This window comes from Rattus norvegicus, chromosome 3, assembly GCF_036323735.1.
Source record: "Rattus norvegicus strain BN/NHsdMcwi chromosome 3, GRCr8, whole genome shotgun sequence".
NCBI classification, from domain to species: domain Eukaryota; kingdom Metazoa; phylum Chordata; class Mammalia; order Rodentia; family Muridae; genus Rattus; species Rattus norvegicus.
The window spans coordinates 49,837,023-49,909,111 of record NC_086021.1 but is presented as its reverse complement, the minus strand read 5'-3'; the positions used below and the strand labels follow the sequence as shown (position 1 = coordinate 49,909,111).

The window sequence follows — 72,089 nt, the reverse complement described above, 5'->3', positions numbered from 1 at the left end:
GAAAGAAAGAAAAGAAAGAGGGAGGGATGGAGGAAGGAAGGAAAGAGAAAGGGAGAGGAGGGAGGGAGAAAGAGAGAAAGAAAGAGAGAGAGAAAGAAAAAAGGAAGGAAGGAAAGAAGGCAGAAAGAAAGAAAGAAAGAAAGAAAGAAAGAAAGAAAGAAAGAAAGAAAGGAAGGAAGGAAGGAAGAAGGAAAGAAAGAGAGATGGACAGAGGAAAGGAAGGAAGGAAGGAAGGAAGGAAGGAAGGAAGGAAGAAAACAGAAAACAATCCAGAACACACTTACAATCATACAGTTTTGCCTTTGGATATGGTGTACAGTACCTCTGCCATGCTCTACACACAGATCTTGGCTAAACACTTGTATCGTACTCTACACAAGACCCTAGGCTACAACAAAGCTCATAAAACACTGTCTCCACACACCAGTATTATCACTTAGTTTAGCTCCTTGGGACAGCATATTGGCTTAAAGAAGATGTGTACTCTCTAGCTATTGGAGACCCAGTTATTTACACTCATTTGAGCAGCGGAACACATCACAATTGTTGGAAAGCTCTACCATGTTTCTAAAATGGTCCCAGCAGACATAGTAATCATCTCAGTACACATGCAATATGCAATTTTTAGACTATTTCATATATATATTACTTGATATACATTCCATGTGGGTAATTTTACAATATATTTCTTAAATGAATGGGTTATGTTACAGAGAAAGAAATAGAATTTATAAAAGTTAGCTTACTGTATCCCTACTATGTGCAAGAGCTCTTTGAACATCTTACGATATCTCTCTGGAAAGAGAGACTACTGTGGGTCGTGTGTCTCTTACATAAATGAAAACTGTAAAGATCAAAGTGTCTAGTCGCCTAGGCAGAGCTGCTCAGTTGTTACCTAATAGGTAATGGCTGAACCCAGGTGGATCTGGCCCAGAAACCTATGCTCCTCACAATACACCACACAGCTGAATCACACTTATTTCTGCCTCCCAACACTTATTTTCCTTTTCAAAAACCCCTGATTAGTGTCCAGCCTGCAGTGAGTCTCATTGCAACAGTCCCGATGTACAGAATACACACTTTCACATCAGGTTTTTTTTTCCCCTTAATTGGATGTACTTCTTCCTCTCTAACTATGCAAACATTATTCACCCTCCAAGGGTCATTTTGTACATGAAGTCTCACTTCCTTCTCTCAGAGAGTGTTGCTCAATTTGGTTTCTGTGAGCATGGTATGTATGGGAAGGGGGTGATCTTCCTTGTGCTGTTGTTTAATTAAATGGCAAATCTGATGCCATTATAAAGTCCTGCTTTAGCTCTCCTTGAGTTCTGCAGTCCTCCCCTTCAGTGGTCACAGCCTTAAGTTTAAGTGGTACAAACTCCTCTTTGCTGCTCCAATTTTATATATTAGGAAGCCATCTCATGTGCTAAAAATGATGTTGAACTGACAATCATGAAGCTTGGTTGATCTTCTAGGCCAAGGAGTATAACTGAAGTGCACCCCGCCTTCTGCAGCTATGAGAGGACGGGTTCCAACTAGATGTCAGGTAAACAGAATGCTTGTCCTTCTTTGAAACTAGGTCTAGTCGTAATTTTCTCCCTCTCTGGCTTCCTCTCCATTGACGAAGTCCATCGGACACACTGTGAAAAGTATAGACACGAATAGAAAATCCTTTTTAAATCGGAGCCCGTTTTCTGAAGCAAAATCTCCACCCGCTCCAGATATGTTTAACATAGGTGTTTCTATGAACATGAAGCACTAGCAAAATGACGGCGTTCTCTCCTCTGGAGCTCAGAGTAGAAGGCCCCCTGTGTGGGATGCTCTGGGAGGGACAAGAAGTTGTTCAGTTGTCCACATGCAAAACTTGGGAGAGTGTGAGTCCTTCTCTCCCACTGCTCATCTTCCCTCCCATTATAGCTTTTATGAAGCTGTTCACATAAACCAGAGATGGGAGGTGGACTCAAATCTGATACAAATGGGAGATAGATTAAAAAAAATCTGAGCTTTGTAAAAGTTTGTTATTAAATCTAAGAAATGCATATGTCAATGCAATGATGCCCACTCCAAGAAATCCTCAAAATAAAAATATCGTGAGTACTGTGAGGATAGCAACAATGTCCATGGATAAGGCATTCTTTAGCTTTTCTTACTTCTTATCTGACATACTTCTTTCCTTTAATTCAAGGTGGTATTTTCCCATCCACTCGTATGAATATGAAGTCATAGAATCTACTTTGAATCAACAACCGAACTAGCTACTTTGTTTCAATTTTGTCACATGAGATGAAATTCGTACAGTGATTTGTTTTCTAGAATATACTAAAGATTCAAAAGTAAAATGCTTAAAGAAAATTTAACAATGGAGAAAAACAGAAAACTCTTATTATATTCAACTTTTTTCAGTCTGTAAAAGTCAGAAGTAAAAATATGAAAAGCTATGGAAAGTGAAGAAAATGTATCACATATGTGAGAGGAAAATGATGGTTGAGAAAACCATGCAGGTCATGGTTTCGGGAAAGGAAGGCTGGGAAACGCTCCACCTCAGTGCGACTCTTTGAAACGCTGTTTGAAACACCACATAACTATAATTGTAAAGTCGGATATATCTGATTCCTTTAAGAGTAGAGAGTGAAAACTCCAGTAGAGTAGAACTGTTTTCTCAAACATGGTTTCCTTTAGATCAAATAAAGCCTAGGGGGTTATGGTTTTCCCCATGTTCTCTCCTTTGCTCTACCTTATGTGTACATATTCTATTGCAAAGACTCTTTCCAACAAACCAATCAATTTCTAAATAAACATTCTGCTAAAGCATCATTAATGTCTTCAGAGGACTCATTTAACCTGGCATTTTGTACTCGATATTGAAGTCATACACGTTGGGGATCTTAGGTGTTGCCATTATGCAATGAAAGTTCACGTCTTGGGTAAACAGGTTTTGTTTGCATTTCTTGTCTTGACAGTGGCAATTGGTCTTCCACAAGCATTCTCAATGAGTAAATGTCCAGAGTTGATAATGGTAGACAAGACCTCAAACATTCAAAGGAGTGAGGAAGGAAGAGAGAATTTGGTGTATTGTATTGACTTCTTTTTTTTCTGTTTGGGTGAGGAGGAGCTGTGTCTTAGGGATTTACTGCTGTGAACAGGCACCATGATGAAGGCAAGTCTTATAAAAGACAACATTTAATTGGGGCTGGGTTACAGGTTCAGAGATTCAGTCCATTATCATCAAGGTAAGAACATGGTAGCATCCAGGCAGGCATGGTGCAGGAGGAGCTGAGAGTTTTACATCTTCATCTGAAGGCTGCTAGCAGAAGACTGGCTTCCAAGCAGCCAGGAGTAGGGTCTGAAAGCCCACCCCCACAGTGACACTCTGCACACCTACTCTAACAGGCCACACCTTCTAGTAGTGCCACTCCCTGAGCCAAGCATATACAAACAACACAAGCTGTACATTTGACTCCTTTTTTAAACGAAGTTAATGGCAACTGACCTGTGTGAACGACACCTACACATGAGGAGGCAGATATGTCCTCAGTGCGAGCAACTTCTGCTACTATGTTGGCTGCCAGGGTTCCAAAGCTCTCTTTCCTCAGCCGTCTACCTCACTCACCTCACTATGAGTAAGACGTGTGAGAAGCTAGGACTATACATTCAATTCCCACTAGACCAGTTAGTTCGCTCAACAGGAAAGGAGAAAGTGGCCCCAAATTGTGTTGGTAATGTGTTCTTTTGGTCACTCAAGGAAGCAATGCCCTAGTAGAATTTGATCCCTGAAAGCTGAACACTTCAAGGTGACCTCAGGACCCCTGGTCACAGAAGAGGGATAAGGATATTGGCAGAAAGCAAGGTACATTCCAATGGGAGTTGTTTTTCTGGATACAGTGACGCTTCAACATTTTTCAGGTTGGAAGTACTGATAAGCATGTGGTTGGGTCATCTCCCTGGAGCTCTGCTTATGTTAAGTAAAATTATTTTTGTGACTTCTCACCAAGTAGATCTTAAAAAAAAAAAAGGAAGCACCATCACATCAAATTATGTAAATAATTCAAAATGTTCTTGTGGAACATCCCTCTCTGCCTGCTCTTCGTCAGTCACCCAACAATTTGCAAAAATAACCAAAGGAAGTGCTTTTGGTGGGCTTTTGAAGATATTTTTAGCTAGGCAAGTAGAGGTTGAAAATGTAAGTATGTGAGTGCCTGCCATTTAGAGAAATCACCTGCTCACAGAGTTCCGTGGAGCACTGGAATGTTTTCATGTGTGTCATTCAGACAACATGTGGACTGCATTAAGTCAGGTTATAGCAGGACACGCCACGTGACACAGCTGAGCCACATTTAATCATCGGCAACACAACTTGCTCAATGCAACATAAATTTAAACAGGAGTGGGATTTTTCCCCTCAAAAAAAGGCAACAGCTGCTGTAGATAGCAAATGCCCACACTACCCCACACTGAGAGGGGTTTGTGTTTGACATGATCTGAATTATATGTAGGTAGAGGAGTACATCTATATTTAGGGCCCTCTCTAAATATGAACAATAGCACATAGAACACATTCTCTCCGTGGCACGGACCTGGTGGTGTTTCCGAAGTCAGCCTTGCAATTTCTTTCCAGTAGATCAAAAGCATCTTAAAATAATGTCCTCAAAAATTAGACAACACTGACAATTTTTGGCTTAGGTAAGTGGGCAAATATTTAGTATTTTAATTTAAATACAAATACTCCCACCAGGAGCCCTAAAGGGCCCGGGAAGGAGATGCAAAGCTGGGCTAAGCAAGAAAGGGGAGAGAAGAGAGAGAGAGAGAGCCACTGCTGAAGCCCACAGTCCCCTAAGAGCAGTCGGTGCCCATGGCCTCACAAGCCAGCACTGCAGTCCTGAGGATGGATGCCATGGGCTTTTCTGGCTTTTCAGATGCTTCCTTACCCCTTACTCTTCAGAAGAGGATGCTAGCTAAGGCCTTAACTTCAACTCCCTGGATTTTGATCCCACTTTTGACAGCCTCCTAAGAACCTGGAAGAAGGCAGAAGAAAAAGTTCTTCCTGCAATTTGTCCCCAGCTCTGGCCACTCCCATTGTAACACAACCATCCCAAGAACAGAGAAGTCACCCAGGTGCTGGCTTGCAAATCACTCTGGAAAACAAAGGTCTGATCATGAGAGCCATGGGAGGCTTTGCAATGTCTCCTTTTAATTCACCAATAAACAGGGGAGAGTCCATGCGTATGTGTTATAGATTTATAGAACAGTCTGTGTGCGCTAGGCACCCTCCCTGGTTGCCCGGCCTAATGTAATTCATAAGAAAATTACAACAAAACCAAGAGAGGCTTGTTCAGGTTAAGGCATTTAGCCAAGCTTGGGTAGCCAGCATGTGCTGTACCAAGCCAACATGTCTGTAGACCCTGAACCCGGATCTTACTGGAAAGAACCACATCTTCTAACCAAATACGTATCCTTCCAAACGGCTTCGTGTCTTCTGACTATGTTCAGGCTAACCCTGCTCCCTCTGGAACTTTGTTCCTCAGAGCATAGCATCTCAATCACATGCCTATTTGTACATCTCACACAAAGTAGACACATGTTTGCTCTCACACACTTCCCCATCAGTTAGCCTGTCTTCCTCTTGCCGCAGTTATGGTTCCTGGAAACAAGACCACGTTTACAAAAACAGACCTGGGTTCCAGGTGCACGTCTCCTGCTTTTATAACACTAGGATGTTTATCACTCAATCCGTCTTAGTTTTGGTTCCCTCGTCTGTAGATGCAAATGTATATTTTTAAACTCTGTTTCATGGAAGCAGAAGTGTTACATTCTCGTTGTCTAATACTCTCTATTAGAAGAAGCTCCCACCCCCATCCCAAGGATCTGCTGATTCTCTGGGATGATGGGATGATGTCATCATTCATTCACACACAGAGCGCCCCTTTGTGTGGGATAGACCAAAGGATGGGTATGCAATTGTGAGCGGTGTAATCAGATTCTGCTCTCATGGTCTCAGATCCAAGGGAAGGTCTCGGGAAAACCTATTTCAATACTTTCGTTATTGAAATAGATCCACCAATTTTACTTTTTATTAAAGGAACTTTCGGGAAACCAATTTAACATCCATCAGATCCGTAAGGTTAATAATGGAAAGTTCTTAAAAAGTAATGAGTAAAGACTGCCCATGACACCAGAAGTGCAGTTTCCCAGGCTTGAGAAATTTCTGGCAGTGAGCAGAGTGCTAGAAAACGGCAGGAGCTGTTCTAAAGACATGCAAACTCAGCTAGTGTTCTGTTCAAAGGCTGCAGGAAAGATGCTGCACTTTATTCTGACACTGCTCCAGTAAGGTAAACACCAATGTGCCAATGTGCACAACTTGGCTTCGGACCGCCCCATTGGTCAAACGAATTCAGAGGGAATCATTTTGACACTTACGAACTGAGAGTGGATGTAACATTAAATATTATGGTGAATTGAGCCTCAATATTGAAAAAAAATCATTATTTATAGGATTCATCCTGCTAACATTGATAAATTTACATTTACAAATGACAAATGACATCAGTAAATAGACCTCTTAAACCTGGCATCATCTTAAAAGTGGGCTTCTACTAAATGACATTTCCATTGTGTAGCATTGCAATTTATTTTATTTCACACAGAGAGGTGTCGAATGCATGATGCTAATGCTCTCACGCCAGCCCATAGGTGGGAAATGTAAGGAAAGAATTTTTTATAAGAAAGGAAGGAATTATTTACAGAAGATGTCAACCAACTCCTGAGCTGGCTGAACACAGGTAGAGAAGGAAAACCCTTCCGTGGCATACTCCAAGGCCTCATCATTTATGTCCACAATCTGCGCCCCTCTTGTCTTCTTTTCAGATGCCAGGAATGCATGGATGAGGCGTGTTCTTCCTCTGTCAGTGCCTGCTCAGACAGTTTACTAATTTGTAGCTCAGTAAACCTTCCACCGCACTGAGCACCTTGAGGTTAGCACATCCCTAATCATTACTTGATAACAGAAATCTGCCAGCATCACATCCCTAGTAACCAGAACATTGTATCTTAGCAACCAGCCTTGATATTCAAACAATTTCATTAAAGCATCCACCTCTTAGCAGGTGGGTGAGTGCGGGTGTTGATAAACAGTTATAACATGATCAACCATTGTGTTTGCCAACACTGTAATCAGCATGACAAATTCACGAATTTGTTTACAAGCTCCTAGATAGCCAATCTAGGCAGGTAAGCGACATCTCAGACCAGTTAGGGGATCCAAAGATCAGATACTTCTTTGAAACGTTAGAGCTTTCTTAGAAACCCATCGATTTAAGAGCTTGGTGGGCTCCTTACCGTATGAAGCCATTGTTAATATTTCCACTGTGGCTTAATCTTCAAATAGTTGAATTTAAATGTCTCAGATAAAAACTGTGAGTAGAAACAATAACAACATCCCGATTCCTGAGGACTATGCTGAAAGGGAGCTGGTTTTCCTTCTCCACATGGAGAGGAGCTAGCTAACAAAAAAACTGCTATTGATCCTTACCATTAACGTTAAGGACTCATAGGAAACAAAAGTAGCAAAGCCCACTTTCTTAGGAGAAACATTGAGACGCAGCAACTGGTTCCACGTTTTATAGAAACGTCATTATAAATGTATTTACCTTCATGTAAGGTAAAGATGTGGCGACATCAGGAGCTATTCCACCTAGAAACAAACTCTTACCTCTTGTTCAATTCAATCCACACAAACATTTAGTGTTTGGATTTGTCTGCAACTATGTTTTTAAAAGATTTGCTTTCTTTCTAGTGAGCAATCAGAAATGCATACATGTATATGTTTTGTTTTGTTTCTTTTTACATCCCCACCAACCTTATGGTCACCAAAACTAAAAAGCCTTTCAATGTTTAAATTTCCGAGACAGCACTTTTCTTCCTTAAGTTACCTAACACAGCTCCTAAAATGACTATAAGTCCCAAACCTGTGATTGCTCAAGTGTTTCCAGATCCAAAGTTCACTACGTTGTGCCCAGGCGAATAGGTACAAGAAAAACAGGAGGGTTTTTTTTTTTTTTTTTTTTTTACTTTCTGAAGTTTGAACCTTGAACTCAGAGCACATTCGGCGCCTCCGGGTTCCTCATCTTCGAACAAGCTATTAATCTACCTGAAATAGGTGAACTTCAGTGAAGCATTATCAAATAGGTAACAAGTTCCCTTTCAAATTAAAACCAGTCAGGATGAAAAACAAGTTTGTTGACCTTGCTTGTTCACCGTGAACCATGACACGTCAGTTAATAGCAGCCACCTGCACCACTCCAGACTTCTTCAATAGCTAGCACCACAAATTTAGAAACGTTCGGAGACCAAAATAATGAGCCTGAAAGACCAACAGCTTCACAGCCGTATATCATCAGAGAGGGGAGAAAAGGAGGAAGAAGGGGAGAACGGACGAGAGGAAGGGTGGGAGGAAAAGAGAGAGGAAGGGAGGGAGGGAGAGAAGTAGGGGAGACAGGTAAGAAAAAACTCTTCAGGAAGAAAGAAGACATTTAAAACTTCAGAAGTTTCAGTCACAGCATAAAATTGGGGCTAAATTAAAAGAAGCAGCATCTTTAAAATAGTGCATTTATGCACATGGTATTAGCAGGGCAAGGGCCAAAGATCAGAGACGGGATGGAGAAAGCAGGGGAGAGGTTGCACCATTTATTAAATCCACTGCTATACCACAATCGTCATTTCTGCTGATTTCTTGAAGGCTTCTGTTAACAATTGCCTTTTAATGCTTTGCCCCTGGGTATACAAAGATAAAAACTGAAGAAGACAGTACTTGGGTTCTTGAGGTTACCTGGGTAAAGCAAAGGTGTAGTGGGAAGTAGGGTTCATGTATCTGATAGGTCTTTAAGGCTCTCTATCTATACACTATTAAGTTTCTTAATTTATCAGCCTCTAATTTTCCTAATCTGGCTCCTTCCAAATTATGCCTTTCTCACGAAAACTTAAAAGTGATTTCTAAATGAAGTCTGAGGCAAGGACCAGTGTATTCTTGAAGGTGTTCAGGTGTATACAGGTGAAGCAAAGACAGACAAACAGAAAATGTTAAGTTTTCTTTGTACTTAAATCATCAGTAAATTCGTCTTACTTTTATGAGAACTATAAATTTACTGGCTTCATATTTGATGGGATGTTTCTCATGATTTGTAGTTATTTTAAAATGCTATCTTTCTAAAATCAATATAATCCAAGCTAAAAATATATGTAATACAGTTCTTGTAGAAGCAGGGGTTCTTCTACAGTTTTGCCTTCTGAATGGCATTATACGTTGTGGATGGTCTGGCAGCAAATAAAAACAATTCACATTGTTCCACCGAGCACCAACTGAGATGGGCGAGGTTCCTCTGAGCTGTCTTTCTTTGCTTGTACTTAAGGGTTAAGGCATGATGCATCACCCACCTTAGAATCCCTTCTCATAGAGAGGTGCCCACTAGCCTCAGACACCAGTGTAAACGTTTAGGAAACCAACAGCAGGTGATGCACGCTCAAACAGAAGACTTCAACCAATACACAGCTAATGTGTTTTCAACTCGGCTGCTGAAATATTAAAACCTGGGTCCCAGAGGCCACAGGTAAGAGCTGATGTCAGGGATGACTTGTCATAGTATAAAGTAGTGCTCTGTAGTCCCTGGCAAGGAGCCACCTTCCCAGCAAGCCTCAGGGCAGCCCCTGTTAACAAATTGTGAAGATTAGAAATTCGGCCCGGTTTCCAGTGCTTGCTTTCTGTGTGGTACTTTCCACCTGCGGGTATCAAGGGGCAGAATAAATATTAACTTCCAGATCCTGTCAGCTCCACAAACCTATGAAGAGGGGGAAACTACAGTTTGGACTTAGAATTCCTTACCAACTCCCATTTTTCTCTGTTTCCAAAGAGAGAAATAAGACTTGCATTTCTACAAGGTTTGAGTTTAAATTTAAAATATATATATATATATATATATATATATATATATGTAAAAGATACCTGTGGAACTAAAATTTCAAAGTCTTTCTTTCTAATCATAACAATTCTTTCGTGTCTGGTTGCTGGTTTTGCGGCTTTCTTTCTTCTCCATGGCATGCTGGGTACTCACTATACATCTCTGAAATGGCTGGAACTCACTGTGCAGACTAGGCTGGCCCATCCTTGCTCTAGATAGATAAATTCAGAATTATATTCATAATCAATCCATTCAGCAAAATCAAAGAAAAGGCATAACAACGACAGATCTTTAACATAATGTCCATGGAAATCTGTTTAAACCGTATTGCAAATACCTTACCTTTTAATGGTGAGCAAGCTGACCATTTCCCGCGGAAGTGTGCTAAATATATGTAGCCCTGATATCTTGAAACTGTTTAGCGCCTCCAGAGTGCACAGATTAGAACACTGTGTCTTTAATTCGTATTTATTTACTTTTGCTGTCGTTTTGTTTTTGTGTTGAGATGGGGTAACTCTTTAGCCCAGAATGGCCTGGTGCAAAGGATCCCTTGCCTCTAAATCCTGCATGCTGGCTCTCCGGGTGCAGGTCACCACCCTTGGTTTAAGATTACAATTTCAGGCTGGAGAGATGGCTCAGCCGTTAAAGGCTAGGCTCACAACCCAAAATATAAGATTATAATTTCTTCTCTGTGTTCGAGTTTGATATGATAGACTTTTCTATTTTAAGTCTTCTCCTGTTCTATAAACTGCCATCATCTAAGCGGTTTATATGTCCTTCTAGCTTGCTGTTTCTTAGACAGTATTAGTCAAGGAAACCCAGATACTAGAACTAAAAGACTAAACTCTTAAGGAATGAGGGTCTGTGGATGTTGTGTGGGGTGATATAGTTTGAGACAGAATTTTACAACATACCCAAGAATATGCTTTAACTCACTATGTAGCATAGGCTGGACACGAACTCACGTCTATCTTTTGGCCAGAGCCTCCTGAGCCAGTGCTTATAGCACTATATCATAAATAACTAACCTCTATAGCTTTTGCCAGTGGATGATATGCAGGAATTTATTACACACATATATGTACCATGGTTGCTTCTTTAGTCGTGATAACCTAAATATATCTAGTTTATGTCCATAGCACTAAACACAAAGTAAAGGACTGGGTCATGGAATGACATATATAAAATGCATTTAAAATCACGCTCAGACTAGAGGGATTGTTCAGTGGTTACTTCATGGGGACTCCACCATTGCAGTGCCTGAGTGAAATCCTTAGTGGCTAGCACAGGCACGTGCCCTGAAAATTCCGTCATAAAAATTCTTTATTAGAAGCAGACATGATTTTTACTTTGCAGAGTAAACATTGCAAACGTATCTCTCACAGTCCCTGCCTTACTTTTCTTGATGATTAAATGCCCTGACAGAAGTAACATAAGGGAGAAGGGCTTTGTTCTGGTTCACCACTCAGAGTTACACACACTCCTGAGACATCACAACGGCATCCGGCATTCGCAGTGAAGGAGCAGAAAGTGACAAAGGTCTGCGCTCAGCTCCTTTGTATACGAAGGAGAAGTCCTTTGTACACAGTCTAGGATTTTCGCCTAGGGAACGGTACCATTCACAATGAGTTTTCCCCACCTCAATTAGCCTAATCAAGGTAATTTTCCACAGGCACACCCCACAGGCTAGCCCAGCCTAGGAAATCCTTCACAGCTGTGCCAGGAGGCTTGCCCCTCCCCCAGGTGACAACACTAGCCATAATGATTTCCAACAGAAAGAAGAAAATGACCTGGAAGGTGACTAATATTAAGGCCTAGACTTTAGATTACCCTTTGCATTGATGTGGCATGCATCATAGAGCCGTCAGAACGCAAAGGAGTTTATGGTTAAGGATTATATAAAGAGATATCATGCAAGAGTTCTCACGTAGTGGCACTCCCTGAGTGAGGGCCCAGTCAAGACGATAACGTTGAAAACATTTACTTTTAACTACGTGATTAAGAAAGTCACTGTCTAAATTCTTGCTACTCACAACACATTTTGAATTAGCAAGATGCACCCAGGATCACTTGGTATCTACATTTTAACGAGATGTCCAGATGAGTCTTGTGGTCACTAACGTTTTGAAAAACACTAAACTAAGAAAAAGACAAGAAGGGAAAGAAGGAAGGAGGGGGAGGAGAAGGAGAAGAAGAGGGGGTTTGCTATACTTCCTGCAAATGTTTTCAGAGGCTATAGGCTTTCTCGTAATTTGTCACACGATAAGTTCACAGCGGTACGTGTAAAGCCAAGCCTACATTGTCAAATACATTGAGATGCTTATAGTGACTTTCGTGACTAGAAATAGCTGGCCTTTCTGACACTCCCTAGTAGACACTCGGTGATTCTTTAGAAGCCATGATGACCTTGGCCTATGACATACTCTCTTTATAACCTTCTATTTTTGATAAAGAAGCAACTGAAGGAAAATACAGGCAAGATGTTCCTTCTGGAATGAGTGGGAAGTGCTCTTTTGTGAAATTTAGCACTCTACAGAGCCCAGACAAGTTTTCCACTATCTTCTCCGTCCTCACCATGTTGTCTTACCTCAAATTTGCTCAGATTACAAAGAAAAGTTAATTTGTATATTTTCTTTGCTTTACTAGACGTGTCATAAAAACAGACAGGAGTGTTTTTCTTTGTTGTTCTTGGTAATGCTCCAAGATTTAATAATCTCACGATAAAATAAAAATGAACTTTGGATCGAATGAGGGGGAAAGAGAGCATATTTCAAATCATATCTGTTTTAAGACCCGACTTCTGAAATTTTAATAAGCCATCCCCTTTCAGAAATCAATAAAATGAGCTGCCTATGTGTATTGTGTCTGTGTTCATTTTGAGCAAGGTGTGTTGTATCCCCTGTGAAGGGAAAGAATTCTAACTAAATTAGAAAGTTAAGTCCCTTGGACACAGACCTGTCCCAAAGTGTCTCTTATTTGACTCAGTCATATGTTAAGTTATTTAAAACAATTAACAGAATCTACTCTTTGAGGATTTTAACACTTTATTAAATATTACTAATAATAATTACCCATAGAAAATTATACCTCATTACTTAGACTATAAATACTAAAAGTTTCTCCATTATTAAGACTTGTAGTTCTGTTTAAAAGCTTTTTTTAACCATTTGCTTCTACACTGCATTTTAAGACACCTGAGATGTTTGTTGAATGACCTCAATAAAATGACAAATGGCACACTCGATCATTTCTTCAGTTCTATATGAAACAATGTTTAAAAACATTTGTTTGCTAGTTTCCTTTCGTTGAGAATGGCCTCCCACGCTCTATCCCACTGCTTCTGTCTTTGGAGCGCTTTGATTACAGATGTATATTAAACCATGTATGTCAGGCTGATTTATAAACATTTGATCTGTTCTATAAAGCAACCATGAGCTATATGGAACTCGAATATCAATCAATTCTTCCCTCTTTTGCAGTTATCTCTAAGTTAAGGAATATTCTTCATATCGCAGTAATTGCAGGATGATGCAGAAAACTCTTCATTGTGATTTCTGTTCTTTCCACACCCAAAGCTTCCCTTTAAACTCTAAGCATCCACAATGATTGCTGCTGACATCTTTGTGTCAATGAGCTTCTGAAATCGAATGCCAAGCTCTGAAAACTTCACCCAGGGTACCATCAAATTAGGCAAGCCTAGTTTTCCTGTGTTTACTATCTGAAGCACATACTCTCAGAACTTCAAAGTGAATGCCCGGCTGGGTAGTCATAGCCAGTTTTCACTATTTATCATTTTAATGACTTTCTTTTAATCCCAATGAAATGTCTGTCTCTTAATTTTCTGTGAGTATCCTTTACCTGAGAAAGTGGAAGAAAAATGGTAACACTTGTTAAAAATTTATTTCTTACTTTTCCCGTAGTGCAGTATATCTAAAGAAGCAAGCTTATTGAATCAAGTTCAACGACATAATAAATTTTTTCTTTCTGAAAATGCCATGGCTTAATTTACTAGTGCACTTTAAGCTTTTGCCTGTAGCATTGGATGGGTCATTAGCCTATATGTAATCTAGCAATGCGAACTCCTCTGAGTCTAAACTCAATCAGCAAAGACCAAATCTGTAGTTTCTGAAATATGACTGGTAGGTCAAGTGTCCTCAAACAGAGTGCCTGGGGCATCCCAAATGCAGAACAGGGCATAGCAAGGAACAAATGGGGCCAGAATTTGATGCCAGCACTCATTAAAGACTTCATTCATTGTAACTCACGAAACAACTATTCTTCAAGTAATCCAAATGCTACTTGTTTGATGTCTGCTGACTGTAAGCCCTGCAATGAGATCAGTAGATAGGTGCCAACTGGTTTTGTAGACATGTCAAGTTGAGCAGTCTAACCACTTATTTGCCCCCAAGATGCAAACATAGATAGACAGATATACAGGCAGACAGAAAGACAGATAAATTCAGGCTATGGAATCACTACCAGTTGTCAGTAACTACTACTTATTAAACCTACATGTGAAATAAGCTCTTTTCTCTACTAGTTAAAACTAGTGTGCTTTCTTTGAGTGTTTCTTCTATGGCTGAAAAATAGAAATAATACTACTACTAAAGAGTTTTTCTAAATGTCATTATCAGCTTTAAGAAAAAAAATATTTCTCCACATCTTTAGTAGCTGAACTAGCCAACCAATGCAATCTGCTTGCATCTGCTTTAGTGTACACACATCTATTCAAGTTAGGCTACACATTTGAAGAAAGTAAAGTTGGTCTCAAGGACTGAACAGTGTCAAGCAAGTAAGGTAACAGTGTACCTTCGACCACATCATCAACAACAGCATCATACCCATCATCGCAGGGCACACCAATGTTACCATCAACAACAGCATCATACCCATCATTGCAGGGCACACCAATGTTACCATCAACAACAGCATCATACCCATCATCACAGGGCACACCAATGTTACCATCAACTATCAACTATAGCACAATCATCATCATCCTGGGATGTGTCTTTATTCCATATAATCTTTATTAATTAACAAAATGCACAAGAAAAGACAGTAGTTAAAATTCCAATCTGACATTATGCTTGGAAACGTAGCAAGGGCAAATCCTCCACCTTCCACCGACCCTCGAAACTGGGATTTCTCCCATGTTCTATTAAACTTTTTTCCCTCTCACATCATTATGGTATCATCTACCCAAAGGAACTTGATAAAAAAAAATTAAAAAAAAAAAATAAAGCCACCAAACCCAGTAGTTGAATCGGATCACTTTCTTTAGAAACTTAAAAGGCAGAATCTAAAATTGCTGGTTGGCCATGGTCCCTAGGAACAGATAGGAGAACAGCAAGGGCCGTGGTAGTAGCAGCAGAAATACACAACTCAGATTCTTTAAAGGCAGTGACCAGGAGAGCATGAGAAAGGAGGAGAGGGCAAACCAGGCAGCCTGAAAGAGAAGTGAGTAGCGCTTGAAGCAGGAGGGCAGAGGAAGCAGGCAAGGACAGGCAAAAGGAGAAGAGAAATTGGAGAGTGGGTGGGAGAGAGAGCAAGCGAGAAAGAAGAGCATTAAACTACAGCACATATGCCTAAACCCATGAAATTAACATATTGAAAATATCCAGTGCTTCCTTAAAGAGAAAACAGTGGTTGGATCAAGACGCTGGTCCTCAGAGATGAGGAAGCCAAGTGACACATTGTGGTAGGCAGACTCTAAAAAGGCTCCCGCCATACTGCCCATGTATAATCCACTCCCGTTGAACGTGGGCATGGGCCAGGCCTAGTGACTCATTTCGAACTGAGAAAATACAGGAAAAAAAAAAATTGATGGGGTGTCATTTCCAAGATTCGGTTACGAAAATGCTCTGACTTCTACAGGGCTCATCCGCTCTTGCTTTCTGCAACTTGCCTCACTCTAAGGAATGCCAGCTGCCATCTTGTGAGCTACACCATGAAAAGTGCTACATGACAAGGAACTGAGGGACGTCACTGGCCAACAGCCAGAGACGAAAGGGAGCCCGCCAGACTTCCGTGCAAGCACACCCAAGAAGCTGAGCCCTGAACTACCTTGGCGGAGGTGAAAGCAAGTCCTCACTCTGCTGAGTTTGCAAAGGAGACCACAGCTGGGGAGAATGCTTGTCCTGGGACTTTGTGCAAGTCCCTAAAATAGAAGTGCGCCCGCCACCGCTCAGTCTTTAGCCACACAGACTCTGGGACAATGGAGATTGTCGGTTCCGACTACTAGATTCCAGAATAATTTCCTTACGCCATAGGGCATGATTAGTGTGTACCTTTAATAAAAAAAAAAAAAAACTTCGGCCGAGATTAACTCCAGATTAGAAGATGAATTTCCAAGGTAATGCCAATGGGATTGAGTCTGAAGCCCAACCTATAGGCACAGATGTATCTTAAGTTAGTTGTAAAGCTCACCTTGTATTTTCCCTGGAGATCTGGGTTTAAACACTTTTGGGCTAGGTCTCTACTCAGAGAAGGCAAGTTGTTTAATACATCTAAAACTGTCTTTGGAGGTGGAAAATAGCGGTCTTTATAGGTAGAGGATGGAGCTTATATTTATTCTTGTTTGTCTGAACTGTCCTGAGATTAGCTTTGATCATGTGACAGAAACTACTTTGGACAATGTAAAAAATTCCCAAGATAAGTACTACGGACCAGCAGATCTCACTCACTGGAATTTCTCCAGCCCAGTAGCATTTTATACACTTGCAACTCCTTAAAAACTACTTCCTCTTTTTTACAAGACACCATGCACAGGCGCCTGTGCATGTACACGCGCGTGCGCGCGCGCGCGCACACACACACACACACACACACACACACACAGAATTTAATTTTTGCCACTGTTTTTTTTTAATGTTTTTTTAATGTTTTTTAATGCCCACCTCAAAACTGACCATTTAGTATCTATTGAAGATGTGGTCAAATAATTCTAAGATTTTTCTTGTTCATTATTTTAAAGGTATATATCTTGGCGAGCTTCCCAGAAACAGACCGGGAGATAAGAATTCTTGTTGGGATGATCTATTAGGAGACTGTTCTCAAGAGAAGAGGGAGGCAGGAAGGGAAGAAAACTGAACAAAAGCAGCCTAGAGTCTGCCCTTAAGCCCAAGACCACAAAATCATACCCCACATTAGGTGTACTTCAGGCAAAATCACTGGCCTTCTGTACACACGGCTTCCTACCCGTTTCCCTGTCTGGCATTGACCTGAGGACAGACTTCTAAATGTGTCCTTCTACCAAGCTCAAACCAGCCACCAGAGTTAAATCTAAATACGAGTCCCTAGGGGTCCTAGGAAACATCTAGTAAAGGGTGTGTACTTTGTGCTGTTTTTTCCCCCTTCCTTCTCTTTTGTATATTATAATTATTTTTGCAAATGGATCTTGATATGCTAAGCACTCTTAGTTTATAAGAATGTTTATACACCAGCTGTGTTAAATGAGACAGCAGAAAGAGCGGCTGTGTGGAAAAAAGTAAACCGTCTCCAGTCAGGGTTTTGAAACTGAATTTAAATCAGATCAAAAAGAACGGGAACGCTGGAGGAGTTGCTCCTAAATACAATCATTAACAAATGTACGAAGTCAATCCCTGAGCAAGGCTGACATGGAGAAGCCACCCAGAAACTATGGTTCCTCAAAAAGCCCCTGAGAAGACAGAGGGGCGTGCCAGGGAGGAGCTCGGGGAAATGGGAAGATTCTTGAGAGAAGCAAAGGCCAAAGAAGCTAACTCATGGCCAAGAGCACGGGAGGAAGGAAGGAAGAGATACTCATCGCCTGAGAGGAACAATGAAGACAGGAATATGTGTAAACAGTTTATGCCAGGCAGGGTCCTCGAACTCCGTCCCCTGACAAAGCCTCACTGTTTTCCCATCCAGCCCTCTGTATCTCAGATCTGACTGGGCCCACTCTTTTCCTTGTAAATTATTTACATTTGAAAAGTTCCATTGTAAGACAGAAGATGGTAAAATATCTACCTGTTTACCCTGTGGCTATTACTAACCCTTCAGCTTTGGCTCCCTGGAAGGCGAGATTGAGGTGCTCTTTATCAGAAGTGTATTTTCACTTCCTTGGTTCAAAGCATGTGGGACGTTTCTCAGAAGAGCTCTGGTGAGAATGTCCAGTCTGGGTTTGTGCGGGCCATACAGCTCGGACTCCCTCCCTCCTCCTCCCACCATCCTGCTCACTGACAGCCCTCGGTTGTGTTTCTGACTAATTAATTTGGGCTTTTTTAGTGTATCAGAGAAAAGACTGGAGATGGTCATGTAAAACTGTACCGCGGTCAGTGGTGATGCAGTTTCAAGCAGACTTCAGCCCCTTCCCATCACTCTCAAGTGGAAGCAATCCACTTTCTAAAACTACTTCAGCTAGCCCACGTTTGTGTGTGACGAAGATGAAGTGTAAACGCGGGTTTAGGGCGATTGTCCGGCTTGCTTTCTCCAACAAAATATCTGTTGGTTTTTAAATGTATATTGAAACAGTATGTTGAATTCAGTTCTGACAGCATATAAAGATATGGGTTTTCCTAGACACATAAGCAGAGTCCTTTTTGTTTTTTGGTTTTTTTTATGAGCTCATAAAGGCTAGACTTAAAGAATAGTCAAGTAGTGGGTAATCCATAGAACAATATCTTCCGTCGCTCAGTGAACACGGAGGGCAAACACAGTTTATTCTTCTTAGACATCTTCCTCTCCGTTTTTTATATTCCTTGGAGCTGAAAAGCATTTAGAAGAGACCTAAATACATTTTTTTTTGTTATTATTGAACTATCAAAGATGTACTCTCTTCGGGACCGCTTTCACCTCCTCATCCTGTATATGTTAACCCACTTCAGAGACTGTGGCGAAATGAGCCCAAGATGCCAACTTACCATTTGCATTATAAATGGAGACACAAAAGGATATTTTAAAACTTTGGGTTGATCTGGCATATCAAAGATTTCTTTCTAAGCCACTTCAGTGACTGCATTGAAGTAAACTGAAAGCAGCAGCTTGAAAGTGGCTTCTTAAAAGTAGTCAGAGAAACAGCGCATTTCCATGGAAATCTTCAGCCTTGTCTCTGACCTCCCCCCACCCCTCTCCGAGCTTCTGTCTTACCCTCTTCTCTGTTCCTATGAGTCAAAGAGAAGGAAACCCGGAAACTCCCAGTTGAAGCGTTGAGCTGATTCTTACTGGTGCAGAAGCCATTTTCTTTACCTTGTCCCATCCCTGGTCCAACTTCCTGTCGACTTTTCTTCCTGTTGAGTGGCTTGCCAATGCCAGCTTTGCAATAGCTCCTTCCGTTGACGAAGTCTTCAAAAAGTCAGGTAGACACAGAAGCAAGGCTGGGTGTGGACATAAGCAAGAAGGTGCTGAGACTTCCCAATCGGAATAGCTTTCTGACCCTTCCACCTTCAGAGGGCAGTTTTTACTTTGTGTTCAAAATGGAAGCCTGGGCTTTTTGGGAAAAAAAAAAACACAAAAAACAAAAAAAAAACAAAAAACACAAAAACAAAACAAACAACAAACCCACAAGAAAACTAAAATGGCCTGTGAATGAACGGCATTTTGAAGTAATCAAATACCTACTGCCCATGGTGGCCTTCCACTGTCTTCTCCGTGACTCGGGCTGCCACGTTAAGGGTATTATCTATGAAAGAACTCAAGTTTTTCCTCTTTGGCATGATCTTAGGGGAGTTAAGGACTCTTGAGCTAAGAGAACGATTAATAATTATAAAATGCTCACAAAATGAGATCTTAGTACTTAATATGGAGGGGAAAAGTTCCTTAGTCGAAATCCAAAAAGTAAAATGTCCACCATGGCTGGGTGTCAGAACAATGTTATATCGCTAATGTGGGCTGTGTCTATTTGGGACAATTGTCTTGTCAAAGTGTTGCTGGAACTATGCCCTCTTCGGATAAGATATATTCTATGCCTCTCACTTTACAGTGTTCCTTAAGCCATCTTACTACAGCAGTCAACAAAAGCTATCCATAATACCAAGGACCTACAGAAGTAACACAAAATTCCATCTTCCCCGATTAGCCATACATACTGCTTCATGACCATTTTATAATCAAGTTCTAACACAACTTATATCAACAGAAAATAATTTATGTCGGGACAAATATCTGTGTACGTTTTCTTTCTCTGTCAGGTACCACTTCATGAATATAAAATGTCGAGTGCACACAATTCTGGCTATAATTTCACAAATTATTTCACTGCGACAACTAGTAACTTCCCAGATGTAGACATGTGCGGGGGCACTTTAGTATTTTTCTGCAAAATGTCTCTAAGGCATTGAAGGCCCGAACCTGTTACCGTACTCCACTAGAGTATGTCAACACCTAATCCAACTTCACGTGGTTGGGATCCATTATCCACGGGGCCACAGCAAGAGGTGAGACATGTGGTGAGATTAGCCGGGAAAGGACGCAAAAGCACGGGACACACCCTGTTCACGCATCACACACACACACACACACACACACACACACACACACACACTTCAGCTACTGGGAGAAAGGAGAAGGGCATAGCTTCATCCTCAGATTCCATAAAATAATATTAACCATAGATTGTGGAGAAGGCTGATGAAGGGGCTTGCTAACAGTGACATTTAACAATATGGAGCTTTTGAGACTGAAGGTGCATCTGTCTCTAATTAAGTTAAGGAATATAATATGAAGTCATTTCAGCGTCAAGACAAAATTTAGTGTTGGGGGGTGATTTGATTTTTGGATTTGGGTTTGTAAAACTCTTATCTGTTCTTGAACTGTAATGGAAAACTCTGCTTCATATTTCAACATGGAGTACTTGGTTATCTTTTCGAATGCTTCGGCATTGTTTTTAAACAAGGGAGGCCCTTGCACAGGCGTGCACGTATTGCTAACTGTGGAATCAGTCCAGCTAAATCAAAAGCCACAGTGGGAGCTTTGTGTACTCTGTGTTCATGTATGTCTTGTCTGTCAACCTTTCCTAAAAGTCACAGGAACCGCTCTTTTCTTGGGGCTGCATAAAGCCACAAATGGCACATGACAATGGCAATTCTGGACGAGAACTTTAGTAACGCTCTAAAGTTCCCACACATCCCTGCGATCCCATCAGAAACACCTCAGTATCTTTCCCTTTCTGCCACCACCTTGTACCTGCTTCCTCCAGTTATGAGACTCAAGGCCATGATATGACCTTAGGCTGGTTTCCAACGCTACCAGCAGACTCTTCTGAAAACACTCCTCCCTTACATCTTCCACCTGAAGTTCTTAGGGGAAGGCTGCCCATCAGGAAAAAAAAGGAAAAAAAGGAAGCAGTAAACAACACTCAAAATGATGCAAATCGGTGAAAAGCATCACATACCAGCAATGCACCACGGTCTTAGCCCCAGCTGGCTCTGCTGAAACCGTCCATTCCTCTGACCACTCCCTGGGGCTTCTTGCTGAATTATGTCAAATTATGTCGAATGCTTCTTACTGGTCCTTAACAAGGAATTACTGCAAAGAATAATTTAAAATGACTTTGCTAGTACTATTAAGACTCATCTGATTAAGCGGTTTCGTAGATTTTGAAAATGAAAGGAAATAGAAATGAGTAAAGAATGAGACATTAAAAAGCAAGTGGCAAGAAACAAAAGACGACATTTTACAGGGTTTCTGTCTGCATCCATGTATAGAAAAAGAAAATTTAGAATATAAAAACTTTCAAATGTTTCCTTTAGGGAATCTCCCTGCTACAAGACAGAGAGGTGTTGCCAAACACAGCACATAGAAAATAATTATGGCATTTTTCCTTCTGAGAAAAGAATCATCAGACATCCTAACAGTATAATGTAAAGTTTCTTGAGATTCCATGTAAGTCAGATGTCTAAATGACACTAGAGAATCCTTGTATCTGTAAAAAGACTTGAACAGTCGCTACAGAGAAATCAGAAAATATTGGTCTGTATAACTCTGCACATGTAAGCAGGACAGAAGAAAAAAACTAAAAGAAGTTCTCTCCTCCCCACGTTTCTACCAAGGTAAGAAACATATGCTATGGAGGGGACACGGGTGAGTGCGTACTCATAGGCATTGCTAAGCCCCACAAAATATAACAGACAAATCGGATCCCAGGGTAAACATGTCACTTTTCATTTCGACCACTGTCTGGAGTGATATTGGGTTTTATTTAGATGTCACAGGTTGTTAAAGGTTCCAGCAAGGAATCAAATCTAGAACATTCCTTGCTGCAAGAACACAGCGAGTGGTTCTTGCTGTCATTGTGCCTCCCCCGGCTCAGGTGCAGACACCAGAGTGGGTTTTCCTGTTTTTCTGCGGCATGCCTTTCTTCCCATATTAACAAGCGAAGCTGGCTGTGCTATCTGTCTGCACAAGTTCCTTCCTGAGCACAAGTGTGTCTTATCTGTTGAGAAATTCGACCAGGTAGACAGTTGTTTATGTCAGAACAATAGCTTACGCAGATAAATGTTGGAAGAACCTTGACACATTAGCAAGTCCTCTGAGCCACTGTCCAAAGTGTTGTTCCTATAAGATGGCTTGTGTGTGTGTGTGTGTGTGTGTGTGTGTGTGTGTGTGTGAGTGTGTGTGTGTGAGTGAGTGTGTGTGTGTGTGTTTGTGTGGGGGGGGCAGCTTACTTTGTATGTCTATGATGACTTAGCAATCTAATCACAAGTGCATGTTTTATCACTCCCCTCCCCACTTAGCCCCTACACGACTTCCTTCTGCTCAGTTCCCATAACGTAGTCAAGAGAAATAAAAACAAAAAACAAAACAACAACAACAAAGAAAACCTCCCACTTTTTCGATCAGGGGCTATCTAAGAACGTAACAGTACAAACTTACAAAGGCCTTTCTCCTGGCTTCTCTCCTACAACTCACCCAGGCCCGTCCAACAGGCCCATGTTACCCACACAGTGGGCTTGCCACACGGGGTTGCCCCAACACTGCCGTGTTCCTGCTTCTGGCAAGAGTCAGGCAGACTAATTTGAGTATTAACACATCCACATCACCAGCCTCGTCTAGGTTACTAAATGATGTGTCAGAATTTAAATTTATAAATGAATGGGTAAGGTTTTAATCGCCCATGTATGGTCAGTAAGTATGTTCTAGACACTCTGCTGAGGTTCCAGAGATGAGTATGAGAATCCTTACCACGGCGGGGATCAGAATTCAGGGAAGGAAGCCAGGAAGAGTCAGTAGGGTCAACCCTGTTAAAGTAAGTTGCACAGACAGTAACAGGGGAACATAGCCCGAGTCCTAATTTCCGTGGACTGGTCGGGGGGAAAGGTTGAGAAAATTACTCTAGAGCCATGACTCCTGGCATGGTGTAAACAAGTGGGAAAGATCGGGGGAAAGAGAAGGGTACGCTAGAGCCCGAGCAAAGAGGCACGGCAGTGGGACCCTGTGTGGTGTCAGGCTCGGCGGATGGTGTCAGGACCCGGTGCCAAGAGAAGATAATTTTAGTTCCGTGTGTATTGTGAGGACTTTTAGTCACCATCCCCAAACAGCTTCCTTTTCTGGGGCGAGGACGACCCTAACTTCAGGATTCCCCGAAAATTCTCCCATGGGTAGCCTTCCTCCTCTTGAGGGTCGGCTCATCCCTGGCTTTTAGGTGGTCCTCTCAAGCCACTGAAATTTTCACAGAACCCTTTGCACCTATTTTTGTGATTCTGGATTATTTCCTTGCTTCCCCTCCAACACACTGTGACTGAAGACTTCCTCTTCTACCTTCCAGAACATTCTATCCCTCTGTAAAAGCTGCTAATTTAGCATCAGAGTGAGTATCATCATAAAGAGAAGCAGAAAACGACTCTCTCTCTCTCTCTCTCTCTCTCTCTCTCTCTCTCTCTCTCTCTCTCTCTCTCTCTCTCTCTCTCCGAAAATACTTCAAGATAGAAGGTATTAGCAAAGCAACTAATGTGCAGGAGGCTAGGGTTAAGCCTGGGTAGCTTTGTGTATCTGTGTATCCTCAGATTCAAAGCAGAGATAACAGAAGAGTCAGATGTCTACAAAGAATCAAGTGTTCTAGCAACTATCATCTTATTTAACCCTCATGTGATGCCACGGCCTCAGTGTGACAGATTATGGTTTATAGATAAGAAAAACTGAATATGTGGAGATTAATGTGCCCTAGTCAGAAAGACTCAGAACACATGCCTGCAGAAGAGGCTCTCCAAGAGCCAAAAGTGGCAGAGATTTAGTCTTGGAAGACATGCTCTGTGTAACAGGACAGAGTCTAGACTCAAACTTACATCACCCTGACCGGAACATTCACATCCCACGTGTCTTTTGCTATCAAACATGGATTTTTTTCCCACGAAATATATTCTGATCATGGCTTCTCCTCCCACCTCGATCCACACCCTTTCCGTCTCTCATTAGAAAGTGAACAGGCATCTAAGGAATAATAATAAAATGAAATAAGATTTTAAAATCAGAATAAGACAGAACAGACAAGGAGCAGGCCCGAAGAAATAGCACAAGAAATGCATATAGAGGCAGAAAAACACACATTTACACTCACAAGAATCCTATAAAAACACAAAACCAGAAGCCATAATATATACACAAAGGACCTGTAAGGTAAGACCAAACAAACAAAAATCCCTGACTTAGCAATTATGAGAAAAAAGAACCTCCAGACATGTCACGGAGTTTGCTATGTGTTAGCTGTCCACTGCTGGACTTGGGGCCCAGCCTGAAGAGCAGTGAGACTCTTCTTCCCTAGTGAGACTCCCTGGGGTAAAAACTGACTCCATTTGTGAATAGCTTCTGCTGGACGTATTTTCTGGGTTAGGGGTGTGGACTTATGTCCACCTCTCTTTTCAGCTCAGGGACCCCATCTGGTACAGACCCGGGCAGGATACCACAGCCTCTGTGGGTTTGTATGTTATTCCACACATTTCTAAACCCAGAAGTTCAAACTGGTATCATTTTAAAATGCACACACAGTTTACTGGCTGCAAGCTCATAAATAAATGGTTAACTCCAGTATTTTTCCCGAGTTTCTTATACAAATAGTAATGAACATAAATTCCCTCTGGGTAATCAAATAGTAGAAGTTTCTCATAATAGAAATATTTCAGCTACTAGGTTAAAAAGGGATTATATTAATAGAATTAATATATTACAAATTCTAATGAATTAAGAGATCGGGACAGTGATTAAAAACAGCTACAAGTATCACAAAAGGAGAGACAATTGGGCACTGTTTGCCTCCCGATAGAGATACATTTTTGCATTTATAAAGCATAAAAATTATATATTGTTAATATAGTGATTATTATATATCATAAAGAAAATCTTTTAACTTGAATCAGACCATGCCTTTAGGTATCAATTTACAAGAAATGGAAGCAACTGAAAGACAGCACAGAAATTTAATCATTAGAATCAGAAAATTCACAGGAAAAAAAAATGACCCACTTTCTTCACCGAATAGCTGTTAAGGAAAGAAATATAGAAGGAAATGTATAGATTAAAGGAGACTTGAGACACACAGTCACCAAGTTATCTGAGGGCCTTATTAGGATCGAGATTCAAACAAATTGTGTAAGATACATGTGTTAAGTCAAGAAAGCTAAGCCTTGACCTTCTGCTCGACAGCGTGAAGGGATCTGGGGGAAGGGTTAGGCCTGTTGCTACTTCGCTTGCACTTTAAATCACTCTTACTTTCAGAGATGCATTTGGAAGTACTCACAGACGGAGCCCTGTGAGGTTTTGTTTTCCTCAAGGGGATCGTACTCATACCAGATTGTTCGAATGTAAGGCAGAAGTTATCCATGTATTCATAGTTCACTTTTGGTCATGAGACCTTAGGAATTTATTATAAACTTCACTACATATAAGCTTCAATGGAATCTACTACTATTATTAATGTAACTACAAATCTTTAAGACAGTGGTCCTCCTCTTCCTCCTCCTCTGTAGACTCTAGGCACTTGGGTCAGGGATCCGAAATAGAAAAACAATCATCCAAGATTGTTCTCCATCAGTAAAACGCGATAACTTGAGCCACGCGAGCTGCGCGTGCTTTACGTTTCAAACCAAATGTTGCTGATCCGATGCTGAAATAAGCTTCCAGAAGACATGTCTTCTCCAGCTCTGAACTTCAGCAACCTAAGAAGTGCACACCCTTCAAAACAGCTTAGATTACACCCTGGCACACCCCTTCCTCATTTTTCAACTTCGCTTTTTACCGTCCTGCATTTTGACATCGTGGGCATTTACTGTGCCGAGCAAGGACACTCTTCTGCTTCGCAACCATGGGTTTATTTACTGTTTACTTAGAAAAGCCAAGCCCAGGGCATGCAAACCTAAGTGAAGCCCCAGAGACCACTGGGTTCAGGCTACGTTTTTATCAGGTAGGTTAGGCTCCCAAAATGAGGGGAACCTGCCAAAAATACTGAGTCGAAGTGATAGACCTGTGTCCCCTAAGATTACATCCCAGCTTACACTTCCCTCTCCAAGAACAGACGTGCCCTCAGAGCTATGGTTTTATCATTCATTCTCTTCCGTGTGTCCTCAACACCAAACGTTCCTGAGCAACACAGTCCGATTCCTTAAAGCAGCCTTCTCTGGCCCTCCCTAGCAGGACAGCATTTAAATGAAAAGCCTCAGGTCCTAGCAGGAGCAGACCTCGAGAGACTTGAAAGATCTGGAGGACAACATGGGGGAAACATCATGTCCCCGTGATTTCTCCTATCCCCAAAATGATGGGTGTGCTGTCACCCGGCAGTGTTTGACACTCTCTTCTCTTGACCTTCTTTTAGAACCAACCTAATGGTTCTCGAGATTTTACTCATAGTTCTTAAAAGTCTTGTTTGGAAACACTTGTTAGCATACATTTAGGTCCTCTTTTCCTCCTACTTGACACTGAATAGATTAAAAAAAAACGATTAATAAAATTATCATTCTTAATTGGGATTCTTGCATCCGCCATCTTTAAGGTGGGGCAACTGGCTAGGCGACTGTTGAAGATAGTGTTAAGGTTTCTATGTTAACCTCCCATAACTGCATAAAAATGCTCCCTTCTAGGTCTATAAGTTTTATAGCTTTTCACAAAGTAATGAGTCCAAGAATAATAAGTGAGTTGCCCACAGTCTTAGAGTTGGTAAGTGCATTACTGAGAGCTATGCCGATAGGGCTTAGCTGATCCCCCAAACGCACCCCTTTCCTGAAGAATCATCTGTCATAAACCAGAAGTCTTCCCAGGAAGAGAGAAGCTGAGTCTCAGGGCCATCTGTTCTTTAATTCTCCTTCATGATCTCCCAGCGAAAAGGCCAAAATCAGCCCTGTGCTTTTGACAGGAAGAGCTGCAAGGGCTGTGGAGGTAAAGCCCCAGAATGAACCTGGACCCGGGTGTGTGCAGATGGTTCAGGGCTGTGCTGCTGAGTCTAAATGAGTCATTCAGAACACAGTTAGGCTCCAACACAAACCATGTCCTCGGGCCTCGCCCTCCACCCCGCCACAAGCTTATTCACATGTGATGTCTAGCTTGGCACCCAAATCCCCCAAATCATTCATGAGCCAGAGCTCATTCCACCAGCACTCAGACCTGGTCCTCAGACTGGCCTAACGGAGCCAAAGAAAGGAGCGTGACCGTGAAGAGGCCACACCGTCACTTATACAGTAAGGGATTTACAGTACGACCAACGAGTGAAGAGAGACATCAAAGATTCTGGATCCAGAATCTGGATCTCATGTCTTAGCCTCCTCGTTAGCATAATTCCACAAACTGTTGCTAAGACAGCAGTAAGCAAAACGTGCACCGAAGCCAACACCACTTTTATTTTGCCTTCAGAATAACTTTGGGTAAAATTACCCGCATCACTGATGTACAAACAGTGATGTTTATTCCTTTATGATACACGGCAACGATGTGTCTGAACTGTGTGAGGGTAACTGTTAATAATAAGTCTGCTCTATATTTCTTACCTAGCGAGAAAACAAAATAGGTTGAAACTAGCAACCGGCATCAACCGCAATGTCTCGTTTACACAAGTTGCAGTCCTTAACAAGAGATCTTTCCCTGCGGGTCTAGCAGAGAACTCTTGTCTAGGTATTTCTCTATAACTTCTGAGTTCATGGGCTTATTTATCTTCTCTGTAAAGTTCAAAATCTAATTTCTAACACAGGTTGCTAACGGTAATAAACTCTGCAAGCTCCAAAATGACAAGTTGAAAGATACAATTTTTTAGAGTTATGAATTAATAGCCATATATGTCAAATACTTTGAAAGTGCCAACTTTCTCATATTTATAGATATATTATTGAAATGATAAAAAATGAACTGAGGAAGGAGGGAAGGGTGGGGAGCCACACGTAATGAATCAAGCATACTTAACAAGACATGTACAGACACTTTGGTGAGCATCTCTTTTATTACATTACATTAATCAAATACTACTAAAGACATCCGTCTGAACAAAGTGGCACAATGATGTTCTATAAAAACACTCTCTTGGAAAGAGGCCGCCCTGACAGCTATATCAACGATATTGTCTTAAGTGATTGCCAGGCCCACACTTCTCAGAAATGAAGACAATTGATGCCTGTTCTCCTTCCTCCCACCCTAATCCCGCCAAGCTAGCCTTTGACAAATAATAATAATAATAATAATAATAATAATAATAATAATAATTTAATTGGAGAAAAAGCACGAATCCTTACAAGGACTCATAAACCTAGGAGTAAATGATGTTTTAAGGATCTTTAAATCGTGATATAATTTCAGTTTCCTTTGCCAATAGAAAATTCTGGTTGCTTAACAGATTCATCTGACCTGGCTTTGTCTTAACAAGGCACAGACTTGGCTGCTAATCTCTGTAGTGCGGCCCTGCTTGATGGGCCACAGAAGAATTGCAAGTTCTACATTCAGATGCTAATAATGGGTGTTTCTGTCTGAATTCTCTCCGAGTCCTACCTCAAATCTGCCACAGAAGAGTCTATTCAGTGTTAGGATTAGCTCATATAAGAGCAAACAGGTGAGAAAAATGAATCAGACCTCAGCCTCTGTGACCTCTAGACTACAGAGGACACAACTGTCAGATACAGCAGGGACAGTCATGGATGTCAGAGAACTGACACACATGTAGAACACACCCCCTGTCTTCATAAAGTACAAGTCCTTCAACCATTTACCCAGGAGCCTTCTCCATCTCTGTGCCTGCAGTTTGATTTGGCCATGTGGAGGCTAAAACTGGGTCTTCCAAGGCTTTAAGTACCAAGTATATCTTACCACAAGAAGAAAAATGTCAAGACTTTGTATAGAACTTGATCTTAATTACCATGCATTTGAGAAAAAAAAAGCACTAAGAACTAGAAGCTAGTAACTAACCGTGAGGCCGAATTTATTATCTTTTCTTTGAAAAGGGCACGTACACAGGATGGATGGCAACCAGAAAGGGAACAGAGTTGTCTGCAAACTGCTTAGTCATCAACCCATAACAAAATACATTTGGGAACAATGAAAAATTTGGTCAATCACAGTTTTACATGGTTTTTGTTTAATAGTTTTGTTTTTTGGGGTTTTTGTTTTGTTTTGGGTTTGCTTGGCTTTTTGTTGTTGTTGCTGTTGGGTTTTCTTTTGTTTTGTTTCCTTTTGAGACAACCCTAAAAATGTTTTTTCTATAGCCCAAGCTGGCCTCGAACTCAGATCCTCCTGCTTCTGTCTACTGAGTGCTGGATTAAAGAACATCAAACCCAGCTGCAACCTTACCTTTATACAATCCAATTTCCTCAGCAACAACAAAGTTCTAATACTGACGTTATCTGCTTGCTCTGGGAGGGGAAAAAACCATCAACTAGTATAGAAGCAGATAATTTTGTGAATGGTGTGAAATACATAGAAATCTGTTAGCACAGTGATTCTAGGGTTGCCGAGGCCCCTCTGGAATCTGTTCTCTCTGTGGCTCAGGCTTTTCTGCAGTCCATGGCACATCCAGAACAACTCTATCTTCCGGCTGTTGTCATACCCATGCACACCAATATACTCTATGTAAGTATGACTAATAGCTACTAATCTTCATTGCCAGACAATTTCTTATACATGTATATAAGAAAAATAACCTGGCTTAAGAGAGATCACTTTCATAGTTTTGTTCAAGGCTAAGCCCTATGGCAAATTCTACCTCGACCTTTTACATTTAAAAGCTAGCAGTGACATTTTTGTGATTGACCCTGCTTGGGGGAAAGAACCCTCATCAGTTAATTGTGCTAGTATACCCGATATCAAAACATGAATGTATTTGGTGGTGTTCGAAATGAAAATAGAAAGAGAACTTCCAGTTTCCTCTTTAAATATTCAGGCAAGGCATTAAAAGGGTTTAAACTCATGTCTCCTAAAGAGAAAATGTGTCTGGATATTGACTCCAATGACTAGAACATTATTTTCAGTACGATGTGAATGAAGGCTAGTAAAGGAATGTATGACCCGGCTCTTATCAAGTACTTCCATTGGATGGAGTGTCTCTGTCAAGGAAACAGCAGTACCAGACAGCTCCTAACCGGACTTCTGGGAGCCTGCGCATTCGTTGCTGGCCTGAAAGAAGCCTTGGCTAGCAGGGTCACTTCACAGTGTCATTTTACAGCTCAGGATTAAAGACTTCTGCGAGAAAGACCTCTGGAAGAACCTTCGGCGTTCCCAAAATGAGTCCTCAGCGTTTAGAGACAACCGTAACCAAGCAGCAAGATTGGGGGAAACTCCCTAAAAGACCCATTCCTAATCACTGGGACATTGTAGTCATGAGAAACTTCTTTAAAACAAGCAACATTCACCCTACGTGTAAGTCCGCTTCTGGTTTTCCCCCTTTAATATTCTGTTGGGATTAGGAAAAAAAGAATAAATAAAGGTAACAGAAGAAATCTATTTGGAACAGAATGTGATTGATTAGCTTATCCGCTACAATCAGGCTTCGGTTCGTTTCACTCGCACAAAATTTTAAAGTTTTAAGCATTTTTTCCCCCAGGATATGGGTATATTCAGCGCCTCCTATTAGAAATGCAGGCAATCTGGCTGTTCTGTATCTGTATATGGCAGTTGGCTGAAGTAGGATACAGGTCCCTCAGTTTTAGAGACCACATATTGTCCTGAAGCCCTGTCTACCTCCTTAGGTACTCAACTAAGTTACTAACTTCATTTATAAATTGTGTTTGTGTGTGCGTGTGTGCATGTGTGTGTGTGTGTGTGTGTGTGTGTGTGTGTGTGTGTGTGTGTGTACTGGCTTAAGATGTTTACAGATTTCTTAGACAACTGGTCCAGCCTCTATTTTGTACAAGATCCTTGCCCAATTTTTCTTGCTTCAACATCAACAGCTCTCCATGAAGTTGGGAAAAAAACGCATGAAAAGAAAAAGAAGTAGGTCTTAACAGGGAAGTGAAATCTGGCTTTAAGTAATCCGTGGTTCTTTTTCAAACAAACTGAACCGCCATAGTCTCTCCATCCCAATTTTCTAGCATCCAGGCTGAGTCTGAAAGGATTGGTTTGCTTCCAAAACAGCTTAGAATTTCTCAACAGGCCACCATCTCTCCCAGTAGGAGCAGCAGGCAGGTAAAGGAGCCTGCCAATTCCCTGTGCCTCTTTGGAGCAGCTCAAAGAGAGCCTGGGGGTAAAATAGGAAACAAACAGGGGGATGGACTACACAGAAAGAGACCCCTGGGTCGTGTCCCTCCCCTATCCTCCTTTTACATCCTTATGGCCCCCATGACTTTCCACTCATCCAGAGTTTTGAAAGAGAGCAAACCTCAGAAACAATTGGCAGGTGATTTCCAGTCATTACCTGCCTGCCATGCTAATTACAAGTCATTACCTACCAGCAGCACGCAGTTTTGCGCAGTTTGTGAGGCACAGGGAGAGTGTACTTAACTGGAAAGATCATTTTTCGCAGACTAAAGAATGCCAGCGCTTGGCAGCCCTGGGCGAGCCAGGATGATGTAATGTGCAGCCCGCGCACTCTCCAAGACTCATCATGGAGATGTGCATACATGCATCTTACATGGAAATGGCTAGAGGAAAGTCCGTGGCTTTCTGTCACTGGCGTGTGCCCCAACCTTCGCATTGTCTGATGGGAAGAGAACAATGAATCACATTCCGCAGGATACACACAGCCTCGTGGTTTCCGAAGTACATCTCACAATAAGCATGGTTTGGACTGCTGTATACTTTTAAAGTTTTATAAGATATTATAATCTTAATTTCCACATGCAAAATGGGTATTACTAATGCATGTAAATTATGCATGTCTCTGTTTCACAGCCGTCTATCAAAATTGTCATCCGTGCTTCCTATAATGTATAAACTGTGACTCAGTGGTTAATTAAAATTTTTAATGCTTTCTAAGTTACTTTTTAAATTGCTAAGACCTTAGTTCTGCTTTCACTTTTGAGATTAATTTTTGTTTTATCGGTACTCAATCTCACCACACCAAAAAAAAAAAAAAATACAATCTAACATCTCGTAATTGACTTAGCTAAATTCCCATTGTTTTACAGGCCAGGGATGAAAGTCCTAACAGGTATGACGTGCACTAAGTTTTGCCTGGGCGTCGAGGATGATTCTCGGGATTTTTCCAAAATGGCACTTCCGTTTTGTTCAGCAGCTTGAACATAAAGAACAGAGCGCTCGTCTGCCTGCAATACAGCAATTATACCCAGTTATGCTTCGACTCTGCTGCCACAGGCAAGTGGCCAAAGAGCGTCGGCAGTCAAAATATCTAAGCGACTTAACAAGCTCCCTTTACTCTCGGAAGAGCAGCAGAAGATAGGCAGCCGACCCTTGAGAAATGTCGAAGTGAAGGAAAGAAACTAGATCGCTCCTGTTTATTAATGAAAACCGTGACAGAGGCTTAGGCTGATCAAGGTGTGGCATCCGGGGCCTGTGAGACATTCGGGCCTGTGTTTGACAGAAAGCCTTTCTCCAGTTGAGGCCTGCTTGATGATACCAGCTAATGAATGACTCATCGGTGAGCCTTTTCCTTTGGAATTACACCTTGCTTTACGGCTTGGCCGTACTGGGTCACCCTCGCGGTCACCTCTCCCACCACTCGCAAGACTAAATGTCTCTTGTTTCCACCCCATGTTTTAAAAATATCGCCACCCTTACCTCGCAAAAGGCATCAAAACTAATTAAGTATACTCCGAAAGAACTATTACCAATCCTTTGCTTCAGCTAGAGATATCAGATTTAATTAGGTGGTCAGTGTTGATGGGGTACAGAAACAAAAGCCATTGCTCCCTGAAAGGGTTCAGGCCCCATAAAGACCCAGTCACCTCGCTGTGAAACACATAATAATTGGGCAGTTTTAGAAAAAGAAAAGAAGAGGTTTCTCTGTTAGAATCAAACCTTCCAGCTAAGGTTCATTTTCATTTTCTTCCAGGTGATTTAAAAACACAACAAGCTACAGCATATACAAAGAAATAGCTCGACCCTAGTGCTATTTGACACCGCCATGGCGCAGAATAGAACCGACCTTAATAGGTGTCACCTTTGCAGGTGACTAATCAAAATCTACTTGGTAATCCTCTTCAATGTTAACAAAGAACTTGATTAATATCACATCTCACCAAGTTGTCTATTTCCCTGGCATACGTTAGCCAATAGATTTGTTTCCACCCAGAACAAAAGGTTCAAGTTAAAATTAAAATGCAATGAAACTCTTATTAGAAAAAAATTTTAAGCTGTCAATTCCTCAACAGACCCACAGCTAGCACTTCATGGTGGTCTGGTCAGCCCTGCTCTGGTCGTTCATAGGATGTTACTTTTTATCTAGTGGGGAAACGTGGACAGACAGTGGAGAAATTATTTTTACAAATCCTTACCATGGAGTAGTTGTCAGTCCCTGATGGATATGTTAATGGATATGTTAAACATAAAAGGTAGTATTCTTAAAGAAAAATAATTTATTTTATACATATGTGTACATATATATGTTATACATATGTATATATGTATAATATATATGTGCATGTGTGTGTGCGTGTGTGTGTGCGTGCGTGTGTGTGTGTGTGTGTGTGTGTGTGTGTGTGTGAGAGAGAGAGAGAGAGAGAGAGAGAGAGAGAGAGAGAGAAGGGATTGAAAACTCAGTGCCACTCTGTTATTTTCATATCATTGATTCCTCATGGTCAGGCCCTGGCAACAAAAGCCATCATCTTAACTCCTATATTGTGTTCACATAAACATATAAATCCACAGATTATTAAAGTAAACAGTATCACTTATTTGATACATGGTACACAGTAATTTTTTTCTTATACTGTCCGGTATCATAGCTCAAAGCAGCTCTGAATGATGTCTCTTTATGGGCTATTGTTAAGCAATTTTCCTGGAACTTTTATCCAACCAATGCACATAATTTTACGTGAGAAATTGCCTTAAAGCAAGTCTGAAACAGGCGTAAAGTTACCAAAAAGGCCAATGTAGTATTTCCCGAGTTTAAGTACACCTCAAAATTCCTTTCTCTGGCTCATAAAGTGTTGAAAGGAAAATAATTTTCAATGCTGGCATTTAAATGGTATCATTCCGTGTGGAAAGAGTTACTGAGACATTTGTTGGAAGTCAACAAAAATAATCTGGACATATTTTGAACTTATTCTATCTGACTCCTCGACATTTAATTTGGTGTGAAAAACAGCGACGGTAGAAAACAGATGTTAAGGGGCCAAGTATACAACAGAGGTCAAAACAAGCATAAAACACGGCTTCCATTTCTAAGAGGAAAAGCCCAGGATTCCTCCAGCAACAGGTTCCTATGGTGAAACTGCTTTTTTATTGTTCTGCTTGTGATATCTGTAGACTACACAATGCAATACTGTCTGCCATGGAGCAATACCTCTCAGCACTAGTAATTTAAGACTTTCTTCTCTGTAATACACTGAACCATCATAACCTGTCTCTTCCCATTTAGTTTAACCTACAACCACCACATACTGATTTGGCTGTGTGTGGCTTTTCCTATTGCCATTTATTACTCTGCTCGACTCCTGAAATTCTGTTTGCAATTTAAGGCCACAAATTAGAAGCGTAAGTCATCTGTTTCCTATAATCCCCCTGTCAGGACTCGAATCGCATTTGGAGCTCAGCACTGAGCCTGGGCCTGGGCCCGCACAGGCGTTCTGATTGGCTGGCGTCTCTAAAAGCAGCAGAATAAATAAAACGCCCCAGAAAAAAAATAGAGCTCTAAAAAAAAAGAAAAGAAAAGAAAAGAAAAAAAAAGATGAAAGGAAAGAAACTGGGTTTCAAATAATTTCTTCTCCCTTTCATAATTATTAAATCAGTTGTTAAAATAGCTGGGGTTTTTTTTCCTTTTCTTTTCTTGGTTTTTTTTTTTTTCATTTCAATAATCCAGAGAGCCAAATATACCTTCTCTAAGGACAGAACAGTGAATGTCTAAGATGCCATGTGGTAGCAGAGCTGTCCTGCTTCAAGTAGATCAGTGGATCAAGTTCTCTGCCGTGTTTTGTAGAAAACACACTTTACCGTGCTGTATGTGTGCTAATTAGGCGGGCATTTTTAAATGCTGTTACAGATCCTTGGCTAAACTATGAAATCTTAATCTGCTCAGTCTACCAGAGTTTCCCTTTTGATATATTTTGGCATGGTCCAGTCCCTACCCTGAATTTATTAGAAATATTTTTAAAAATTAAGTACTAAGTCAGTGTATATTTTTTTAAAATTATTTTTAATAATATAAGAATTTTCAAATTTTGGAAATATGACCCCCTTTTCCCCCTAGATTTCCTTGGCTCACTTTAATGGGTCTCCTTGGGGCCCTGTGGAGGCTTAGAGTCTTCCAGCATTTAATACTTTTAAGGATCTTGCTCTTTTCTGTTACTTTTTGAACAGTCAACATGTCCCATTGCACATTAAAAACAGCAAGGGTAAACTGAGGCAAAGGAAGAGTAGCCACCTCCAGAAACGTATCCTGAATCCTAAGTGCCACTGTAAAATGCTATCAGGCTTTCGAAAAATCATTATTTAATCGCATAAAACCTAACAGACATAATTCCTATTAATAAACATATTTATGTTTGTCACACCTGGGCCAAAATGTTAGAATGAGAGAAGATCAGCATTCACTGAATTTCTATTCCAAAAGCTCAGTTCCTATATCAAAGGAAAATGAAGTTCAACAGGAAACGTTATATATGCATTCTTAGCTATATTTTAGCCAAAACCAAAAACTGGACTTAAGAATGATTTCTGGAGAAAAGGCATTTTAAGAACAACAAAAGGACCTGATATTAAATCATTCTCGAGGCAGGTAATAATTTGCAATCCCACTTCTGGAAATGTTTTACACTTCTGTAATTTAAATTCCTCTTCTATGTTTTAACATCAGTTTTTGCAGCCTGTGAGTCCACAGTTTGGCCCCCTGATCTCTTGTGATTTTAAAAGAAACAAAGGAGGTAAACTCGCCGAGATGTTAAGGTTTCACACACACACACTCACACACACACACACACACACACACACACACACGCACACACACAGCTACTGTTCATGTGCACTCTCGCACTCTCATTATTTCTTAGATTTCTTTCAACTATACTTTCTGCCTTACAGATTTATTTAATAAACAAATGCATCTTCTGGGCTCATAATCCACAAATGCATGCTACTGTTAATTCATTTACAGAATGTGCCATGATGGCCCCTGAGCAAAAGAGCAATCTTGTTATAATGAATGTGTACTATTCTTAATAAACACACTGTAGCAACGACCTGCAGTGCACACAAAAGCACACCCAAACCATTTGGTTTGTTCCCAGAGCTCGGACACCAGCACCACTATTAAATAGCTGTGCGCTGGGAGAGCAATCCAGTATTGGCATGCAAATGAGCCCGAAGAGGCCAGATGCTGCTCTTTAGAAAGGAGGAGTGCTTCTGCTCAAATTTGGGGGGTGGGTGGGGGAGCCTGTGAATGTTACAGGCACAGGGCAGCCTTGTGAATGTGAGCTCTTACATTTCTGACAGCCAAGGCAGAGGTGAGCCTAGACTGGGTGAACCCGGTGGGTCATGGGTGCAATGAAGTGTCCCACTGGGTGACTTACCATGGTTTTGTTTGTTTCATTTCTTGTGGGTTTTCTTCTTGTTCTGCACTGTTCATAGGAGGTAAATGTCTTTCAAACACATTATTGAATAATAGAAAATCTTGTGGATTTTTTTCCAAAGTAGCACAGAGTGCATTATTCCTATCTCTTTGGAAACCTTCCTGTGTCTCCCTAGTCTGTGTTGGGCTTGAGAGCCGCTACTGCTGCTTTTACCTCAGGCCTTGAGGACGAGGGAGAAAGGAACGGTAGGACTCAGGAGACAGAAACTGATGCTGCAGGATTTTCGTAGTTGACATCCCTATTAAACGTAGGACACAATTTTTCTTCTTGGCTCGTTTTTCTTTCTCTTCTCCAGACTTGGGGAACCCTTGGTTTAGCTGATTTCTTCAAGAAGATTGAAGAAGATAAAGCCTGGTCTCACAAGTATGTGTTCTAAGAAACAGACTATTGAAAAGCACCAAGAACACCCACACATGGTAGACTTCACAAGTAGATATAATAAGGGTTCTGTAACACAACTAAGTGTAAATGGTCCCTTTAAAGTGATGGTATTTGGGGACAAGGACTTCTTTTTTTTTTTTTTTTTGTCTGTTTGGGTTTTGTTTCTCATTTGTCGTTGTTGTTTTGAGACACTCTCTTTTTATATACCTCTGGCTGTCCTGGAACAATACATGATGTAGACCAGGCTGGCCTCAAGCTCACAGAGATGTGACTGTCTCTGCCTCCCAAGTTGCTGGGATTAAAGATGCGTACCACTATGCTTGGATGGAAGGTGGGACAGGAACATTCTAGAGAAAGTTGTAAATAAATTGTGTAGTAATAGTATTTTCCATACATCTTATTTTTATAAATGTTTATTCAATACTTGTTTATAGATGGACACCAGCCTAACACAGAAGGCTGTACATTATTGAAAATAAAACATAAATCAATAAGGTACATATATATGCATATATAAAATGATAATGAAATATATACACCTCATTAATGTATTTTATATACTAAACTTTACCCAGCTTAATCTCTTAGTTTTCTTCATTTTATTTCCCTTTAATTTTTCCATATTTTTACTTTGTCAGAGTATTATTGAAACCAGTATTGAAGGACCAATTCAAGAGTAAAGCAACTATAAACGGATTCCAAAATTAATCAGAATAAACCCAAATTAAATTGATTTTCTCTTAAAACTAAAATAATTTAAAGGTTGAAATGTGCTATGAGAAAGGATACATTTATGACACCAATGTTTATTTTCAAATAATAGGAATTATCAGAGAGTAATGAGGTAGGAACATTGGACCTGTATAAAGTTGAGTTAAACTCACATAACTGGAAAGCTTAAGGGAACGCTTCGAAGCTATGGTAGTTCTGAAGACTTCCTTATGTCCTAGAGTGTATGACAACAAGAAAACCGAAGGAAGGATTAACATGAGCGTTTGCTTAAGGTATCTGGATGCTGTCAAACAGCAAAGCAAACTAGATGCTGTTTATTCAAAGCCCAGATATAAGAGCAACTGGAAGACAGGACGTAAAGAAGTAGCAAGAAAATGAGCTCCAAGGAAGATGCCCCATTCTCAAGGATCTCTTATTAGAAAAGACCAAGCTACTGTGTTTCATCCATGAGCTATCAAAAGTAAGAATCCCAGCATGAGGCAGAAAGTTGTTGTGAGACTGTGTTTGTTGTTTGATCATTCGTTTTTTGAGACAAGGTTTCTTTATGTTTCTCTAGCTGTGTAGGACTTGCTCTGTAGATCAGGCTAACCCCTACCTCAGAGCTCTGCCTGTCTTGGCCTCCTGAGTGTGTGCTACTACAACCCAGATCCAGAACTGCTTTCTCTGTTTAGAGATAGGGTTTCTCTGTGTAGCCCTGGCTGTCCTGGAACTGTGTAGACGAGGCTGGCCTCATACTCAAGAGATCCTCCTGCCTCTGCCTCCTGAGTGCTGCGATTAAAGACGTGCACCACCACACCTGCAGACCTGCTCGTTCTTAAATCCAATCCAAACTCCTGAGATGAATGACCCCACGCGTGGTTTATTTTCGATTTTAAAAAATATTAGCACTTTTAAAATTAGAACCGGATCTGTAGAAACAGGTCTAAAATTTGCAGTTCCACAAGTAGAGCCAATTAGGGATGGGTCTATGTGGCACCAGTTCTACACCGAGACAGGTCTTCTTCTAATCTTGCAAAGCCATAAAACGCAGATAAGCAGGGCATATCTGGCTTAATGATTCTGAAACGGAGCCACTGAAACTCAGCAGGACACAAGTACTTACCCAGGACTCCCTCCCAAGTCTACAACACAAGCAGTGTTGTGACATAACAGACTTGGAACCACGTCATGGTCAAGGATGCGGGTGGAGAGACTTAGACCATCAGAGCTTCATCTTCGCCCCGACATTCCTCTCAAGACACGTTCGGTTTATCTTTTCAGTCTCCAGGTAACTGTTTCTGAAGCCAGTCACCGAAAGTCCTAAAGACAAAGTGTTTGGATGACAAATAGATAAAAACGGCCCCAGAGGTCTACATTCAAGGCTATGTTCCTATGCCTTACTTTAACCCCATGGCCGAAGCTTTCCTCCTACTTGCGCACTAACCGAGCCAAATTTCCCTGGCTGAGAGCAGGATTCACACCATCAATTCCCCAAAACCTGACCCCCGTGCCGTGCCGTGAGGGTTCACATGAATTCATTAGGCCTCATTGCCTTTTGTGAAAGATAACAAACTATGACAACAAAGCTACGTAGCCCCGCGATGTTATTTCTGGCTGTGCAGTGACGTGCGCCGTCGTTCGAGCCAAGTCACTCACCCTTTCTTCAGCCAAGGTCCTTCAGGGGTAAACTGGAGGCTGTCAGTTTCACCAGATCATATTCGGGGAAGCACTGAAGTATGCGCCTGCAAGTTTCCGTAGACGTGGGAAAGAATTATCATTACTATTGTTGTTGTTTATGACTAATACAGCTGCAGAACTTGAGGTTTTAAGGTCTCCCTGTGGAGTCGACCGCGGCCTCCAGAACCTGAGATTTAATTTTAAAAGAATTAAATTTCCAGTCTGCTTTCCAGGGGTGACTGTAAGAACGTATGCTGACAGACTGTTGTCTTCAGAGGCAATATCCAGACACACTAAGACATTGCCACAGCCTGAACAGGGGTGACCCTTCACCATTCATCTTAATGGAGTGTTAAACTTGAAGTCTAATTAGGTCCACTTAAACGCTAGCATTATTATACTTTTCTCTACTTATCTTCATACCAGAAACAATCAACTAATGGACTCATTTAATCTGGGTGCGTGCAAGGGTCCCCCTCCAGACACCCTGTCATTTTGATAGCCTGCATTGCAGTCATAAAAGTACAAGTTTTAGACTTGCGCTTTGGTTGTTTTTAATTATCCCCACAATTACACGACTTTCTGCTACCTTCAAGACGTTGAGGCAAGACTGGAACCAGACATTTGAGAGGCCTACAGAGTGATCAGCACCCCATAAGGAAAGAGTGATATCAGCGCCAATGTCAGGATAACGCACCCGAGATATGTTAAATGAAAGATCCGCTCCTGTCTTTTGACAATTTATAGCTTACCCTTTGCAACACACGTCCAGCTTCCCACATACCCTTTGTGATTTATCAGTGTTGCCTGAACTCCATGCCCATTCTTTTAATTTCTACGCTAAGCCTTGAACAAAACAAAATTAGAAACATATAAATTTGCACTTGACTATTTTATACCTAGTAGGATCCCAATCTGGGCCCTTAATGCAAAGTCCTTATAAAACATCTCATAAAAGAGTATTTATTTACTCTGGGCTATAAGGGGATTAGTCTGTTTTCCCTGAATGGTCTCTGTGCCAACATGGTGTATGAGAAAATTCTTGGAAGTTTATCATGCAAGTTTATGGGTAAAGGTGTTAGCGGTCATCTTTAAAATATATCATCCCGCTGCTTACACACCTGTCTTTAGCCACACCTATGTGTCCCGGGCAAGGACTTGGAGGGATATTTTTCTATGGTGCCTATTTTTAATGCTACCTTGGTTTTCTGGCTTTCTTAGATGCTCCAAATTTTCTGAAGTTGAGTGGGCCTGAAAAATTTGCCCAAAGGATTGGGACAAGTGGTCCTTCTGAGAAAGAAGCATTTAAAAGCCAATCCATAATCTTCTCTCCCTTCCTATTGGTGGGCAAACTCTAAACTCCCAACACTGAGAGGAAGCGTAATAAGAGAGAGAAGACAGGGAATGTTGAGTGCCCACTGAGAGAGGCCCTGACCAGCAAGTTTATATAACTCAAAATATAATGTGGGTTAGCCAATGAGACTTTGGCTATTATTTATTGCTAGAATATTCCATTGCCTATACAGTGAAAAACAACGTCTTCATTTTCTTGCAACCAAATTTACCAGACGGTAGTCATATATAATTGTCACCACTGCCGTCTTTCAGGTTCACATACATGAGAGAGAGCATATGAAGATGTGGTAGTCTGACGTTACTATCCGGCATCACAGGCTCTCTTGAGCCCTCCCATTGTTCCTAGAGAGTAACTGGGTAAAGTCACAGGCTGCTCAATGGAAATAGGTGGGTAATAATGGCTGTCTTCAAAGCTCAGGAGACTTTCCAGAGAGGAGTTAACATTTAAAGCAAGTCCAGAGCCAAACTTCAGTTTTGAATCGTTCAAGCAAGCGGATGTCATTACCCAATTCAAGGCGAGTACGACCCCAGTCATGAAAATCAGGATGAGGGGGGGAGGGCAGTTGCAAAAAAAATTTCAAAGGGGGATTATACAAATAAAATATCAATTATATATGATGTGAACTCAGCAGGCATTTTGAGCCTTTTTTTAATTGATACTTGCAGATACTCTTTTTTTTTTATCTCCCACTCCATTGCTGGGGATCTGAATCATAGCCTCAGCCTTCAAGCTTTGAAACTTTTCACAATTGCTCTGACAACTTTAAAAGCCAAAGAACTCATTTTTACTTCACCAAAGATGTGTTCATTGTGTTTACACTAAAACAGTCACGTGGTCCTAAATGCTTTCTGCTGTCAGAGTTTGTTTCTTACTTACAGACTTAATTATGCAAATTCTCTAGATGATCCCTAGGTGCTGAAGAGCTCCAGCAGGAACTCAGGAAGAAAGTGGGCAGTAGGGGGCCTTGAAGGGAAGAGACAAAATGTGAGATGGACATGAAAGAGAAAGTGAGGCTGGGCTGGAGGGACAGACCACGGTGGTAAAGGAGCCTGCTGAGATCACCAGCACAAAGGGAGGGTCTATTTGGCCAATGCAGGGGTTGCAAACCTTGTGCATCATGACAGGCATGCACGTGCAAGTCAGCCACAATCAGGGAACAATTCTCCAACTTAGTACTGTGCCCTGCCTTCTACAACACAGTCTTTCTGTGAACGAGGGTGGTGAAGGAGGTGCCTCTCTTTGACAGGCTGAGAGCTAAAAACTAAAGAAACAATGTCCCTATCATACCAAGTATACAGCATGAATTTTAACTGATGTTAACTGGAACTAGATTTACATCAAACCATCTATACACAGCAAACAGTAATAATGACAGCCTTCCTGATGTGCCCCCTCAATGACTGTGTTCCCCCTTATTGAGAACAGAAATGTAAAGCTGGCATTGCTTTGGTTGGCCTTTGTTCGTAAGTGGCTTTCGTGGCATGGGTATGTCCAAGGGATTTATATGACCGATACAATAATGTATCGGTAATTTTCAATGACTGGAATTCACCCTTGGGTCCTAATCTAAACTTAGGACAAAAAGTAGCTCAACAGGATTAATGAAGTAAGAAATACTGGTACTGCGACTGGTCATCACTCAGAGTTTTGTGAACATCATTTTCATTTTCCCTCCTCTCTCCACGAAAAGCAACATCATTTTGCAAAGAGTGTATAGCATTGTGGTTGGCAAACCTTGATTCAGATTCTAGTCTGACCATTTACTAACTCCAATATTAAAATAAGCCCTGAACCTCTTAACTTCCATTTCCCATCAGAAAATCAAATTGATACAGGCTCACAGGAGTACATCGAGAATAATTTTTTTAAACATATGAAATGAACCTAGTAGTATGTAAAAGAGGAGGAGGAGGAGGAAGAGGAGGAGGAGGAGGAGGAGGAGGAGGAGGAAGAGGAGAAGAAGAAGAAGAAGAAGAAGAAGAAGAAGAAGAAGAAGAAGAAGAAGAAGAAGAAGAAGAAGAAGAAGAAGAAGAACTAACTTTGTAATTCTTAATTCTTTCTGATCTGATTTGAGTTAGCATAGCATCAAAATTACTTATGTGAATCTCTCACCAGGTCCTCTGCATCTTGAAAGCAGAAGCTAGAGCCCTCTGTATATGATTTCCCATTGATCATTTTCGAAAACTTTTCTATACTACTAATCCACTAATTGTTGTATGAGGTTAAACAAAAAAAGATACTGGACAGTTCATTCACGATTATTGGCATATGCAGTTGGATTGGACTACTTATAAAATGCATATGTGGAGACAAGCTGGTTCCAGAAGGTCACAAAATATAGTGCACCTATCAAACATCTACTCTCTGTGTCACCCGGAGTGTATTGCTTGGTGGCCCTGGCCTGAGCAGAAAGTATGGAAGAGACCAAGGAACCCATGCTTCCAAACTCCATAAGTGAATCTGCTGCACTATACTCCTGAGAACTCCTGGCTTAGAACAGTCACATCCACACTGATAATGACACTTAGAAAAGTTGAGGACCTTAGGGACATTTAAGCTAATGTCCAACACATCACTGGGCTTGCCTATGCTGGGCACTACTCAGCATGCCGTGTGCACTCAAGGTCTTTGACTAAGCTAACTTTGTCTGGGAAACAGAACATGGTTTAAAACATCGCCCAGCATCCTTTTGATCACCAAGACCACTACCTGGGTCTCGGTATCTCAAAAAAGAACTGGCACATGAGTTATACTAGTCATGCTACATCGCATTTATACACTGCACCGTTTAATTGCTCAGAGACATTCCAAGTGTACAGTCATAACCCAACAAACTATGATGTGTCTTTAACCCAATTGTTCAGTGAGCCAAATTTCAGCAACCTCCACTTGTCTTCATCTCGGATAAATGTGATGTTTATAGAGATACAACTATTGTGCCCATATGCCTTCAGTTGTGACCCTAGAAATATTTTTGTATCATCTATAGTTAGTTTCAAAATGAGTTAATGGTGAGGAAATTAACAAAGAACAAAACAATAGCTATGTATACCACTTCTGTGCGCTCAAATACAAATAGTTTCTGTAGATTCACTTCTTTATCTTCAAATGTAGAATAGAAAACGTTGAAAGTTGCTTTGAGCAGCAGATGCCTATGGAGAATCAGGGCCTTTTCCTATGAACCATCCAGTATATTTGCTTATTTCTATGAAGCCGAGAGAGAGAGAGAGAGAGAGAGAGAGAGAGAGAGAGAGAGAGAGAGAGAGAGAGAACTCTGATTAGAATCAAAACCTGAGGGATTCATAAGTTTAGATAAAGAACAAGAATGCACAGTTGCTACTTAGCGTCTTCTAAAATATTCTAGGATACTGTTCATCCTTCTATAGATTTTGATTATTATGGTTCAGATAATATGTCCCCTGTGTTTCAAAAGGTAAAATTGTGAAAACCATAAATTCGTCTGTCCGTGTCAATATTAACAGAAGGACCTAATGATGGTTAAGTTCTGCCACAATAATGATCCAGCTTTACTGACTTGGTTACCAAAGCACCTGCATATAAATATGATTTTAATGTTAATAATAATGTTAATAGTCACCATAAAGTGACATGCAACAAAATATATTCTTCTTGCTTAACACACCAATGTCAATGAGTTGAAGACATTAAGTGACTTAAGGTCACATTTATAACTCGTATAAAGTTGAAAGCGGAATGTGGCTCTAACATTTTCTCCATTAACTACAGTTCAGAAATCCCAGCAGGTGATAGAGTAAGCGTTTGTTCACTAACACTTTGTTTAGAGGAATCTTTTACTGTCTTTACTCAGTCCTGATTGTATATCCCTTTTTAGCCAGAATAACAAATGACTGGTTTAAAATTGTACACACGGAGTGTTATGAGAAACCACTCTCTAAAGATCCAAGATTATCCCACACATTTGAAAAGGTTGTTGTTGTGTTTTGTTTTGTTTTGTTTTGTTTTAATTGTGCTGATGTAAAATGTCGAAGGATGGTAACAGCCGAGAACTGAGAGGCCGTTCATTAAATAAAGAAGCAACACATCTCAATTTCCCTTTACACTGCAGAACTCAGGTAATACCATTTCACTGCCTATCCAATAGGGAAACGGGACTTAATGGATTTATAGTTCATGATTTAGCCTCTTAGCCAAACACCTTTCAGGAATCCTTTCTCACCATCAGACTCTGCCCCAGCACACTGGCTACACAGAAGGGCAAAAGCTTCCCATCTAAGACCAAACGCCCTCAGCCGTGCAGAGAATGAGACAGAGTGAAGGGGGAGGGGGGAGGATGAACGAGGAAACGCTCTTTACAACTGTTCAGCTACAGTGATTAGAGCTGACGAACATTAGAAATGTGTGCACACAGCTCACTAATACAGCCAAGCAGGACACCAATCCAGATGACATTCTTAGTAGTCTAAAGTGGTAAGTAGAGAATGCCAAGTGCTAGGAGTCTAGCTCCCTGGACTCTTGGGGGCTGAGTGGCCACTGTGACTTTTCTGTCTACCCCAAATGACACTGTCCATTTGTCCTGGCTTTTACAAGCAGAGTGTGAGTCTTCTCCGCTGTGATCTACCTTATGTTAATTAAGCATTGCTGTACAGAACCAGATTTAAAGCAAAGCCAATCTGCAGTATTCTTCCCCTCTCCACTAGTGTCTCATGTGATCTGTGACAAGTTGTTGTTTCTTGTAAAAGCTCTCAGATCTTGAGCCGTTCTGTTAGTTTATTCTGGTTTGTTTGTTCTAGGAATAGAAGTCATGGTCTTCTTTCTGTTAGGAAAAAAAATCTACTACTGAGCTCTATCTTCAATTCTAACTTTCTCAGAGTTTTCAAATCCAAGTCACAATCTTCTTATAGTACACCAGTCAGTCAGATATGCCTGAACTCCCAGAAGTAGACAGCCTAGAAAACATTTGCCCCAGACACCCACAAAATTCCTTACCTCCTTCAAATTTATGTTCCTGAAAGCACATGTACAAGTATGACCCACCACTCATGTCCCACCTCCATCTCGTTTCTCCCTATGTTTCCCCTATCACTGATCACCTCTGAATATTTGATGATGAAATGTGTTGATCTTGTGCTTTGCTGTCTTTCCCCACCAATATGTAACTTCTTTTTCTCACGGATGTGCTCAGGATGAGGCCCAACAGCCATTTGTGACTTGAAAAAAATGTTTGAAGACCCAATGACTGAATCCTGAAGTTAGTCTGCATGTGTAATATGTTCCACTGGTCAAATGCCTATTACATCCTGTGAACGTACACGGCCTAAAAAGGGGTTTGTTTTTTGTTTTTTGTTTTTGTTTTTGTTTTTGTTTTGTTTTGTTTTGGTTTGGTTTTGGTTTTTGTTGTTGTTGGGGTTTTTTTGTTTTTTTGGGTTTTTTGGGGGTGGATATTGAGCAAAGAAACTACAACAAAAAAAAATATAACCCATTTGTCATTCTGGTGGCCTCTAACATTTAGAATGAAGGCAAGAACCTAAATGGCTCTTCTGTACTAACAATTACCCATTTTTACATTTCCAGACATTTTAAAGTCAACTGCACAATTCTTTTCTTGGTCCCTTCCTTGTTCTGCTAAGACTTAAAATTCATTAAGAAGTCAAACATTTACTTGATTCAAGATGTGCCATAGCACGGTATGAGAGCTGTGCATGTGGGTGTTAAATATGATAGAAATTGGCATTTTGTACTTGGTTATTAACAGGTCAAAACGTGTGTGTGTGTGTGTGTGTGTGTGTGTGTGTGTGTGTGTGTGTTGTGTTATCAAATGCTTTATTTAATGGACTACTGAGTAAATTTTGTTACCACTGGTGAAATCAGTGTAAAACAGCCCTATGTGCAGAGCTTCTCCTCAGTCTGGGGTTCAAGAAGAACTTCCTCCTTTCAGACTTTGCTCATCCTGGGAGCTGGGCGAAAACAGCAGGATCTCCAAACCATCCCCTTCAGAATAGATCAAAACTTTTCGAAGTAGTGATTTGAAAATGACAAATCTATTAGAAAATACTGAAGTGGGATAAATTGTTACAAGTTTTCAGAAAAGCACTTAGGTTAAATTCCTTTTGAAATATTCATACATTGAATGCAATATTAATTATACTTTTAAATACACTTGCAGAAAAATGTTTGTGGCAACGAGGTTTTTCATAATGAAAAAAATTGCAGAGAAGCTAAATATCTAACAGTAAAAAAAAGTAAGTCAATTACATTCTTCTTACTCTGACTAAGAGAAAATTACTTTGAATTTTTGAAATTATCTGAAATTTTTGGTTGTGGAGACTGAAAGCTGTATACAGGCTCTAAGTCATCCTTTTAGAATAAATACATAGCATATTTATTAAAACTCTGAGTGAAATTTGCAAATGTGTTCTGATAATTCCGACCGGAATTTATACATTATTTTATGAGTGATTCCTAATATTTTAAGCAGCTACCAGTGTCTGCCATGTTCTTAACTGATATCAAAAATGCAGACTAAGGATTTTTGCAAGAAGTAAATTTTAAATGGGTAAATACATTTAGTAACAAACAAAACAAATCCAATGTTCTCACAAGAAAAATACTACAGAATCTCTTCTTCTCCAGGTGACATAATAAACACTGTAATCTCTTTATGAAGTGGTCATCGCTATAATATGTTACAGATGAGGACTCGTGACATAACTATTTCACATCTCATGGCCAGGAAGGAATACTGGAAGGTTCAATCCAACGTTTTCTATCTTCAGTGCCTCGGTTTTTAAACACAATGTTCCACTAAAAACGGTTGAGCAGGATCCAGCATGAACAAGCCACGATTTACTTCTTATCAAAGGGTCTTAAATATAGCCAAGAGATTCTTTGTCCATTGTGATAGCCTTTGCCCAAGAAATTCTGAGGTACGTCAGTCTATGTAAAAGGTATACAAACTGAGCATTTACTCGCAATCAATCATAAAGAATTTTATTTTAAAATATAATAAAAATTAAATATGAAAGATTTTTGCATATTCATGAGATAGATGCGCTTATTTTAATTTACATAAAGAACTAAATCTTGGCTGAATATTTGATATTGCAGGACACAGAGCACCTTCAGTACTTTCAAAGACTGATAATTTGATTTATCCATACCAATGCTGAAGATGGCACTTCTCAGAAATACATAAAAATGCCAGAGGTCTTTTTAGGATTTGGAATTGTGGAATTTCTCTCCTAAGCCCAAACTAAAATTCATTCTGGCATTTTTTTTTTACTTGTCAGTCACTCAAACAGTAATCTTTTAAATCAGACAGTCTAACAACACAGTCTGAAGATGCACTAATTTGAGAATTATATACTAAGGAATGATGGCAGAAAAATATTAAAGATACATCATTTGTTTTTATGAAAGCAGGAAGCTTTGTGTATACAGTAAAGGTGCTGCAGTTGACAATGTACAGCAGTTTTGAACATGAGTCTAGGTGACTCAGGCAGCAGTCCTTGGTAAGCTGGGGTGTGACGCTGTACGGACAGAAGTGTCCAAGATCCAAGACTGAAATGTAGTCACACAATGCCCAGAATGGGGTAAATGTTCTGGTAAGACCATAAAATGATTACGCACATGCCTTTAAGTTAGTGTGAAGTCGGTAGTTTCAGAAATCTTAAATTGTTTCCAAAATTTCCACAACCCCCTCATTCGGTTACCTGACCTGATACAGGACGGTGACTCACGATTTAAGAAACTGTGGGTAGCACTTCTGATGGTCAGCTATGTGAAGATGGTAACTGCATTTTATGTATGTACGGCTTTGAAAAATAGTTTACAAGGCACTCTAAGCTAAATTTAATGAAAATATAAGCCAGGAGGTTGGAATTGGTTTCCTAAAGAATGAAGGCGAGTCAAATTTCTACATGGTAAGCACGTGAGAAAAACCTGGTACCTCTGTACGTTCTGCCCCTGAACAACAACTTAGGGGCCAGCCTTGGCAGCTCTTCCTGGAATCCAGGTGGAACACTGAGTTTACTGATTGACTGACACAGTCTGGTTTTACACAAACTCACCTCAGAGGCAACCAAGTGTGAAGATTATAGAACCACCAAGCCGAGGAAGCTAAGCTCCTGCATGGGGGTATCAGCTAAGATACAGTGTTTCACGTTACCTGGAAGAAACAAAAGAATTGCTTGGGAGAATGCTAGAATACCAAAAATAAAAAGAATTTCAGAGACTGTATTTGGCATGGAATAAAACAAAAAATATTGTTTTAACTCAATGTCTAAGAAGGAATCATGTCTAGAAAAAACATGCACATCAAAATGAATTATCTGCTAACTCAGGAGAATAAAGCTGCCACTTTTAGATACTCTATAGTCTAAAATTCTTGGGTCCATGTATTATAGAGAACCAGCCTAGGAGTCGTTAAAGTATTTCACTAGTCTGTTTAAAGTAACCAGCTTAGAAGTTACGTGTCACTTAAATACATACATACATACATACATACATACATACATACATACATACATACATACATACTTGTGTGCCCATGCACATGTGTGTACTGCTCTTTAATCTACCATTTTGTTAAAAGATAACATTCTTTGGCTAAGGAATTATGGTTTCCCCCCTGAGGCACCCTTGTAAACTATCAGTCACCAAGGCACACAAGTGTCTAGGATGACTTACTTCATTTGCCCACTGAAATACTTATGACTATTGAAGTAGCTCAAAACATGATCACATCAACGACAGAAAGATGTAGTTGCCCTCACTTCTGAAATTCTTTCTGAGCTGAATTGGTTCACTGAATGGGAGTTCCCTGGAAGCTGGCTTTAAGATGTTTTTAAAAACAGGGGAAAATGTAAGCATTTCAAACATGAATGCAAGAGAAAAACCATACAATCAAAATCTGCAGGCAAAACAATGAACAGAATCCACTGTCAGTTGTATAAAGTCTGTGCGGTTTTTGATATTCATTAGTTTTATACTTTTCTTGTGATCTTGACAAACACTTAACCTGTTTATACAAGAATAGAATTCTGTTATTTTCCTTTCAGACTTAGCAATTCCAAATTCAAGAAAAATAAAACTATATATGTAAATATTACAATAAGTAGTTTTTAATTTCCCAACATTTTCCGACAAAGGAATCTTAGAAGTTTAGATAATTTGAAGATTTCTAACATAAAAGATCTTCCTGATTTTAATGCTCCCAGAAGTTTAAACTTAGTCAGAAGACACCATTCCTAGAAGGGTGTTTGCCCTATATAGACCACAAATCAACTCTCTTCCAGTTCCCTTAGCCCAACAACTTGACAGTATTGAATTATTTGTTATGACCCTACTGCAATCAGGTTTTCTCTACATTTAGAAAAAAAAAACTCCAACTAAGTTAGGCTAAGAAGCTAGCTACACATATTTACATATTTATTATTCCCCATAATAGATGAGTATTCATATTTACTTAGTGTTCATGTTTACTTATGAGTGAGTGCTCATATTTACTCAGTATAGATTTGTCTACAATGCTTGTTTTTAAAATCAAGAGGCTCTCTCTATGCCTAAGTAGATATGTTCCCTATGTTTTAAATGATGGTGCCCCGGCAAGCCAAGCAAGGAGGCTGATTGTTAATGTGACAGCACACTGACTTCAGCCTGATTCTTTACTAGTCTCATTTTCTTGCTCAGACATTTAGGTGGGGGCCTTCCAAGCTGGTGCAGCTGGAGAGGGTAAGGTGAGATGCTAGGAAGAGAAGGAAGAGACACGGAGGAGCTGATTTCCAATCCACCTCTGAGAAGGCCCCCAGGGAGCCACAGTTCCGTCAGTCACGTAACGTGTGTAGTAATAAGCAAATCTCTGGTTTCCCTTCGGAAAGTTCATGGCCATATGACAAGGAGAATCAATAAGTCAATGAATCTGTGTAGCCAAACTGAATAAAACCATTATGTCTATTGTGGTATTTTCTTGATGATTTGAATGAGGTATGAAAACCTGAATATAACGGGAAGACCAAAGTAGCAAAAAGTATCCACTAAGACTGCTCCGTCCCTTCCCAGGGAAGACGATGCAACGCTGCACATATGAAGCTCTCTCAGGACACAAGTCTGCATCTGTTCTAGCCCCTCTTCTGGTAACGAGGCTCTCCCCCCCCCCGTTTTTCTTTCTTTTTTTCTTTGTTTATTTTTTTGGGGGGGGAGCTATTTGTTGGTTTATATTAGTTTTGGACAAGCAATGGTTTTCCGTCCATATGCATCTTGGATGATCTTAGCACTCTGTCTATCAAAACATTCCATTCATTCCCTATCCACCCTTCTTCACCAGACGTAGGTAGAGGCCTATGCCTCTGGACAGCCGAGTCAGATCCTCTGGCTCTGAAATATGAAGCTTTCCTTGCGATGACAACATGAAAGAGGGGGGTGCTCTGTTTACCCTGGGACTATGAGTGGCCTCCTTGGGCCCTGTGACATGGATCCCCTGAGTTCTGCTGCTCTAGAACTTTCTGAATCTACCTATCTGTCTCTTCCTCACGGTCACTTATATCTCTTTCCAATAACTTATGCATGTGTTTTTCTTCATTTACATTTAAGTTAGCCAGTGCCCACTTCTAAAGCCCAGAACACTAAGAGATACAAGGACTAATTACACAGATGGAAGGAAACTTACATCTAATAAATCTTTTTTCCTTGCTGTACTAAAAGGGATGTCAAAATCTCAGCATGGCTCACTAAGATTTACTTTAATTTTATTAATGGTTTTGTAAATGGTGATTTTTAGCATCCTGCAGACCATTCCATATGCAAAGTAATAATCAGTGTAATGAGATTAGGACAATTACAGTTTGGAGAGTGACACATAACTTAAAATCTCCATTTCCTGACATAAGATGAAATTAAAGTAAAAGATCTACAAAGAGCCTCCTTGTCGTGACAGCTCCTGTTTTAAGTTCACATACACAGAATATACCAACTATGCGTTTCCCCCTGTTGCTGAGGAGGCTCTGAAGGAACCTGCTATCTCGTGTTTACACAGTAAGTTAATACTAGACCCACCCAGGATCAGTCTAAGCAGTAGAGTGACATTCTCCCAACACTGTAAAATCGTTTTTGTGATGGAAATAAGCACCACTTTCTGTGCTCACATTTTCCCTCTTCCGCTCTCCTGCCAGATAGAAAAAAAAGTTAGTTATAATTAGACTCAAGAAAACACTGCAAGGATAAATACAATGTATCCTGTTTTTATAAAAGGTCGTTCTTTCAAGCTATCACAGCCACTTAAACAAATACCTAACTGATGGTCACAGCCTTCTCTGTAGGAGTGAAGCACTCTGCCCAGTTGGTAGATGAAGAAATCACAAAGTCAAGAGACTTTCACCTGGCCATTTTTAGATCCCTGGGCAAGTCTCGGAGCACAGCCACCTTAGAATAGTGTGTGTCACGGTGCCAGATCAGCTCTGTTAGTTTAATCTTGACCCAGAAATGTGTGTCATACATTTATAATGAAAACAAAAGGAAAGACATATTCAAATAGCAAAGAGTCAATCCTAAAACAAATAACTATTACAGTGGATTTCAGAACAAGTTCTCTGGCGACTTCACTGATGACTCTGTGAAAACCCCATCTTAAGTGCGACTAGTCTAATTTACTACACAATTACAGAACACTGGGACAGAGTCTCCCCTTAAGACCAAGGTATACATACTAATAGACCCACGCCGTCAGTGAGAATCATAGCAGGATGTCACTCACTTGAACCAGAGTCCTACTTCCCTGCAGCACCGTGAACAGTAGTCCAGAGTGAGAAAGCATGCTTAGGTGACTTTTGGTCAGGACACAATGTCAGATAAGGTTTAATCACTGGCTCTCTTATTTATTAAAAAGTAAAATAAAACAGCAGTGTTTGAGTACTTGCCAGGTACTGTGCCATCCACTCCAACAAACCAATCATCCCCAACCTCCAGAACTCATTCTGTCACCTTGAAGAACCTAAGGAACCCCAGGGGACATTGAGCAGTGAAGAAACTGGAAGCCCTTCCTGACCTCTTCTTCAGCTGTATACCCTTTATTTAATTTTCTGTTGAATCTTCTCCAGAATGAGTGGATTTCTTCAAGGAGATTGTCATCTGTCATTGACGGTGGAAAGTTCATATGCCACACAGCAAAGTAAAGACCACACCGGGTAAGACCCCAGTGGAACACTTCTAAATGTCATTGAACTTCTGAGCTACACCCCAAGAGGCACAATCGTCAGGGGCCATCGAAACAGGAGGGAAACAGAAACGGTTGGGGCCACACCTTGAAGGCATGCTTCGGAGACAGAAGAGGAACAATTAACTTCAACCTTTACTAAGCTTAGCAAGTCAACTGGCCGTGACCTTTAACTGTCCCATGTAGTGACATTCATCCTTATTTACCTCAAAAAGCACTGAGCCACCACCCTGATATGCTGTATTTTGTTTATATGTTCATCGTCTGTCTCCCTCCTCTGGGAGGTCAACTACTCAAAGGCAAGAAGGAAGGACCTTGAGGGATGAATTGCTATTTTGATAATTCAACTCCCTCTTTTCCCCCAGCTGACTCAGTGGAAAAAGGGAAAATGTGGCCAGAAGAAGGCACCTAATGGTGTTCCTTTCTTCCTGTTAAAGGGCTTAGAAAGTATGGCTTCTGCTCACTTCAAAGGAATACTGCTTCTCTCCTACTCTTGGTTTCTTAAGTCAGCTCATCTCCTTAGCACAGGCAGAGAAGTCTAGGAAAGGATGGGCCTTACCAAAGGAAGAGAAAACACGCAGAACAAAACATGTCCAGCGGAAAACCTCGGGAAAGGGAGGCAGGTCACACAGGTGCCTCACTGCGCAGTATGAGCAGCACAGCCCCTGGAAACCTCTGAGAGATCTGAACGTTTGCTCTACCACAGCCCTGAACCAGAATCAGCACTACCACTGTGTCCTCAACGGACCCACAGCCATTTTAAACAAGCCAGGCTGGGGGATGGCTCATCGGTTAAGAACACTGGCCGCACTTCCAGAGGACATGGGTTCAATTCCCAGCAACCCCACAGTGCCTCTGTAATTCCAGTCCCTGCAGAGCTAAGACCCTCACGCAGACATGCATGGGGGCGAAACACCAGCGCATGCTAAGTAAAAAATAATTAATCTTTTTTTTTTAAGTTTAAAGGAAGGAAGGAAAAAAAAAAACAACAAAAAGCCTAAAACTGGGGTGGCAGGGGTAGGCAGATCTCTGTGAGTTTGAGGCCTGGCTAGTCTACATCGTGAGTTCTAGCCCAGCTAGGTCTACATAGTAGAAGAAGAAAAGGAAGAAATTGAGAAGTTGTTGTTTGAACATATGTAAATTAAACCTTGTCATATCAACTCTCCCACAGTATGTGCTCCAATGGGTATCGGACACAGCGTCTTATCAGTCAGACCCCTGTACCTCCTCATCATCACTGACCAATAATACGAAGATGCTGTGAAGCCTAGTAATTCCTACCTCCTGAAAGAGGACAATTAAAAGTATAAGTCTGCTTGCTTATTTGCTTTGTAATTGCTAAAAGCAGCAAGATCTTGGTGGGGAGGGGGTGGGTGGGTGGAGAGAAAGGCATCGCTGCCTACACCCTGAATCTGTCTCCTTTGGTCTGCTCTAGAAAGAAAACACTAGCATCAGTTGTAGATGCTAAACTCCCATGGTGCGGTTCGTTTGTTTGCTTTCTAAAGTTAATTCTGATTGCGTAGACAACAACCGTTAGGTTTGCAACCACCTCAAGGTTCAGGACATTAGCACACTGACTGCTCCTGCTGGATCACCCAGAATTTTACAAATACTTTCATATTGTTGTGTCGGTCAGAAATATGTAACAGTGACGTCTGTCCACCAAATACAGAAAAATATTTTAATATGTTAATACTTAACAGACAAGTGTCTTTGAGATAAAACACAGAGCTGAGAAGGAAAAATTTAATGATGACTGACTACTGTATTTTGAAAAACAGACCCAGATGTATTTATACTCGGGGCCCAAGTGTGTGTGTGTGTGTGTGTGTGTGTGTGTGTGTGTGTGTGTGTGTGTGTTACATCTTTTCTTACTTTTGAAAATTCAAAACTAACATCAATCCCGGTCTACCTATACCTAGCAACTTAGGGAAAACAGAAATAAAGTTTGCCTTCAATAAAACAAGCAGTTACCTGTAAAAAAAAAAATAGCAGATAGTAGATAACGTGTTATTTTGTCTAGTTACACAGAGTAATAAATCTGCAGCGGTCATTTGTTTAAACAGATTAAACAGCATGCATATATTTCAAAGAGTGTGGGGCTTTTCCCTGGGATTCCCTTTTCATCTTTAGAAGAAAACAATGCAGATGCTTTCCTCTTTCCCATACCCTATGCTATTTCCCACCCTCCTTGGGGTGGACTCTGCAGATCCAGAGAAAGCTTGCCAAGGTTTCAGGGTCCTTCCTTCAAGTCTGCTCTGGCCTGCCTGTAAAAACGCATAAAGAGTACTTCTTGGAAAATTGATAATGTCCCCCGTTCAGTATTTGTGTATTAAGGACTGTCAGATGTATTTAGTGTACCCATTCATTGGAATCACTGTTAATCTGCATGCAAGTGATTTCCGAAGAGCAGAGTGCACAGAAATCAAAGTTAACATAACAATTTCTCTTCTGCAAGTAACAGCCAAAGATGTTATGGGCCCAAATTTCAAAGCGAGTTACTGCCTTTGCAAGTTTTAAGTCACGCTTGGCACTTTTTCCAAACACAGTGGTCAGGAGCTGGAAAAAATAAACATGTGTTTCCAGGATTTTCTTTCACATGCCACACAAAACGTAACGTTACCAAGATGATGTCACTCCTCGGAAGCGCTCCTTAAAGAAGAAAGCTTTTCGCTCGTGCGGAGGTACATGTTACAGAATAATGTTAAAAAGCCAAATAAATATTAACTTACATCATATAAGTGAACGTTTAGACTTCCCCTAACGGATTTCTTGAAAAGAATCTGATCTACCTATTAATGTAGAGATAGTGTTATCTTAAATCTTATACTTAAGTTCACAGCTCTTCACATGCTGTCTTCCTGGGGTGCCTTAAACAAGACAGGAAACAAAGGCTTCGATCTACATTTGGCTCTTAGGCAGCCAAGGCTGGAACATTCCCATTTTGCTAAAAGAATGACTGAGGTAAATTTATGGCTTTACTGAGGCTTTCCCAAGTTTTCTTCCTTCTAGGTGACTGAAACCTCACAGGTGTGGCTTTTATTCAAGAGAGAGGAAACAGTCAATCACAGACTGGGATTTCGGCAGTTCATAAAGCCGCCAGACCCCAAATAACTAATCAGCCAGGTGGCTTTAAAGCTCCAGTCCAAACTGCCCAGCCTAGTGTAAAGCTCTGCTCCTATTAAAATGTAAATATCATACCTTGGAGGAATAGCAATGGCAGCCATCAGCTCAGTGGGACAGATTTATTTCCCAGTTTCCTAACAATGATCTGGACCCACAGAGAGTACGGCCCAGGGCAGAAAGTGATTGTGGAGAATAAAAGAAAAAAAATACTCAATGTAGATACATAGACACCCACTAGTTCAGACCTCGGATGGCTGAGGATGGCTATGGGGCCCTGAGACCTGCATGAGGGCGAGGGTAAAGGGTAAGAAGTGAAAACACCCATTGGGGTGTTTTCAGAGAAAAGGAGGCCTTGTGCTGAAGACTTGAGAAACACACGGGGGAAAGTCTGACCCACATAGGACTTGAAAGCTCACATGGAGATGTTTGTAGCAGACATGGTCTTAATTGCAAAGCTTGAAAAGATAAGGGAAGTGAAGAAATCAAGATGGAGAAAGAGTATTTATCATTAAAAATGCATAAGCTATAAAATCGTGAGAAGCCATGAAAGAAATTTAACTGCACATTGCTAACCGAAAGAAGCCATGTGAAAAAGCCAGCAACTGAGCAATTCCAACCATCGGTGATTCTGGAAAAGCGAGTTTCGATGCTGAAGATAAGGAAGAGAGTAGGGATGAAGGGGTGTGAGAGGAAAGAGGACGTCAGGAGCAGAGAGTTGTTAGGGGGTGAGACCAGACAACACGCTACAGTGAGAGACATGGTGGATTTGCCGCAGGTCATTGGATGTGCTCTCTCAGTCAGAATGAACCCTAAAATAAAGTGTGAAAATAGGGGCATCATGAGGTGCCAATGCATAGATTATGGCGAAGGAATCGCTCTGTCTTGGGGAGTGAATAATAAGGAAATCTGTGAGTGTGCAGAAGGGTCGAGGTTTGTGGGAACTCTCTGCACTGGCATTAATTTTTTGCTACAAACATAAAATTGTGCTAAAACATATTATCTACGTTTCAAAGCAACGGTTTAAGATGTCTGGGATAGTCTTCACAAGTGTTCCGTTTCGCTGTTCAACTGCTCTAGCTCTTCGAGATTTCAGTGGCATAGAACAACTTCGGTATGCGGCAGACCTCATGTCAGTGGCTCCAGAACATTCCAGGGAAGCTGACAATTACCTGTCACTCAGTAGACATAGCTATCAGAACACCACAGCATAACGCAGGCCGGCTCTGTTTGTGGTGTAAACAAGTGTAGCATTTTTGTTATGTGTGATACATAGTAAAGATAAATGTTTGTGTATCTGGTATCTGCTGCTCACTTGTCCTCTCTTTGGGGGGTATAGTCCTCTTACTTAGAAAACATAAGAGTGTGCTGCAACATTGTGTCCTCTGTCACATCTGGAGCAACCTGATCCATTTTGCTTACCACCTGTCTCCTTAATGTCAAGAAGACATCTACTGCTTAGCTGCCCCGAACTGGGCAGCTCTGCCCTGCCATGGCCTCTGCCGCAGCCCACAAACAACGGAGACAGCTAGCCATGGCCTGAAACCTCTGAAAAAGTGTGGAAGATTTGATATTTCTGACTTTTAAGTTATCTCTCTCATTCTCTCTCTCTCTCTCTCTCTCTCTCTCTCTCTCTCTCTCTCCCTCCCTCCCTCCTTCCCTCCCTCTGTTTCTCTCTGTCTCTGTCTCTGTCTCTGTCTCTGTCTCTGTCTCTCTCTCTCTCTCTCTCTCTCTCTCTCTGTGTGTGTATGTGTGTGTGTATGTGTGTGTGTGTGTTTGTCACAACTATCAGAAGTCTGTCTCACATAGAAAGTTAGTACCACCTTTCCCACAGATCTTTGGAACTGAGATTTCGTCCTACACTAATCATGATGGAAATGAAATATGTTTGAAAACATCAAGAGAGGAGGGCCAGGACTAGATGGATGGCTAAGTTAAGAGCACGAGTCTCGCAAAGGGCTTGAGTTCATTTCCACACAGCTACATTGGGTGGCAACTCCAGGGGATCCAAAGTCTCTAATAACAATGGACACTCACACACAATATTTTAAATAATAAAATGTTAATTTAAAAAAAGTGATGAGGCCAAAAAATAGAAGAACGTTTAGATTGAAAGGGGAGGCCATGCTGACTGGGTAACCTCTAGGTCTACGAGTGAGCTTTCTCTGTGATATTCAAACAGTAAAGCTGCCTAATGAGCTTCTCAGAACACATTCCCATTGTGAAGCTGATTATGATTACAGTCTCTCCCAGAGAAAGAATAGTATGTCCTTCCTTCCCTATGTTCTTAGAATTCTCACAAGATAATGTGTTCAACTAGGTGTTCACGAATTCCCTGAAATGCATCCGAAACTCTAAACCCAGCTTATTGCATTGCAGGCCAGTGAGAGATGTAGTTGAGCACCGTTTCACGTCTGGATACATCTCACCCCAGAAAACGATAAGGCGAGTGTTTCCATCATCCCTCTCTGTGTAGAAATAAATGTTATTGCAGTTTTTCTGCTCCAGTAGCTGCTACCTTCTAGAAAGGGGTCTCTAACCTGGGCTGATTGCAAGGGGCACATAGGTCCTTAACCACTGACTGCAAGACAGTGCAGTTCTGGACTCATCCAAGAAGAGGACTCTCACCCCATGCCATGGCTCTTATTTCTGATGTCAATGAAGTGGTTAGAGTCAGGGTGTGGAGATTAAACAAACTCTACTTCACTAGAACATAAAGAAAACACCTAGGTCATGTACAACCCTCCTAACTTTTACCCCCATATGGCCTTCATTTCCAGGTCAGATGAGGTAGGCCACCTCTGTGATTACCTAAGAGTAGAAGACATGGACCATGGTGAATCCACATAAAAGAAAAGACAAACTTAGTTCAGTATGAATATGATGTTGGTGGTGGATAAAGACAATTCTGTAATCTGCAGAGATTCAAAATGACTGACACACACATATAACTGGCTATTTGGAAAGGCTGAGTAAATTGGTCAGACCAGAATAAACAAAGCAAAAGACAGTATTAATGTACAAATCCTTTAAGATGTCACACATGCAGAAAATAAAGAAAAATGAAAAAAAAGGAAGAAAAGAAGAAAACCTCAATTTCCCTTCAACTCCAACTTTCATGCTCCAAAACATGTATTTCTTTTAAGATACTTCAACAAAGCTTTCTTCTTGTTATCTCAGAAAGTCATCAAATCTAATCTGGGTAGATCAGAATGTCCTTCCTATATTGGGTATGTTTCTTGATCTAATTTCCAAATTTCAATGAATGAAATACTTTCACAAATAAATATAAAATATAAACCACGTGCATACACACAAAAGCTAATAACACCAACGTCATCCTTCAAGCCAACACTTCACTCCATATTTAAATTTTAATATGCCCTGATATTTAAGCTTGTCACTTTCTTCTTAATCTCTTTCTGACCTGCTGAGAATGTTGTAGTAGCTCCTTGGAAACCTGTTACCTTTACCCTTTCTCTCTTTCTTTCTTCCTCTCTCTCTTTCTTTCTTTCTTTCCTTATTTATTTATTTGTTTATTTATTTATTCATTCATTCCTTTCTGTTTTTGATTTGTTTTGTTTTGTTGTTGGGTTTTTTTGTTTGGTTTGGTTTTTCGGTTTGGGGTTTGTTTGGTTTGGGGGGTGTTGTTGTTGCTGGTGTTGTTGTTTCGAGACAGTGTGTCTCTGTATAGCCCTGGCTCTCCTGGAACTCTCTCTGAGGACCAGGCTAGCCTTGAACTCTCAGAGATCCGCCTGACTCTGCTTCCCAAATGCTGGGATTAAAGGTGTATGCCACAGCTGCCTGGCTTCTATTGTTACCTTTCCTTTCAATGCTGTCTCTGAGCCTCTTCCAAGGAATGCCCAACTGTTCTAAAATATGCATTTACTGATCTTTTAGTCAAAATCCTTAGTGCCTGTTCATTTCTTTCAGATGTTGTACACACTCTTCAAGATATCATAATAAGGCCTAATTTCACAAAGCCTTATTCTAAGCACCATGCCACCGTACCATGGGCACATTTGTGAGGAGAACTTTGCCTGCCCATAACACATAACTCACAAAATCTCGTTTTCTTCCACAGACCTTGCTATGGCACTCCCCCAACTCTGTCACGACCTACATAAATTCAACTTTTTATGAATTAATGAAGCATCACCTATTCATACAAATTTTCTCTGAAAGCCCAAACTCAATCAGTAGTTCTCTACTGCTTGAGAAGATCAAACAGACCTACTATGTGCTCGTTAAGGGGTCACCCAAAAGCTAAGAAGAGAATTGAAGTCATTCTTTTTTAATTGAAAGCATAAATTGAAGGGGGAAAAAAAGTATGCTAGGTAAGTCAAAACGTTGATGCGCTTCACTGCTAATCTCATAGCTTACCGTTATTTGTATGTGTGACTGAAGAGGAATAGAACATAATCTTACTAGGCCACCAGGGTTTTCAGGTATTTCCAGAAGATCATGAAGCCTGAAAAGGCCCACATATTGACTTTTAAGAACAGAGATAGCCTTATCCCCAGACATCCCAGCAGACGATACTAATTATAGAATATTTGACTCACACCAGGCCATAGCAAGAGCCTGCCTCTTCCGTTAAAACTTAAGCAGTGCAGTGACAAAAATTCTAAGAGGAACCTATTTAGGGACACATACTGTATTGTTATCCAATAGGTCATGGGACCTTTTCATCCAGTTTTTGAAAGTCTAAACCAAGACATATACTCAATGTGAGCCAAAGTATTTTAAAAGTTATAATAAATTCTCATGATAGAAATTATATTATGCAAAATATAAACATGTGTATTTAAGGAAGATAATAGTTTAGCTCCAAGAAATAATAGCTAAGCAGCGATGACTTAAGCATATGCTCTACAATTATTGGAAATAAAAATTACACGTTATCACAGTAAAAGGGTGTGGAGAGAAGGAGACAGGAGATAACTCATACCAATGTACCCTTAACATACCAGCACAAATTCAAGTTTGAATAAATCAGTAACTCATAGCAATGTACTCTTAACATACCAACACAAATTCAAGTTTGAATAAATCAGTAACTCATAGCAATGTACTCTTAACACACCAGCGCAAACTCAAGCTTGTATAAATCAGTCTCCCCCGAAGATGGGAACTACGAAAAGATCAAACTTCTTCAAGTTCAAAGATGTTAAATTCTACTATTTAAGCCCCATTACATACGTAGTTGCCAGCAGAGCCATGTTGTACCTTCAGGAGAGTCAATTCCCCTCCTTAAAAGCACTGTTGGCCTGGTGTCTTGGACGGCAGATCACAGAGTTCCAAAGCCCTTAAGATACTGTATCACCAAGTCTTACTGAAACCTAATTAACTTCTTTGGGAATAGCATGATAGCAACTTAGAACAGAATTTTGCAGAACATTATTGGTATTCTTCTGTGTGGTAATTACTACTTCGGTGAAAATTTTGAGGAGGAAACTGAGGGCCAAATTTGGCCCTCAACAAGAAGCACGTCAAGTAACTGGCCCAACGTAGAATGCCAATAAAAAGCACATTAGAATTTCCCATGAAACTTCCCCCATTAGGACACCAATTTCATCTGAATGTAAATTCAACCGAAATAACTGTTCAGATTCTTTATCCAGACTGCATGAAAAGCCATGTATGGGACAATATGCCTAGGTAAGTGCTCTGCATGCCAGATAGCTACCTTCTACAAGCAATTCTGTGAAGACAAGCAACGAGCTGGAAGCTACCGGAACTCTAATCACATAACTAATTTTTACCACAATAGCATTAAGTAGGCAAAGGATAAGACGTAAGAGGAAAAAGGGGATAGGATCAGGTGTGGGAGGAGATGGGGGAGATGTACACAGAGTCAGGAAATTGAACAAAGTTGTATAGCAGCGGGGGGATGAGGAACTGGGGGTAGCCAACAGAAAGTCCCAGATGCCAGGAAAGCAGAGGCTCCCAGGACCCAACAGGGAGGACATTAGCTGAAATGCCCAACAAAGGGGAGAGAGAACCTGTAGAGACCATATCCAGAGGCTGGGCATGGCCACAAGTTGAGTAATGGGGCTACCCATCCTCAAAATTTTAGCCCAGAAATACTCTTATCTAAATGAAATGCAGGGACAAAGAGTGGAGCACAGACTGAAGGGAAGGCCATCCAGAGAAGCCCCACCTGGGGATCCATCCCATATGCAGCCACCAAATCCAGTCAGTATTGCTGATGCCAAGAAGTGCTTGTTGACAGGAGCCTGATATGGATGTCTCCTGAGAGGCTCTACCGGAGTCTTACCAATACAGATGGGGATGCTTGCAGCCAACCATTGGACTGAGCTTGGGGACTCCAATGAAGGAGTTAGAGAAAGGACTGAAGGAGCAGAAGGAATTTGTAAAGCTATAGGAAGAACAATAATATCAACCAACCAGACCCCCCAAGAGCTCCCAGGAACTAAACCACCAACCAAAGAATTCACATGGAGGGACCCATGGCTCCAGCTGCAAATGTAGCCGAGGATGGCCTTGTCTGGCATCAAAGGGAGGAGAGGCCCTTAGTCATGAAAAGGCCTGATGCTCCAGTGTAGGGGAATGCCAGGGCGGTGGGGAGAGAGTAGACAGGTGGGAGGGGAGCACCCTTTTAGAGGCAGGGGAAAGGGGGTGGGTTGAGGAGTTTTTGGAGAGGAAACCAGGAAGGGAGATAACTTTTGAAATATAAACAAAATAACCAATAAAAAAATGAACTTCTAAAAACAAATCTAAGTCACTGAAATGTAGGCTCATGCTTCAAAATGAGAAGTCAATGTTCAATTCAGAATAATAAGTATAAGGAAGTTACACGTTATAAAACTTCCAATTACTCAATATACAACTTTTTACTCCCATGAATTGTGTAGCATAAGGCTCTTGAAGTTCCATCACAACTTTCCATCGAAAGTATTCAGTTTGCACATGGAGACATTTCCCCTCTTTGGCTGGCTGGCTTTAAAGTACACTATTCAGTTGGGAAGCTAATTTTAGATTATTCTCCCTTTTTTTGAGTTTAAAGTACACCAAAACATCACTAATGCATGCAAACTATAGTAAAGCAGTATTTTAAGACTATGTTTTCATCTTGGCTATCTATCTTCTTTGAGTAATTCCCCTGAAGCCTGGAGAAATTGGCTAAAACATTTCCTGGGAGCCAATCTGATGGCTTCGTTGTGGAAGTTCAGCGGAGCTTCCAGTGGAAAGCATAGTTAATGCCACTTCCTCGGTCTCCAATGAGTCTTCAGTATTCCAAAGGCTTTGCTTTTACCGCCATCGGCTCATCTGTATTTGTTTTCCACAATAATCTTTTTCTAATCATGGTGACCAAAATCCTAAAGAGAACAAGCTATGAGAGGAAAGTTTGCCACATGGTTTTAGATATTCGAACTATGTATCATGGCGAAGGAACATGGGTGGAGCCTTACAACAGACTCCTCACGTGATAGAACACAGGAAGCGGATGCAGGGACGAACTTGGGAGGAAATACCTTCTAAAAGCCAACCCTTAATGATAAAAGCCAACCAGGCTTCAGGTCTCAGAGGTTCTTCAACCTTCCAAAACAGCCCCAGTAGCTAGGAGCCAGGTGTTCAAACCCACGAGCAGACGGAGAGCATTTCGGAATCCAACTGTAACATCCCCACTTCGCAGGAACCACAACAGTGAGAAACAAAAGGAAAAGCAAACCAGAATGTCCTACCAAGCAAGGCAGACTGCTTTCGCATGGGCCAACCCACCCATCAGCGCGTCGTGTTTGTTAACATTCTGAGAGACATTTGTGCAGAGCACAAATTGACGGAGCTCCTGTTTATAATCAGAGATTTCGGAAACGGCAGGAGATTTATTCGTGGAATCTTAACACCCATTCAGACTGTCGTAAAACACAAAGGACCAGATTCAATAAAAACTCTGTCCAACTTCCACAACACTTCAGTCTGTGTGAGCCTTCAAAACAAAATCAATTTTTCCAGTTTTGCATAGGGCCGCTCAGACTTTAGAGGTTGGAAGCCAGCTGGGGCATTTCCTAACTCTTCTTCTAAATTACTTTTGAAGGTAGTTCCGATGACCACAGTCCATCAGAAGTCAGCCTCTCCTCCCCCTCCCTGCCTCCCTCCCTCCCCTCCCCCTTTCTCCCCTCTTTCTTTTTAAAACACATTTCAGAGAACATCACGTGGAGAACAAACGACAGACCCACAGCATATGTCTCATGCAGAACTGGCCCATAAACAGAATTCTTTGGTACACAGTGAAAAAATATTTTTGATTCCACGCTACATCCTACAGTAAAGCTGGGTATAATCAGTTTTAAAAATTGCTGTGCCGATGGACAGCTGTTCTTCATACACACTGGGAATGTTTCCTTTACATTCCTGAGGACATAAGTGCTTGACACGAAGCCAATACCTTTAGAACTGGTGAAAGATAAACACGCCCCGTGCTGATGCCGCACTCTCCCAACAAACTTTTCTCCCACAGCTAAACTGTTAAAAGTTTTACCCCACAGCCCCACGTTCTGACATTAGTCCAATAGCTAATGTACTGTCCAAGTTAAATACATTTTGTCATTGCTTGAAAATGTTACCTTTCACAGAAGTATAGTATTTCTGACCAGCGGGGAACCTAAGTCAACATTATCTATTATTACTCAGTGTCAGGACCGAAAAGGGAAGGTGGGTGGTGGATGTTAATAACGACTTAAGCGATTTCTAAAAGAGGCATTTGAGAAGTACAGAGCCTAAAGTTTCAAACGTTTTGTCTTATTTTCGCTGTGTCAGCAATCTCCCCCACCCCCAACACCCCCGCCCCCCCCAGAGCAACACGGCCTCCGACCGACGCCTAGTTCTCCTTTTAATTTTAGCTGGGTGCTTTGCTAAGCTGGAAAGTTTGAAAAATACCCTAGAAAACTCCTCAGCCAAGGCAACAACCTACGACCAGGACGGCGGCGACGCCCACGCACTCAGAGGAAAGATTTGCCGTCATAGAAGCACAAGGGTTTTGAATCTGAAACTTATTTTTAGTCCTCAACTACTTGCCCAGTGTTTATATCTAAGGTTTAGGCCTCTTGTTAGACATTGGAGGAGTCAGGGAAACACTGGGTAGCGCGGTGTAACTGAACTGAAGCAGGAGGCAAAAACTATCTCTTCAGGGAACTGCAGCTTTCTTGGCAGGAGTGGGATGTGGCACTCAAGGACTGTGCTTGCCTTTTCTTCGGCGGTGGCACGGTATGTAACACAGGACTTGGGGAGACTGGTTCCCAAAGCCGCTGTCCTGGCCAGCCATGACCGGGAACTGAATGCTTTCTTCAGATCCCCATGCTAGGAATAGCTAAGTCCTCCTTAGTTCTTCAGGCTATGTGGTTTTAGCAAGTGTTTCTCAAGGAAAGGATTTGGCTGTTCCTCACCACACAAGCATCTTAAGGAAGAGATTACTGGGGGGTCAGAGATTGAAACTTGTGTCCTGCTTCAGGCCTGGAATAGGAAGCACTCAGTTCCTAGAGATGTGTCTTTTTCATTGGGAGGGGTAGATCTTGGGGTCCCAGGCCCTTAGGAAAGTCACTTGTCAATCATTCTTCTCAATTGCATTAGAATTAGTGTTTGCCTTTGAAAGAAATCATTCAGAGGCCATAGATCCATTGAAATATGTCTCTTGTTGTTAAGAGTCTCTGAGAACTACAGAACACTCAGCTGTAACAGAGCATGTGTCACAAGACTGGAGGGGATGGCCATGCTTACTGTTCCGAATTTAGGAGGAAGTTATCCTACCTTCTTCTTCCTCAGAGCGTTCACTTCTGAGAAAGAGGTCACAAAACAAGTTTCCTTCTCGATGCCGTATCACTAGGGCAAAAGCAGACTTTAGTTACCAATGTCACCTCCATTGCTGCCTTAAGTGAGACATTCATTGCTAACCTCAGAAGTCTAGATTCGAGGCACCACAGGCGTCAGCCCCAGGACAGCCACCTGATACATCAGCAAAGCATTGAAGCGCTTAGAGGAGATCCCTGCAGCCTTTCGGGTGAGGTGGGATTCCCCCCTTTCTCTGAGGTCATCAGTCCACTCTCACAGACCCCCATCCTGAGACCCTGAAATACGAAATAGTCATGTCAAAAATCAAGCAGATTGGCTCCCTCTCTTTGGGGGAAAAGGCTTCTTCAGGTTCACCTGAGCTGACAAAGAAGAGAGTGCTGAACGTCACAGGGGAAACAACTTTGTTTAGTTGGATTTTTTTTCCTCCTTTTGGGGAAAAGTTTTCATTCTGCAGTCCAGAAGACAAGATGGCCTCCAACTCGCTCTGTAGCCCAGCTGGCTCATAGCAATCCTCCTGTCTCAGCCCACTGAGTACTAGGACAGCAGCTATGAGCCATAGGCCACCATGCCTGGTCACCAGCTTATTGCTTATTTATTTATTCATTCATTTCGTTTAAGACAGAGTCTTAGGGATTCAGGGAGGTCTTGAACTCCCCACGTAGAATGACCTTGAACTTCTTATCCCCATGTCTTCTCCCAAGTGCCAGAATCATGGGTGTGTTCCAGCCATGAGTCCTGATCCTTATGCTGTGCTGGAACCTGACATAGGGCTTTGGCATGCTAGGAAAGTATGCTACCTGACCAAGCCACACCCTTGACCGACCCCTTCATTGTTAAAGAGCAGAACTGAATCCAAGTCTACTCTACTTTGGGATCATAACATGACGATGCTGTTGGAAGGCAGGATCCTGTGAGTTCTCTCTCTCTCTCTCTCTCTCTCTCTCTCTCTCTCTCTCTCTCTCTCTTAGAGGGAATAGGGTAGGACTTGGAAATGGACTGAAAAGGGAGAGTGGTTGCAAGTGAGAGGAGGAGGAGGAGGGGGAGGAAGAGAAAGAAGAAGAAGAGGAGGAGGAGGGAGAGGAGGAGGAGGAGGAGGAGAGGAGGAGAAACAAGAAGAAAAGGAAGTGTAAAAATGCCAAGGGAAAAAAGCCAAGAGAGCAAAGGTGAAGGAAGAAGGGAAGGAGTGCACTCGGAGACTTTCAACCATTCTGACCCCTTTGTTGGTTAGGGTGCTCTGCACATGGCCCCAGGTATCTTGTTTCTCAGCCAAGAAAGGAAGGCAGAGGATACAGCTCAGTGGCAAGACAGGTGCTTGCTCCAGGCTCTGATTCCAAAGCAGAAAAACAAAAAGGTTGACACAATAAAAATACATGGGCGACTGTAATTATTATTTCTAAAAGAACTCTAGATGTTAAGATTAAGGAACGTTAAGTACTTCCTACAGTGGAGCTGACTGTAGCTAGGTTCTCATTCTAACCAGAACACAGAGAGCTAGACTCACAACAAGAAAAACAGTAACACATGTCTCCAAAATAGTAACAATAGCGTTACAATAATTTTATTGAAGGGTTTTGACCAGTTAACCGAATAGTCTATTTCTGCGTTTCCTTTGATCTCGAGAACAACCTGTTCTCTAAGGGAAGATTTTATTTGTATCATGATTTTATAACCATGAATACCAAAGATCAGAAAGATTTAGAAAGTAGCCCGGCAGCCAGTAGCCAGTCCTGCAGGAAGAAGAAGCCAGGCATTTGGCCCCAAGCCCACCTAAGTGACTCCACGGCAGTATGCTGCTAGCAATTGTGGCAGCTTGCTTTTGTGAAGACGAAGGACGTGTTTAGCCATTCACAAAAGCACTTGTTAAAGAGAAGGCATTTCAGCGATGATCATGGGAAATGGAAACCTAACTTTAAGAAATTTGTTTTCTCACAAAGAAGTGAACCAGCTCGGTTTTTGGAGGTGTAAGTGCAATCAGACATACAAAAAAAATTAATCTTAGGAGCTAATTTTGACTGCACTTGCATTTTGAGACAGTAGGATCTAAGAAAAGCTGAAGAAGCAGTTTACGCTAAGGTTGCCGAGAACTAAGTTCCCTTTTGTGACTAGAAACTCCTTTTCATAGTAAAAGTTGGGGGCGGGGAGAGCTGGTTGGTTGCACATTGGTGCATCAGTTGATGTTCTCTGCGCCTACCTGCCTCTCAGAAGTTCTCTGGGCTTTAGCGAGACCTTCCTGGTGCCCCTCAGAATGTCAAGCTACATCGGTGACTTTTCCACATAATCTGAAGTCTAAAAATGCAAGTGATGTATAGTTCCAATCAAGCCTTAGGAAACTTTGTAGAGAAAGAAAACTATTTGCAAGAAGCAAAAGAACATTCTTTGCCCTGGATGTCCCTTAGCAGCCACCAGGGCAAGCAAGGGTAACTTTGCCAGAGATCATAGAGAGCACATACGTGTGTGTGTGTGTGTGTGTGTGTGTGTGTGTGTGTGTGTGTGTGTGTGTGTGTATGTGTGTGATGGGTAAACAGGCTGTGTCCTGTGCTTTTTCGTCTTTTCCTGGACAATCTCACCACATGTCTCACCTCTTGCTGTGGCCCCGTGGTTAATGGATCCCAATCACCTGAAGTTGGATTAGGTGTTGACATACTCTAGTGGAGTACGGTAACAGGTTCAGGCCTTCAATGTCTTAGAGACATTTTGCAGAAAAACACTAAAGCACAGATCCCAACATAACCAGCCAATAGCAAAGGAAGGAAAAGAACTGTGCCAAATTAATAAATCTGAAGTAGTCAGCAATGTAGAGTCTTGTCACTTATGCGAGACCTGCTGATTGCCAACTTACAACTGCACGTAGTCAGGGTATTCGGGAGCCACCGAGAGATAACGGTGAGGTTTGAAAATAGTGAACTAGTAAGCTACGACCAAGTTAATGTGTGAATAGTAGAACCTTTCTAAGGAAAGTGAGCGATAAGAGCGATGAGTTACTGTAACTTACATCTTAACCGATCATATACGTTTCCCACTCAGCAATGCCTTTTCTAGAAGTATGGTCTAAGAAAATAATCAAGGATGTGAACATATGTTTGGTTACATGGAACATGTATGCCAAACGTATTTATATTCTTGGAGAGATTTGGAAACTACCTTATGTTCCACAATAGAGGAGTTGATTAAGTAAATCACAGTGCAGCCAAGACAAAAGGCACGTGGAGGGATATCTGACGGCACTGAAATCTATTTGGTAGATATTCTGAGTTGAGAGAGAAGACTTAGAAATTAGTGGGATTTACATTATTTTGCATGGATAAAATGCCTACAAGGGTATGCAGTCAGATGCTAACAATAGCCTGTGATCTCAACTTTTTACCAATTTATTTATCTGTGCTTCCTAGATTTTCTTGAAAGTGCTTTTCAGTGAAGCAGAACCTGTTGTTCGCAGCAGCAGCTTACTCCAAACTACAGGAGAAATGCTCGCGCATACAGCAGAAGTAATATGTTAGTCTGTTAACGAGCACATAGTCCACCAAAAATAAAACTCCTTCCCAACACAGGCAAAATAAGAGGGAAAATGGCATTGCAATTACCCTGCTTTGGTATAGATATCCTTTAATATAAAATATTAAAATATCCAAGCACAATAACTGAACGCCGTCGGTTTAATCATTAACTGCTAGGTAATACTCGGTCTGAGCACCTAGAATCATTTAGTGTCTTAATCTAATTACAAATAAAAGGGGGACAATCTTTGACTCATGCTCTTTGAAGAGTATCAGACCAATCGGACTAGAACAGTTCTCTAATTTTATCTGGACTAAGTTCTTGCCTTAGAACAGGATTAAAAATAAACACAGAGAAAGACATGGAAAAAGCGAACCACCTAATTTACATCGAACATAATGCAAATAATACTTAAATATTCAGTTATAGCAAATTGGGAGTGACTTTCTACTGGAAAATTTTTAGTAATTTTAATTTTATAGCAGGTCCCCCCCCCTCTTTTGGCTTGTCAACTCAGAATTCACTTATTTTTGAAGAAGAAAAAAATCTTTTACCTAGAGACAAAGGTAAGTTAAAATACACTTCAGACTAATTAAAGATAAATCTTTTATGTAGCAATGGTACAAAGAAAAAAAGCAAATCATATTTAATAAGTCAGACAAAACAGTCATCCACCAAAAGAATATTGTCTTCTTTTAATTATTAGAATAAATCACTTCATGGAAAACTGTTGCCATGCAGTGACTACAGGTGACAGTAAATATAAAAGGAGATAGATTCTCTACCCAGGCAAACTCATGCCAGTCACAGGGCAAACCTTGACTCACATGCCAAGCGGCACCTTCAAGGTCTCACATTGTCTGTGCTGCTCTCAAATGACCTAGACAGAGCCTTGGCTCATTACAATTGACACATTTTATCCTTTAGTACCTAGCCTTCCGTACTATTCCAAACGAAATCAAACACTGAAATCCTGTTCTCCAAGAGTTCTTGTTGTTAGGATAAAATGCTTGGCTGGACTTCTGGTCACTAGGTATGGTGGGTTGTGGGGTACAGCCTCAAAGCCCCAAGCTGAGACAGAGTGCAGCTGGAAATACTGTGCCCGAGCTTGGCCTCTGAAATGCTTCCTTTTTCCAGATGTTTGTGGCGCTGAGAACCAGACAAATTCCTCGCCTTCAAAGTGGTTTCAGTTTTGAGTTCTGCCGCAGAGGCTTGGAAGCTGGTTGCACTCTGGCTACCTTGTAGCAGCAGACAGACCTTTATATAACAGCAAGAACACCAGCAATCTAATAAATCGTTATTTTTGCCACCCCCCTGGATGGCTCTATCATGTCCTCTGGGAGCATTGATAGGTTGGGTGGTCTCTTCCCATAGACAGATCTTCACAACTTATGAGACAAGGTTCACAATTCACTATTTCTAAAAGTGAGCTTTGCTATGAAAACCAACTCTGGACTTCCCACTACAGTTCTGTGAATTCTTTTGATAAACATCACTACCCACCCTTTACTCTAATAGAAAAAGGAAGGAAGAAAGGAAGGGAAAGAAAGAAAGAAAGAAAGAAAGAAAGAAAGAAAGAAAGAAAGAAAGAAAGAAAGAAAAGGAAAAAGAAAGAAAGCCAGCCTCATCGTGAGAGGTATTTCCTTCCTGGGGCATACACTGTCTTGGTGATTCAGTTCCTTCTAAATTTCTGGTTAGGTTTCTTTCAAATACTGACACACCTATCCTGGTTCTTACCTACATTAGTCATGGCTGGAAAGGTCTCCACTAACTCCACCTAATTACTTTATTCAGAGGTTCATATAGTTTCACCAAGTATATTTGCAGGTCCTTGGGCATTTTCTTCTGAAAGATAAAAACCACAGTTCTCTTGGGCCTCCCAGCTGCCTGAGTGACCTTTCTCTCATTATCCTAAAAGACTGAGATTCATCATCCAAGAGAAGAACACACACCACAGAGGCTCTCGAGATGCAGAAAATTCTAATAATGATCTCAGTTTGTAAGAGTATAACCTTTGACCCTGGATAGCACATATGGCCCCATCTGTATAAAGTCAACAGTACTATGACATGAAAAACCAGAATTAAGACTACGCTTTTCAAGAATCAAGAATTTTTACCCAAGAAGAAAAATTAATGGTCAAAGAATGACTATTCGTGTGGAGAAGTTTAGAGATGCTTTACCATCTTTTGTTGGTGCTTTTGTTCCAGACAAGAAAACCTATTTTTTTAATAAAAATACTTATTAGCTGTCACTAGTCTATATTTTACACAAGAAAATGTCTACTTGGTTTTGATTATTTA

At 41.1% G+C, this 72,089-nt stretch overlaps 1 long non-coding RNA gene across 2 annotated transcripts; it reads right to left on the bottom strand.

Moving 5' to 3' along the window:
• Positions 1 to 14,953: 14,953 nt before the first annotated feature.
• Positions 14,954 to 65,141, bottom strand: LOC102548671 (uncharacterized). 2 transcript variants are annotated; one of them, XR_352290.4, is made up of 7 exons: positions 65,070 to 65,141; positions 49,217 to 49,314; positions 39,791 to 39,876; positions 39,258 to 39,454; positions 21,298 to 21,431; positions 19,155 to 19,282; positions 14,954 to 18,673 (listed from the first exon to the last, which is right to left on the bottom strand). It is a non-coding gene; the product is annotated as an uncharacterized LOC102548671 (long non-coding RNA). The 2 variants fall into 2 exon arrangements; XR_005502138.2 differs by lacking the exons at positions 39,791 to 39,876; positions 49,217 to 49,314; positions 65,070 to 65,141 and adding an exon at positions 39,579 to 39,780.
• Positions 65,142 to 72,089: the final 6,948 nt, after the last annotated feature.